Source organism: Salmo salar, chromosome 12 (assembly GCF_965601325.2).
Source record: "Salmo salar chromosome 12, fSalSal1, whole genome shotgun sequence".
Taxonomy (NCBI): Eukaryota; Metazoa; Chordata; class Actinopteri; order Salmoniformes; family Salmonidae; genus Salmo; species Salmo salar.
The window spans coordinates 19,479,466-19,551,554 of NC_138302.1; the positions used below are offsets into that span (position 1 = coordinate 19,479,466).

The 72,089-nt window shown below is 43.6% G+C and overlaps 4 protein-coding genes across 5 annotated transcripts in view; all 4 read left to right on the plus strand.

Annotated features, from left to right (window-relative positions):
• The first annotated feature begins 4,040 nt into the window (after nt 1-4,040).
• LOC123733171 (uncharacterized) lies at nt 4,041-5,173 on the plus strand. Its single transcript, XM_082958689.1, has one exon. It carries the CDS (start codon nt 4,286-4,288, stop codon nt 5,168-5,170), a length of 885 nt encoding a protein of 294 aa, XP_082814815.1. The 5' UTR covers nt 4,041-4,285; the 3' UTR covers nt 5,171-5,173.
• A 17,904-nt stretch (nt 5,174-23,077) lies between these two features.
• LOC106598954 (uncharacterized) lies at nt 23,078-37,014 on the plus strand. The gene is made up of 16 exons (XM_082958690.1): nt 23,078-23,245; nt 23,636-23,699; nt 28,821-28,898; nt 29,181-29,525; nt 30,133-30,357; nt 30,528-30,860; nt 30,972-31,187; nt 31,420-31,761; nt 31,868-32,095; nt 33,369-33,701; nt 33,813-34,028; nt 34,185-34,448; nt 34,613-34,703; nt 34,809-34,863; nt 34,947-35,182; nt 36,063-37,014. Exons 2-16 carry the CDS (start codon nt 23,636-23,638, stop codon nt 36,166-36,168), a joined length of 3,132 nt encoding a protein of 1,043 aa, XP_082814816.1. The 5' UTR covers nt 23,078-23,245; the 3' UTR covers nt 36,169-37,014.
• A 10,203-nt stretch (nt 37,015-47,217) lies between these two features.
• LOC123733208 (uncharacterized) lies at nt 47,218-48,350 on the plus strand. The gene has a single exon (XM_045712639.2). It carries the CDS (start codon nt 47,463-47,465, stop codon nt 48,345-48,347), a length of 885 nt encoding a protein of 294 aa, XP_045568595.1. The 5' UTR covers nt 47,218-47,462; the 3' UTR covers nt 48,348-48,350.
• A 17,595-nt stretch (nt 48,351-65,945) lies between these two features.
• LOC145859417 (uncharacterized) overlaps nt 65,946-72,089 on the plus strand; it is a 10,321-nt gene continuing 4,177 nt past the window's right edge. Inside the window, exons 1-4 of one of the 2 annotated variants that reach the window (XM_082958691.1) lie at nt 65,946-66,034; nt 66,428-66,491; nt 71,259-71,336; nt 71,619-71,963. In XM_082958691.1, the coding sequence (XP_082814817.1) occupies nt 66,428-66,491; nt 71,259-71,336; nt 71,619-71,963 (487 nt within the window). In that variant the 5' untranslated portion in view covers nt 65,946-66,034. Of the gene's footprint in view, nt 66,035-66,427; nt 66,492-69,452; nt 71,337-71,618; nt 71,964-72,089 lie in introns of those variants that run through there. The other variant, XM_082958692.1, reaches the window with a different exon arrangement.

Here is a 72,089-nt window from a genome sequence, read left to right on the forward strand (position 1 = left end):
TCTCTTTCAGGGGAACAGTTCATCTCATCAGTGTGTTATTCTTTTGTGTTCAGTAGGTGACGACGATTGCGGTGGTACACCGCTCCTTCTGCTGTGCGGACATGATATGAGCGTTCAGTGTCAGCTGGCTGGATGACGACTGCTGGCTTCCAGGGGCCATGCTCCTGGATTGTAACTGACTCTCCGTCGATCAGTGGTGACAGTCTAGCTAACCTGTTGTAGTATCGCTTTTGTTATTGTTGTCTCTGTGCACGTTTTTCATGCATTTCCTTGTAGCTGACGACCTCAGGTTGCAGTTGCTGGTTGGTGCTGGGAAGGCTTGAGCGAAGTCTGCAGCTCATCAACAGCTGGGCTGGTGATTTGAAGTTGATAACTGGAGTGTTGCGGCATTCAAGGAGACTGAGGTAGGGGTCTCTCTTGTCTGCTTTTACTTTGTCCATGAGTGATTTAGCAATCTGCACAGATTTTTCAGCAAGGCCATTACTTTGAGGGTAATGTGGGCTTGTGGTGACATGTGTGAACTCCCATGCTTTTGTGAAGGATTCAAACTCATTTGATTTGTAACAGGGCCCATTGTCAGATATTAAAGTCTCTATAATGCCATGCCTGGCAAAGGCTGCTTTCAGCTTGTATCACAGCTGCAGATGTGGTGCTGTGAAGCTTGTCGAGTTCGAAGTATCTGCTGTAGTAGTCCACTGTTACGATGTAGTACTCGTTGTTCTAGGTGAACAGATCGGTTGCCATGACCTGCCAGGGTTGGTCTGGGATACAGTGAGGTAACATTGGCTCTTTGGTGTTTGAGGGGTGTCGCTCAAGATAGATGGCGCATTTACCAAGAATGTCCTCTATTTTTTTGCACATTCCGGGCCAAAACAAAATGTCCCGTGCTCTCTGTTTGCACTTTTCCATGCCCATGTGTCCAGCGTGGATCTTTGTCAAAATCTCTTCTCCGAGACTGGTAGGAATAATGATTTTCTCTCCTTTGAAAATGATTCCGTTGATCTGTGATAATTCATCACGATGGTTCCAGAATTCTGAGACGCTCTGAGGGCATTTTCTCCTCTCCTCAGGCCATCCATCCTGTATGACTTTCCTCAGCTGTGTGAGTTGTGAGTCCTTTTCTGTTTCTGCTTGGATCTCCTTCAGTTTTGTGTCACTAACTGGTAAGTTGCTGTACACAGTGTGCACTTGCATGTCCATGCCTTCACTGAGGCTGCTGTCCTTGTAGGTAAGAAACTTTGGAGAGTGTGTCTGCGACAGTGATGTCTTTGCCTAGACGGTGAGTGATTGTGAAGTCGTATTTTTGTAGTTGAAGGATCATTCTCTGTAGCCTTGGCGGGGCTGCGGCTAGTGGTTTCCTCATGATTGACTCAAGGGGCTATGGTTGGATTCCACAATGACTTGTCGTCCATATACGTACTGATGGAAACGTTTTACATCTGAACAGAATGGCATAGAGCTCCTTTTCGATTTGAGCGTAGTTGATTTCACAGTCTGTGAGAGATTTGGAAGCGTAGCCGATGGGTTTTCCTGCTTGCAGTAGCACTGCACCTAGTCCATACTTCGACGCGTCCACTTGGAGTCTGAGCTCTTTGTTGGGGTTGTAGTAGGCAAGGATTGGTCCTGGTTCTCTTGTGATCAAGTCTTTCACACTCTGGAAACCAATGTCGTGTTGCTTGTCCCAGAGAAACTCACTGGACTGCTTTAGCAGTTGACGCAGGAGTGCATTAGCATTGGAGAGGCTGGGTGCGAACTTGGATAAGTAGTTGACCATGCCAAGCACTGTTTCCAGCTCTGCACAGTTCTTTGGTGGCTCCATTTCTTTTATGGCTGAGATCTTCTGTGGATCTGGCTTGATTCCGTTCGCTGTGAGAAGATGTCCAAAGTAGCTGACCTCTGTAGCACCGACTGGGCTCTTCTCGGGGTTGAGCCGAACTCTTCTCTCGCAGGACCTTTGCAGCATCGCGCGGAGGTTTCGGTCGTGCTCCTCTTTGGTTCGACTATAGACAAGGATGTCGTCCACAACTGCCAAAACTCCGTCTAGGCCTTCATACAGTTCGTCGATCTTTCGCTGAAACTCGTCTTGGGCTGAGACAATCCCAAAAGGCAGGCGACAGAACCTGTAGCGTCCAAACGGTGTGTTGAACATTGTGAGCGTAGACGACTCTTCTGTGAGCTTGATAGCCCAGTAGCCTGATCTAGCGTCCATGACACTGAAGTAGTGTGCTCCTGCTAGCTTGTGTGTGTGATGTCATCTAGCGTCGGTAAAGGGTAATGGGGGGCGTTTGATTGCCATGTTCAAGTCTCTTGGGTCGAGACATACTCGGAGCTTGCCTGTGCGTGGTTTCTCCACCACCACTAACGCGTTTACCCAGTCAGTCGGTTCTGTAACCTTGGTGACTGTGTCAGATTGCTCCATGCTCTCCAACTTTTCTTCAGACGGGCACGGAGAGCAAGGGGAATCTTTCTCGGTGGGTAGACCACAGGGGTTGCGTCTGGGTCAAGGTGAATGGTACATTCTCCTGGGAATAATCCTATTCCTGTAAAAACATCAGCAAACTCCTCCAGTACATTTTCTGTCTCTACTGGTGCTGTCACTGATAAAACTAGCTTGATGAGGTCCATGTCTAAACATGCTTTAAGACCTAGCACTGCAGGTGTTCTAGTGTCAACAACGTAAAAGTCCAACATCATGTCACTTTCCTTGTATTTGCCTTTGAAAGTGCATGTGCCTTTTACTGGGAGCTGTTCACCACCATAACCAGTCAGTCTGCACATGGTGGGCTGTAGCTCACACTCAGATGTCAAGCTGTGGTACTTATTCAGAGGAATAATGTTTACTTGTGCACCAGTGTCTAGTTTGAACTTTAGCTTTGTGCCTTGTGTTCCTATCTCAATGTCAGCAAAGGCTTGCTCTGTCTCTGATATTTGACTTTTCTGTGTCACTGAATCAATAAACAGTTCACCAGCGTTTGACTCTTTGATTGACATTTCCTCTGTGTTCTGTTTTTCCACGTTAAGCTCTGCACACTTTTGCAAAGTGATTCCATTGACTATATTTCAAGATATTGTCAAGTGTATTTACAAAGTGAAGTGAAGGGGAGAGGTCTTGTACAATAAGTCAACTTACTGGTTGTGCATGGAAACTGACAGTAAGTGTGAATTATACGGTTGATACATATTTAAAGTAGTTGGGTGGGAACAAATAGCTGATGCAGAACTTTATTAACTTCCTCTTTAAGTCATTAACATTCCATTTACCACATGCCTTTAGCTGGGCAATTTCCTTGTTCGCCATGCACTTTGTATCCACAATATCCACATGTTTTGGGGCGTTTTCAGTAATGAGGCCCTGTACCCCATTTACAGTTTCTACTTCAATGTATCAGGTGGAGTTATTCACCAGCTATAGAGTGAGTTGTTGTTTATGTTTCTAAGACTGCAGGGTGGGAGATGCAACAATGGACTTGAGAACAGCAGGAAGTGTGTTGGTGGTCTTTCTCTGGTCTGTAGCAGGTATGGTCTCATTCTTATCTTTTAGTTGCTCTGTTTAATAATCTACAGACATTTCTAAAAGGATAAGAATCATAATGTTATTCTGGTGTGTTCTGTTAGGAGTCTCCACTTCACTTTAAATAGTTATCTTTCACATTCACACTCAACTCAGCAAATATGGCAACAAAGTGTGAACAAACCTTACTGTCAGTGTGAACCAATAGGTTTGTGCTTAATGTAATGTGCTTGTGATGTCTAACTGTGTTTTAGTGGTACTCGGGAAATATGGTTGGAGTGTGACTTACACCAAGAAGAGTATCTGTGCCTTGAAGGGGTCAACAGTGGATCTGTCCTGCTCTTACACATATCCCAGAGGTCATAGAGTCACAACAACCACATGGAATAAACGGAAGAGTTTAACTTGGACTCAAATCCAAGATAAATATTGTTAGTGTGGACACTATATAAATAATGACATGGTTATTATTGGTATTGACCGTGACCTTTCCCTTTTGATGATGTCATCACTAAGAGTGATTTCTGTGCAATGTGATTCTACCACCGGTTGAGTGGGCTATATAGTTCTGCTATATTTGTACCGTTTGTACCTGGCAATACACCTTTAGGTTTGGGTTGAAAGTAAAGGAAAGTAATATCGAAATGCGTGTGGGCATTCCTTGTCAAGTTACTACACTTTTTGGCGACGAGGATAAAACTTTATCAACTTGTACAGGGCGAGGTGCTAGCTAGCTAAGAAACAGTGGAGGAAGTCAGTTAGCTAGCTAGCTTAATGAGCGACGGAGAGCAGGTGCCCCTGGACGGAAACACCGACGGGGACAATCAGCAGCAAGTGAAAATCGCTAACGAGGATCAAGGACAAGTTGGCGTTATAATGGCAATGTTTGGGACTATCACTGAGTTTGTGGAAGAGAACGAGGACTGGACGGAATATGTGGAAAGGTTGGGACACTTTTTCTTGGCAAATGGAATCATAGATGAGGCTAAACAGCGCTCTATTCTCTTGAGTGTGTGTGGGGCTAAAACCTACAAGCTAATGAGGAATTTGCCTACACTACGGAGACCGGGAGAAATTCCTTTTGGGGATCTAGTTGCTCTCATTCAGACTCACCACAATCCAAAGCCGTCAGTGATTGTCCAGAGGTTCAAGTTTAACTGCCATTTTCGGAAAACAGGTCAGTCTGTTGCTAACTTTGTTGCTGAATTACGTGAACTCTCTGAACATTGTGAGTTTGGGGCTATGTTAGAGGACATGCTCCATGACAGATTAGTCTGTTGCATTAATGAGGACAGCATACAGCGCCGGTTGCTGGGGGAAGCCACACTGACTTTCAAGAGAGCATTGGAACTATCTCAAGGGATGGAGATGGCCGCTAGTAATGTGAAAAATATTCAAAAGGCCAACAGTGAAAGTTGTGCAGTGCATCAGGTGACAAAAGAGGTGGCAGGAAAAAGGGGAAAAGCAGTGGAATGTTTCAGATGTGGAGGGACACATTATGGTAACAACTGTAAGTTCATGGAGACTGTCTGTCACAATTGCAACAAAAAGGGCCATTTAGAAAAAAATGCAGGGGTCCTAGGAGCAAGCCAGAGGGTGGGTGGACTGGGCTGGGCAAGTTCACAGCACCAAAGCCTCAGTCAGCAACGCACCACCTAGAGAGCACAGAGGAGGAGGAAGAGCATTGTTCCTACAACATGTTTAATGCTACAGTGGAGGTAGATGGAAAGCAGATGAGGATGGAGGTTGACACGGGGGCCTCTGCCTCTGTCATAAGGGAGGAGACCTACAAACAAAAATGGGTCTCAAGACAGGTTTCTGCCCTCACACCGGCAGGGATCAGACTGTGTACGTACACCGGGGAGACCATACCATTGCTGGGGGCTCTAGAGGTGGACATTGCATACAACAGCCAGGAAGCGAGAGCACGGCTCCTGGTGGTGAAAGGGAATGGGCCTAGTTTACTAGGGCGTGACTGGCTAAACAAAATACAACTGAGCTGGGGTGAGATAAAACACACCCGAGTGACTGAGGATGTCATTCAAAAGTACCCAGAGATTTTCAAAGATGAACTGGGCACACTGCAGGGCACTGCAGTTAAGCTGTTCGTGGATCCTCAGGCCGAGCCTCGCTTTTTCAAGCCCAGGACAGTGCCTTACGCCATGAAAAAGAAAGTGGAAGATGAGTTGGAGCGGCTGCAGGAAGCAAACGTCATTACTCCCGTTCAGTTCTCCCGCTGGGCAGCTCCTATCGTTCCCGTTCTGAAAAGTGACGGCACGGTGCGTATATGTGGGGACTACAAATTCACCATCAACAGGGCCTCTAAGCTAGACGCTTACTCGCTGCCACGGGTGGAGGACTTGTTCGCGACACTGGCAGGAGGCCAGACGTTCTCAAAGCTTGACATGAGTCACGCCTACCAACAGCTCCTCCTGGACGAGGACTCAAAAGAGTATGTCACAGTGAACACGCACAAAGGCTTGTTCAGGTACAACCGCTTGGTTTTCGGAGTGGCGTCCAGCCCAGCCATTTTCCAGAGGACAATGGACAATCTGCTGCAGGGGATCCCTCATGTAGCAGTGTACCTGGATGACATCCTGGTTACAGGGGAGACGGAGGAGGAGCACCTCCACCATCTGGACCAGGTGTTAAAGAGATTCTCTGAGGCAGGGCTGCGCCTGAAGCGTAGCAAGTGCACATTCCAAGCACAGAGTGTGACATACCTAGGTCACAAGATCACAGCGCAGGGTCTGTGTCCTGTGGAGGACAAAGTCAGGGCAATCAAGGATGCTCCAAACCCCAAGAATGGGTCAGAGCTCAGGTCGTTCCTGGGCATGGTGAACTACTATGGTAAGTTCCTCCCAGAGCTGTCAACAGTGTTGGCTCCACTTTATCAGTTGCTCCACAAAGACTATAAATGGAAGTGGGGGCCAGCACAAGAGAAAGCTTTCAAGGAAGTGAAAGCACTACTACAATCAGCACAACTTCTGGTTCATTTTGACCAAGACAAATAGATCATCCTGTCATGCGATGCCTCACCCTATGGCGTCAGGGCAGTACTCTCTCATCAGATGGAGGACGGGTCAGAGAGACCCATTGGATTCACATCACGTACGCTGACGAGTGCTGAGAAGGGTTATTCACAGTTAGACAAGGAAGGTCTGGCCATAGTCTTTGCTGTGAAACGCTTCCATCAGTACCTCTACGGTCGTCATTTCACCATATGCACTGACCACAAACCACTGATGAGCCTTTTTAGTGAATCAAGATGCATTCCGCCCATGGCTTCAGCAAGGTTACAGCGCTGGGCCCTGACACTGTCAGCTTACCAGTACACGATAGTGTATAGAGCGGGGAAGCACAATGCAAATGCAGATGCGCTCAGCCTACCAGAGATGCCTGCCACAACTGTGGTGCCTCCCGAGACAATTTTCCTAATGGAGAGATTGTCAAACTCACCTGTGAATGCCAAACAGATCAAACAGTGGACAGACCGGGATCCTATCCTGTCCCAAGTGAAAAGATTCCTGATGCAGGGTTGGCCTCCTGTCATAGAGGATGATGGACTAAGACCTTATGCAAAGCGCAAAACTGAGCTGAGTGTGCAGGATGGCTGCATACTCTGGGGGTCCAGAGTGGTTGTTCCACCCCCTGGCCGTGCACAAGTTATGGATGAGGTCCATGAGGCTCACCTGGGTGCCTCCCGGATGAAAAGTTTAGCCAGATCTTACATCTGGTGGCCTAACATGGATCAGGAGGTAGAAGACAAATTTAAATAATGTTCTGAGTGCCAGATCAACCAGAAGATGGCGCCGCCTGCGCCACTACATCTGTGGGAGTGGCCTGACCTCCCATGGTCCAGGCTGCATATAGATTTTGCAGGCCCTTTCATGGGTCACATGTTCCTTGTCATGGTGGACGCACACACCAAGTGTCTGGAGGCGCACATCATGAGCAACATCACAGTGACCACAACCATCGAAAAGCTTCGGCAGGTGTTTTCAACCCATGGTCTGCCGGACTCTCTGGTGTCCGACAACGCAACAACGTTTACCTGTGACTTGTTCCAAGAATTCATGCGGAGAAACGGGATCCGCCATGTCCGCAGCGCCCCGTTTCACCCGGCCTCATACGGCTTAGCGGAGCGGGCTGTGCAGACACTGAAAGAGGGGCTCAAAAGGATGACTGGGGGAACCATCACAACTAAGCTCTCTCGGTTCTTGTTCCAGTACCGCATCACGCCACAAACAACAACAGGACAGGCTCCAGCGGTGATGTTAATGGGCAGGAAGCCAAAAGCTCACCTGGATCTACTGCGTCCGAACATCAGAGCACGAGTGGAACGGAAGCAGGAGAAACAAAAAGAGAGACATGACCACCACGCAAGGGAGAGACAGTTAAAACCCAATGACACTGTCTACATCCGCAACTTCACAAGCAGCCAACGCTGGTTGCCAGGTATCAGAGTCAGAGTGGTCCCGTCTCCTTTGTGGTCAAACTGACTGATGGGCGAGTCATGCGCAGACACCAGGACCATCTCCGCCTGCGCTATGACAAAGACAAGACCATGTTTTCAGACGGAACAGCTGTGGGTGGTAGTATACAAGTTGAAATCCCACAGGAAACAGCATCTGAGGAACAGGGGCATTCAGTGGTTCCAGCAGAGGGTGATGGACATTCTCTCACAAACACCCAACCCGCTCCTGTGCCCTCAGACCGAGCTCCACTGGGACACGCCTTACCTGTGTCTCGTAGCACACCAGGAGTACTGCGCAGATCACAACGTAGTCACAAGCCTCCTGTAAGACTAACTCTGTAGTTGAGACTGAGCGACTCATGGTGTTAGTGTTTGTTTGGAGCAGCAGACCTAGTTGAAAAGAAATAAGGACTGTCATTTTATTGTTGTTGTTTTGGTTACATTTACGGTAACACCAGCAGAAGTTCTACAGTGAGAACCTTGGGATGGTGCTGACTGACAGATGTTCTCCATTGTTCTTTCATAACTTTCAAAGGCACCCTATTTATTTTTATTCCATCCATAATACCTGATTGGTTTAATTACGTTATTGTCATTGACCCTGCATTCAGACCTGCAGGTGAAGATGACTCCTGGAACAGAGGCAGGAAGGGGAACACTGACCTGTAGCACCACCTGTACTCTGACTGACAACCCCACCTACATCTGGTACAAGAACGGACACAAAGTAAAGGAGGACACTTCCAGCCTGTACTCAGAATACTTTAGTGATGTAGACTGCTACTCCTGTGCTGTAAAAGGCCATGAGGATCTCCACTCTCCTGCTGTGTGTGAGTCTGGAATTTTTAATTAAGATGTTATATAAATGCAGTTTAGTTCAGGTTGTGAGACTAATGTCAATTAATCACTAAATACTGATCATTGTCAAAGTGAAGAGGAGTGCACCTCTGATTTCCTTCCCCCTCTCCCTCGGCCTGAGAAGTGAAACATGTCGTCATTGATGTCAGATGATGGAGATGATGTCATCATTAGAACCTTGAAGGGATCTTTGCCCAGTGAACCTCCTCTATGATGACCATGTTGTAAACACTAAGGGGGCTGACATCTGTTGTTATCATGTGTTTTACTGTGTATGTATGTATGGTCATGTGACTGGACATGTGACCTAAATCTGTGACCCCTTGTGATGTCACTTTGAGACTCACTGCCAGCCTGATGCCATAGGGTGCCTAGTAATTGCCCCGACATGGGATAAATAAATAAAGCTTTTTAATTGAATATGGGGCATGTTCCAGGCAGACTAAATTGCAGTCACCTGCCTTCTCTCACAACACCTGGATAGGTGTTTGTTTAAGATGTCAGCTAACCCAATCATGTTATAGCAAACTGATGCACGACTGCACAGTCCGTGGCGTGGCACACAACCATGAGTCAGCCTGGAACGTCTCCAGTGTCCATGGGGTGTTCTAACATCCACACTAGACCACCTTAAATGAAACAAGTAGTGTGCTACTGTGGATATTGGAACAAGACCCATAACACCTTCCTAATATTGAGTTGCTCCACCCCCTTTTGCCCTCAGAAAAGCCTCAATTCGTCGGGGCATGGACTCTACAAGGTGTCAAAAGCGTTCCACGGGGATTCTGGCCCATGTTGACTCCAATGCTTCCTACAGTTGTGTCAAGTTTGCTGGATGTCCTTTTGGTGGTGGACCATTCTTGATACACACGGGAAACTGTTGAGCATGAAAAACCCAGCAGCGTTGTAGTTCTTGACACACTCAAACCAGTGCGCCTGGCACCTACTACTGTACCCCATTCAAAGGCACTTAAATCTTTTGTCTCCCCCATTCACCCTCTGAATGACACACATACGCAATCCATGTCTCAAGGCTTAAAAATCCTTCTTTAACCTGTCTCCTCCCCTTCATCTACACTGATTGAAGTGGATTTAACAAGTGACATCAATAAGGGATCAAAGCTTTTACCTGGTCAGTTAATGTCATGGAAATAGCAGGTGTTCCTAATATTATGTACACTCAGTGTCTGTTCAGTGGACTAATACAATTGAAGTTGACTAAAGTGACAATATGAGGAGTACAGAATGACTGTCAATCAGTTGTATTCATTCATAATAAAATACAGTTTTATCAAATCAGATGAAGTTTCATTATTAAATGTAATTTTTATCTGTATCTTTACCCGGTGCCACGTGGCGTATATTTACGTTTCACTCTCTGATTGGATTGTCTGAATTCACTCGTCGAGTGACAATTTAAAGAAAAAAAACTACATTGATGAAAGATGTGAATCCCTCTACCCTGGCAAAGACATAGACCATATCTAGGAAAACGATTTAGGCTTTGACTGTTTCTCTCTGCCCCTGGCCCCAATCCTTTCTGTCTGCGTCCCTTTTCTCCACCTTTCCGAAGTGTGCACTAACAATTAATCACCAAACACACACACACACACACACACACACACACACACACACACACACACACACACACACACACACACACACACAAAGGCAGTGTTAACTGAGTTGTCTCATTTCAGGTGGAGAGTTCAGACCCTGTGAAGAGAAAGAGAGCTTCACTAACAGGTGACATTAATACAATTGTCTCAGAATGATTATTTCTATTCACTGAAATGACCCCAGTTTAACACTGTATGTGTGTGTTCTCCTCCAGAGAAGGGTATTCAGTTGTTTAAGCAGGGCCAGTACTCTCAGGATGTGGACATGTTCTCTGAGGCTATCCACTGTTACCCCAAAGACCACAGGTACACCTTAAAGCTTGTCCTCTAACCTATGACCCCAAACACCACAGGTACACAACATAAAATATCACTATACTCCCACCTGAAATTAGATTTGTGTAATCTTGTCCAAACTCTCTCTGTCTCTGTCTCTGTCTCTCTCTCTCTCTGGTTCTTTGGGAATAATTGATACAGCTACGGGTGTTTGGAGATCTACTCCTCTGACTTATCAGATGCTCAGAAGTCTATCCAGCTTGCTCCTGATTGGCCAAATGGATACTTCCACAAAGGGAGTGCACTAACAGAGTTGAAGGTCACTATCTGAGCTATCTACTGTGAACGTGCACAATGCTTTGTGTGTTTGTCTGTCTGTCAGAATTCTGACTATCTCGCCATCTCTCTTCCTCCCCCTCCTCTCTTCTCTCCAGCGGTATGGTGAGGCAGAGAGGGCCATGTAACACAGTGGAGGCTCCTCAGAGGAGGAAGGGGAGGGCCATCCCCCTTAGTGAATTTCAGTTATTTTTTTATGTTAAACATTAAAAAAGTTATCCTTTTTAGATGAAACTATGTAATCAAATAAATGATTAAAACACACTATTTTGCAATGAAGGTCTATAGTAGCCTCAACAGCACTGTGTAGGGTAGCACCATGGTGTAGGTGGAGGACAGCTAGCTTCCGTCCCCTGGTACATTGAATTTCATACAAAACCCAAGAGGCTCATGGTTCTTGCCCCCTTCCATTGACTTACACAGTAATTATGACAAGTTCCAGAGCATGTCCTCCAACCTATCAGAGCTCTTGCAGAATGAACTGACATTTTGTCCACCCAATCAAAGGATCTGCGAATGAATCTAGTACTGAAAGTATAAGCTACAGCTAGATAGCACTGCAGTGCATAACATGTGGTGAGTAGTTGACTCAAAGAGAAAGACAATAGTTGAACAGTTTTGAACAAAACAAACACATTTCTTCCAAAATGAAGGAGAAGCAAGATAGAGAGCGATAGAGAGAGATTTCGTAATTCTTTTTCACTTTCACTTACTTAGCCAGCAAATGCAGCTATCTAGTTTAGCCTACTCAAACACCCTGCTCAAACAGAGGGATGCTATGTTAGCTAGATGTCTATGACTATCCAACAGAACACTGGAACTCTTCCAACTCAAGGTAAGCTTTTGGTTTTACTAATTTATTGCCATCAGGGCTCGCCTGTGTAAGTGCTAAACTGCTTACTGACTGTACACAGTAACTTTACTGCATGATTTTAGTGGGATTACTAAAGGGTTAGTTCTATTAGCTATTGTAGCGACACGCACAGACAGCTGTGTGTTATGTGTTAGGCTATTAGTTGGTTGTGTTGTACTTACCAGTACCCAGTGTTCGCGGGGTCCGACATGCCAATCAACCTGCCAATCACGGGAATGCCTGGAATGTTCTGATGCCGGGCATACTGGTGGTTGGTGGAGTGGCGTGGAGGGGGGTGTCGCATGGAAGTTAAGACCAGAAGTTCATGGTTGTTTTATAGGGTATCCTTCATTTATTTGGCGTGGGCTACGGCCAAACAGTAATCTGTGTGAAATTGAATTAATAAAACGTAAATTCGTTAACTCAATCCTCTGTCTGGACAATTGTTCCTTTATGATCTAGCCAGGTCATTACACTATGTTGACTATGACGTTACTTTAGCTAATATGGTGACAACGATATAGGGTGTGTGTAGTGGTTTGACTTGGAAAGTTTTTTTTGCCAGGTCACATACAGCTAATGTGTTGTGCATTGCAACTATAACAACCTCCACTCTTCTGGGAAGGCTTTCCACTAGATGTTGGAACATTGCTACAAGCATTTCGCTACATCATTTGGCTAACACCCGCAATAACATCTGCTAAACACGTGCATTTGACAAATACAATTTGATTTGATTTGATTGCTGTAGGGACTTGCTTCCATTCAGCCACAAGAGCATTGGTGAGGTTGGGCAGTGATGTTCGGCGATTAGGCCTGGCTTGCAGTCGACGTTCCAATTCATCCCAAAGGTTTTCGATGGGGTTGAGGTCTGGGCTCTGTGCAGGCCATTCAAGATCTTCCACACCGATCTCGACAAACCATTTCTGTATGGATCTTACTCTGTACACGTGGGCATTGTCATGCTGAAACAGGAAAGTGTCTTTCCCAAACTGTTGCCACAAAGTTGGAAGCACAGAATCGTATAGAATATCATTGTATGCTGCAGCGTTAAGATCTGTCTTCACTGGAACTAATGGATCTAGCCTAAACCATGAAAATCAGCCCCAATCCATTATTCCTCCTCCACCAAACTTTACAGTTGGCACTGTGCATTGGGGCAGGTAGCGTTCTGGCATCTGCCAAACCCAGATTCATCCGTCTGACTGCCAGATGGTGAAGCGTGATTCATCCTCCAGAGAACGTGTTTCCACTGCTCCAGAGTCCAATGGCGGTGAGCTTTACACTACTCCAGCTGACGCTTGGCATTGCGCACGGTGATCTTAAGAAATGAAAACCCATTTCATGAAGCTCCCGACAAACAGTTATTGGGCTGAAGTTGCTTCTAGCCGCAGTTCGGAACTCGGTAGTGAGTGTTGCAGCCAAGGACAGACGATCTCTACACGCTACGCACTTCAGCACTCAGCAGACCCCGTTCTGTGAGCTTGTGTGGCCTACCACTTCACGGCTGAGCCGTTGTTGTTCCTAGACGTTACCACTTCATAATAACAGCACTTACAGTTGACCAGGTCAGCTCTAGCAGGGCAGAAATTTGACGAACTGACTTGATAAACTGTTGTAAAGTTGGCATCCTATGAAGGTGCCACGTTGAAAGTCACTGAGCTCTTCAGTAAGGCCATTCTACTGCCAATGTTTATGGCGATTGCATGGATGTGTGCTCGATTTTATACATCTGTCAGCAACGGGTGTGGCTGAAATAACCTAATCCACTAATTTGAAGGGGTGTTAACATACTTTTGTATATATAGTGTATGTGTCCAAAAAAACACATTTCCTGAGCTTTGTTATATCCCCTAGATATAGGACAGTCACTTCAAAACATTAGTCCTTATGATACATTTTTTCACTGTCTTTTTTTTAGAACCATTTATGAATGTGTTGCTCCATGCATTTGTATTGTCTATAGCAGTAAAGGCCAAATTCAATATTTTATCAAATCACTTTTTAATGTACACTGCTCAAAAAAATAAAGGGAACACTTAAACAACACAATGTAACTCCAAGTCAATCACACTTCTGTGAAATCAAACTGTCCACTTAGGAAGCAACACTGATTGACAATACATTTCACATGCTGTTGTGCAAATGGAATAGACAACAGGTGGAAATTATAGGCAATTAGCAAGACACCCCCAATAAAGGAGTGGTTCTGCAGGTGGGGACCACAGACCACTTCTCAGTTCCTATGCTTCCTGGCTGATGTTTTGGTCACTTTTGAATGCTGGCGGTGCTTTCACTCTAGTGGTAGCATGAGACGGAGTCTACAACCCACACAAGTGGCTCAGGTAGTGCAGCTCATCCAGGATGGCACATCAATGCGAGCTGTGGCAAGAAGGTTTGCTGTGTCTGTCAGCGTAGTGTCCAGAGCATGGAGGCGCTACCAGGAGACAGGCCAGTACATCAGGAGGCGTGGAGGAAGCCGTAGGAGGGCAACAACCCAGCAGCAGGACTGCTACCTCCGCCTTTGTGGAAGGTGGAGCAGGAGAAGCACTACCAGAGCCCTGCAAAATGACCTCCAGCAGGCCACAAATGTGCATGTGTCTGCTCAAACGGTCAGAAACAGACTCCATGAGGGTGGTATGAGGGCCCGATGTCCACAGGTGGGGGTTGTGCTTACAGCCCAATACCGTGCAGGATGTTTGGCATTTGCCAGAGAACACCAAGATTGGCAAATTCGCCACTGGCGCCCTGTGCTCTTCACAGATGCAAGCAGGTTCACACTGAGCACGTGACAGACGTGACAGAGTCTGGAGACGCCGTGGAGAACGTTCTGCTGCCTGCAACATCCTCCAGCATGACCGGTTTGGCAGTGGGTCAGTCATGGTGTGGGGTGGCATTTCTTTGGGGGGCCGCACAGCCCTCCATGTGCTCGCCAGAGGTAGCCTGACTGCCATTAGGTACCGAGATGAGATCCTCAGACCCCTTGTGAGACCAAATGCTGGTGCGGTTGGCCCTGGGTTCCTCCTAATGCAAGACAATGCTAGACCTCATGTGGCTGGAGTGTGTCAGCAGTTCCTGCAAGAGGAAGGCATTGATGCTATGGACTGGCCCGCCCGTTCCCCAGACCTGAATCCAATTGAGCACATCTGGGACATCATGTCTCGCTCCATCCACCAACGCCACGTTGCACCACAGACTGTCCAGGAGTTGGCGGATGCTTTAGTCCAGGTCTGGGAGGAGATCCCTCAGGAGACCATCCGCCACCTCATCAGGAGCATGCCCAGGCATTGTAGGGAGGTCATACAGGCACGTGGAGGCCACACACACTACTGAGCCTCATTTTGACTTGTTTTAAGGACATTACATCAAAGTTGGATCAGCCTGTAGTGTGGTTTTCCACTTTAATTTTGAGTGTGACTCCAAATCCAGACCTCTATGGGTTGATAAATTGGATTTCCATTGATTATTTTTGTGTGATTTTGTTGTCAGCACATTCAACTATGTAAAGAAAAAAGTATTTCATAAGATTATTTCTTTCATTCAGATCTAGGATGTGTTGTTTAAGTGTTCCCTTTATTTTTTTGAGCAGTATATTTAATTTTTTTACCTAAAGGGGTACTATAATTCAAAATCAAATAAGGTGGTACAACCACCTTAAAACAATTCCATATGTCAGCTAGTAGAACCCCCCCAAACGGCTTAGACTTTTAGATGTTCAGAAACCCAGTGTCAGAGGGAGCAATGTCCAGCACCTAAACACACAAATCAAATCAAATTGTATTTGTCACATGCACCGAATACAACAGGTGTAGACCTTACTGTGAAATGGTTACTGACAAGCCCTTAAGCAACAATGCAGTTGTTTTTATGTAAGAAAATATTTGATTTTTTTAATTATAAAAATGCTAAAAAAATGAATTACACAGTAAAATAGCAATAACGAAGCAGCAATAAACAATTACATGAAAGATTATTCAATGTCATTTAAAAAAAAAAATGCATCATGCAGACACAATAGGACACAATAATCCCAGACAGACAGACAGACTTAGCTATGAGCATGTCAGGGTTCACTTTGGGTCCATTGCTCTGAAGATTAGTGAGCTGAACACATCTCTTTCACATAAGAACACACTGGAAATTCAGAGCAGCTTGCCTTGGCCTTGGCATAATGTCAGCTCACTGTTGTCTGTTGTTTCTAGCTAGCTAGCTAACGTTGATATATAAAAGTTAGCTAACTAACTAGCTCACTAGCTAACTATGGGGTCTTGATGATATTCAGAGGCAGCTTATCGTATTGTTCACAATCCAGTACATTCAGAGTAGCTGTGTGATGCACAAAAATGCTTGTTTATCACTGAATAACAGCCTCTTCGTGTAGCTAACAAGCTAGCTGAGCTCCCTAGTTCACTCAGTTCAAATGCCAGTTCAACATAAGTCCCAATGACACAGTATTTTTACGTGCATGCCTGGTTTAATCTATATATATTTTTAATATTTTCAAATGTTATTTGACCTTCTATTTTGTATATTTACATCGGTCTAGTAGGGACATATGAAGCCTGGAGGCTGCAGTAATGTTGAGATGTCAGTAGGGAGAGCTCTAGTCTAGAACACTGGTACCAAAGACACTCCCCTTTCATCTGTTCTGGAACCTTCAGTACCACTTTGTTGCAGCTGATGAGGAGTGATGGGAATGGGTCACATTTTGTCTCTTGTAAATTATGTAGGCCCACTCAAATAAAGAAATGTAACTACAGTATGCTGACTTTAGACCATTTTCTATTTAGATACAGTAACATCCTTTATGTGACATGCTGTTCATGCATGTTAATGCCCAGACTAGGCTACTTTAAAACGTGTCAACCACAGAACTCACACTTAGGCTATGCCTGCTTCTACTAATACTTACATTAGACTACTTCTTGTTTCCGCGCACTGACAGTATGTTGACTGACTGTTCAAGACCTCTCCCCTTCACTTCACTCTTTAAGTACACTTGACAATATGTTGGAATATAGTTTTTGTTTTGATGTTTTTAGCCATACATCACATGACTCCCTGTATCTTTGTACTTTTTGGTTTATATTGAACTGTGTTTTGGTTGTTACATCAGGGCCTGTATTCATAAAGTGTCTCAGACGGTCCATATCATTATGATCTAAAAGGCTAAACTGATCCCAGATCAGCTCTCCTACTCTGATACACTTTGTGAATACTGATCCTGGACTGTGGTTTCATGTGTTTAGTTCTGTTTATTCATTTGCATGTTTAAAACATGTTCAGTAGAGTATGCCAGTAATACCCAGATCTCCATTCAATAGGGTCAAGTTCACTGTCAAAGTATAACAGAGTCAAGTATAACTGTGGAAGTGTGCATGTGTGTGTGTGTGTGTGTGTGTGTGTGTGTGTGTGTGTGTGTGTGTGTGTGTGTATATATAAATGTATTTTTACATCTTCATCTGATGGTTGGATATACAGTCACGACCAAAATTATTGGCACCCTTGACAAATACTGAGCTATATATTGTGTGATACAAAAGATGGGATGTAAATTGTACATGTTTCACATAAAAACTTGTGCATGCTATTTTAAGAGCTCTGAGAGCAATAGATTGTTGTGGAGACATTTTGAAAATGGCGTGTAATTGACATTTGTCACATGCACTGAATACAACAGGTGTAGACCTTACAGTGAAATGCTTACTTAAAAGCCCTTAACTTGTTAAGGTATCGGGGGCAGTATTTTCACGGCCGGATGAAAAACGTACCCAAATTAAACTGCCTACTACTCGGGCCCAGAAACTAGGATGTGCATATTATTAGTAGATTTGGATAGGAAACACTGACGGTTCTAAAACTGTTTGAATGATGTCTGTGAGTATAACAGAACTCATATGGCAAGCAAAAACCTGAGAACAATCCAACCAGGAAGTGGGAAATCTGAGGCTTGTAGTCTTTCAAACCATTGCCTATTGAAACTACAGTGTCTGTGGGGTCATTTTGCACTTCCTAAGGCTTCCACTAGATGTCAACAGTCTTTAGAAAGTTGTTTGAGTCTTCTATGGTGAATTTTGAGGGAATAACAGCCGGTTCAAGCAGTGGACTGGCTGAGGTCATTTAGTTACTTCATGCGCGATCACGCATGGCTAGCATTTTACATTTTTCTTCTGTAATGAATACGCTATTGTCCAGTTGGAATATTATTGATTATTTATGTTAAAAACACCCTAAGGATTGATTGTAAACATTGTTTGACATGTTTCTACAGACGGTAATGGAACTTTTGAACTTTTCGTATGTTGATTTGCGCTCCCGCATCGTGCCTTTGGAATAGTGTTCTGGATGCACCAACAAAACGGAGGTATTTGGACATAAATGAACCTTATCGAACAAATGAACATTTCTTGTGGGAGTCCTGCGAGTGCATTCCGCCGAAGATCAGCAAAGGTAAGGAAAGATTTATAACACTAATTTAGAGTTTTGTTGATGCCATGACTTGGCGGGTAGCTGTATAGCTTTCATTGATGGCTGAGCTCTGTACTCAGAATATTGAACATTGTGCTTTCTCCGTAAAGTTATTTTGAAATCTGACACAGCGGTTGCATTAACTTCTATGGGCTACGTGGGACGCTAGCATCATAATAATTGGCCATAATGACTATCATTATGTTTGGAGGAAAAAGGTGGAGGCTTGCAAGCCGAAGAACGTCATCCCAACCGTGAAGCACGGGGGTGGCAGCATCATGTTGTGGGGGTGCTTTGCTGCAGGAGGGACTGGTGCACTTCACAAAGTAGATTGTATCATGGAGGGGAAATTACGTGGATATATTGAAGCAAGTTAAAGGAAGTTAAAGCTTGGTCGCAAATGGGTCTTTCAAATGGACAATGACCCCAAGCATACTTCCAAAGTTGTGGCAAAATGGCTTAAGGACAACAAAGTCAATGTATTGTAGTGGCCATCACAAAGCCCTGACCTCAAACCAATAGAAAATTTGCTTGCAGAAATGAAAAAGCGTGTGCGAGCAAGGAGGCCTGAAAACCTGATTCAGTTACACAAGCTCTGTCAGGAGGAATGGGCCAAAATTCAACAAACTTATTGTGGGAAGCTTGTGGAAGGCTACTCGCAACGTTTGACCCAAGTTAAACAATTTAAAGGCAATGCTACCAAATACTAATTGAGTGAATGTAAACTTCTGACCCACTTTGGAATGTGATGAAAGAAAAAGCTGAAATAAATCACTCTACTGTTATTCTGACATTTCACATACTTAAAATAAACTGGTGATCCTAACTGACCTAAGACAGGGCATTTTTTCAAGGATTAAATGTCAAGGATTGTGAAAAAAATGAGTTTAAATGTATTTGGCTAAGGTGTATGTAAATTTCCGACTTCAACTGTATATGGATAGATTAGACTATATGGATAACAGGCTACATTAGACTATATATGGATATGTCACAATAGATGAAGCCGTGTTGTATGGACCAAACGGAATGTGGATACTCATCTTTTTAATATAGACGAGCAACTCATACACAGAAAAACAACAATGAACGACATCAGACAGGCTACACGTACAAAATAGCAGTGCTAGCTCAACCACCCACAAATTCAAGTAACAAACACACACCTAAATATATGACTCCCAATCACGAAGAACGATCCCCAGCTGTTCCTGATCAGGAGTCACAAGACCAACAGAAACAGACATACTAGACAACACATACAGACTTCTGCCACGTCCTGACCAAAATACTACACCACTACTCCCTCTGCTGGTCAGGACGTGATAGTACCCCCCCCTAAAGGTGCAGACCCCAGAATGCACCTTTACACAAAAAAGAATATTCCCTAAACAAAAAAGGGAGGGAGGGGAGGGTGGCTGCCGTCAATGACGGCACTGTGCTACACCCTCCCTCCCCAACCCACCTATCCTGGAGGTGGCTCTGGTTCCGGCCTCCTTCCCTCCAGGTTGTAGGCAGACTCATTGGGGTCCGGGTCGTAGACAGACTCAAGTTGTTGTGGCTCGTGGGCAGGTTCCCTCATCTCCACTCTGTAGGCAGACTCATTTACAACACAGTCAGTCAATTTCAGTTCCGAGTCGCAGGCAGACTCCCTCGGTTCCGGACTAGACACTGGTGCCGGATACTCTGGACTGCACACTGGTGCCGGATACTCTGGACTGCACACTGGTGCCGGATACTCTGGACTGCACACTGGTGCCGGATACTCTGGACTGCACACTGGTGCCGGGCTCTTGAGGCTGGGCCGTCGCACTGGAAGCCTGGTGCGTGGGGCTGGTAGAGGTGGTACCAGGCTGAAGACACGCACCCTAGGGCTAGTGCGAGGAGCGGGAACAGGCTGAATAGGACTAGGCCGACTCATGGGAAGCTTGGTCCGGGTTGCTGGTACTGGTCGTGCCATACTGGAGGTACTCACTTCTGGGATAGCACGAGAGGCAGGAACCGGAAAGACTGGGCCATGGAGGCGCACAGGTGGCCTTGACCGCGCCGCCTGCACAACCCGTCCTGGCTGGATGGAACTAGCAACCCTGCACGAGCGGGGTGCTGGTACAGGGCGAACTGGGCTGTGCAGGGGCCTGATGGTTGCCGTGCATAGAGCGGGAGTAGGGTAGCCTGGTCCTAGGAGATGTACCGGCGACCAGATGCGCTGCGCAGGCATCCTCCTACCAGGCTGGATGCCCACTCTAGCACGGCATCTGCGAGGGGCTGGAATGGCGCGCACCGGACTGTGCGTGCGTATGGGTGAGAGAGTGCGCACCTCAGCAAAACACGACGCCCTCCACACGCTCCTCCACATAATCACGGGTAGCTGGCTGATGGCTCTTCCTTGGCCTAGCCAAACTACCCATGTGCCCCCCCCAAAAAAATTATTGGGGGTGCCTCTCCGGCTTCCTCGCCAGTCGTGTACCCCGGTAGCGTTCCCGGTCCTCACCGGACTTTCACCACGGGCCCTCTCCGACCAGAATCTGGTCCCAAGTCCATTTCTCATGAGTGTCCATGTTGAAGTCTATTTCCTCAGAATAGTCCATATATTCAGCGTCCTGCTCCTTTTTCCGCTGCTTGGTCTTGTTGTGGTGGGTGGTTCTGTCACAATAGTTGAAGCCGTGTTGTATGGACCAAACTGCAGACGGAATGTGGATACTCATCTTTTTAATATAGACGAGCAACGCATACACAGAAAACAATAAACAATGACCGACTTCAGACAGGCTACCAGGCTATACTTACACTATAATAGCAGTGCTAGCTCAACCACCCACAAACCCAAGTGACAAACATACTCCTAAATATATGACTCCCAATCAGGAACAACGATCCCCAGCTGTTCCTGATCAGGAGTCACAAGACCAACACAGAAACAGACATACTAGACAACATATACAGACTTCTTCTGCCACGTCCTGACCAAAATACTACACCACTACTCCCTCTGCTGGTCAGGACGTGACAGGATAACAGGCTACATTAGACTATATATAGATAACAGGCTATATTAGACTATATATGGATAACAGGCTACATTAGACTATATATGGATAACAGGCTACATTAGACTATATATGTATAACAGGCTACATTAGACTATATATGGATAACAGGCTACATTAGACTATATATGGATAACAGGCTACATTAGACTATATATGGATAACAGGCTACAATAGACTATATATGGATAACAGGCTACATTAGACTATATATGGATAACAGGCTACATTAGACTATATATGGATAACAGGCTACATTAGACTATATATGGATAACAGGCTACATTAGAGTATATATGGATAACAGGCTACATTAGACTATATATGGATAACAGGCTACATTAGACTATATATGGATAACAGGCTACATTAGACTATATATGGATAACAGGCTACATTAGACTATATATGGATAACAGGCTACATTAGACTATATATGGATAACAGGCTACAATAGACTATATATGGATAACAGGCTACATTAGACTATATATGGATAACAGGCTACATTAGACTATATATGGATAACAGGCTACATTAGACTATATATGGATAACAGGCTACATTAGACTATATATGGATAACAGGCTACATTAGACTATATATGGATAACAGGCTACATTAGACTATATATGGATAACAGGCTACATTAGACTATATATGGATAACAGGCTACATTAGACTATATATGGATAACAGGCTACATTAGACTACATATGGATAACAGGTTACATTAGACTATATATGGATAACAGGCTACATTAGACTATATATGGATAACAGGCTACATTAGGCTATATATGGATAACAGGCTACATTAGACTATATATGGATAACAGGCTACATTAGACTATATATGGATAACAGGCTACATTAGACTATATATTGATAACAGGCTGCATTAGACTATATATGGATAACAGGCTACATTAGACTATATATGGATAACAGGCTACATTAAACTATATATGGATAACGGGCTACATTAGACTATACAGTATATGGACAGCAGCAGTCAATACAGAAGGCTATGGTGATGATGATACTGATTCCTCTGCTAACTAATGCTACTACCAGTACTGTACACAACGGTCAACAGTGTAACATAATATGATAGTGGCATGTTGTAATACTACAGACATCAGTGTTTGTGTGATTAAATGTGACTTTGTCAAGTAGACAGTGTTGAGCTTCACCATTCTATCTGATATATTGTCAGTTTGTAATGTTGTTATTACCCCAACTTTAATGAGGACATTATTATTAGGATGGTGCAGTAATGTTGAGATGCCAGTAGGGAGAGCTCTAGTCTAGAACACTGGAACCTTCAGTACCACTTTGATGCAGCTGATAAGGAGTGTAAATTTAATGTGTTTGTAGAATAGAATGAATGACATCATGGAACTGACCAAATGTAAATGGAACTTTGACCTGTTCCATGTAGAATTCAGAGGGACAAGGCAACACATTCTAAGATATTATAAACATTCCATATAGAATAGTCAACATTTTGTTAACATGGTTTTGTATTGAATAAAAAGTGGAAATGTGGGACATTTTGTACATTTCAGAAATATAGGGCCCACTCTAATACAGTAATCTTCCTTTTCTGATGTGCTGTTCTGGTAGTCATGCATGTTAATGTCTTTAAGAGGAAGGAAAGGACAGTTCTGCATCAGCTACTTGTGTTCTGACTACTATAAATATGTATCAACCACAGAACTGACACTTACTAGCAGTTCCCACTCACTACCAGTCAGTTGACTCACTGTACAAGACCTCTCCTCTTCACTTCACTCTGTAAGTACAATATAAAATATAGTTTTGGGTTATTTGTTTTTAGTCATTAGTCATATTCTTGAGGGTAATGTATCATTTTACTTCTTGTTATGTTTTGAGCTGTGTTTTGGTTGTTACATCAGGGTCAGTATTCATAAAGTGTCTCAGTGTAGGAGTGTTGATCTACATAGGGATGAGATGATTAACCAGGGTAAAAAATACATACAGTCAAACATTGTAACACTGCAGTGTGTCTGTCTGTCTGTCTGTCTGTCTGTCTGTCTGTCTGTCTGTCTGTCTGTCTGTCTGTCTGTCTGTCTGTCTGTCTGTCTGTCTGTCTGTCTGTCTGTCTGTCTGTCTGTCTGTCTGTCTGTCTGTCTGTCTGTCTGTCTGTCTGACGTTGTTGAACAGATGCATGGACTGCATGATGTAATCATCCTGGCCTGGAGGCAGGAAGGGACAAAATGCACAACGGGTAAGAGGCAGCTGGAGAGAAGGTTTAATTCTATTTCCATGTATCTCTTTCCTCCTAGAAACCCTGTTGTATAAGAACCCAAAGTGAACCGGAGGGCCTTGTTGTGGTCACCGTAACAACCCTTTGTCAGACATCCCTGTGGTCGTTCACACATTCCTGAGTCAGTACCTAGGGATTAGTAGAGGTCATCCAGACCGTTTTTACATGTATAAACAGCTGGATCTCGTCTGAGTTGTTAGCTGACAATGCCGAGACCCGCTACGTACTTAATGCTGATTGGTTTAGGTTCTGTCCACTATAGTGCTGTCTGGTCAGAACATGGTGTTGAGGCCCGTCACTCTACTCTTGATGGTCACCACCACCACATACATACAGACACAGCTGTTTCCATTTGAAGATGTTTTATATTGTTGCGTGGTTATATTCGCTGGTCTCACACTTCAGTAAGGAACTGCATGTCAAAAGTCTGTCAGCAACACAACACTTCTTCTCAAGACTGAAGATGCCGTGCACTAACTAAAGGTGAGGGGAGGCGGTGTCCTGCAGCGCATCCAAGCACCCTGATTGGTTTGATGAACAGCGGGTGCAAAGGGTGATTGACAGGGCTGCAGGCCAGTCAAGTTGAGAGGGCATGCAAACGCACACAGTCATACCAGGCCCATAGGGCTCTGGTCAAAGGTAGTGCACTATATAGGGATTATGGTGTCATTTAGGACGCAGTCAGTGTAACAGAATGACAGTGGCATGGTGTACTACTACAAACATGTGTTTGTGTGCTTCAATGTGACTTTGTCAAGTAGCCAGTTATGTGTTTCACCATTCTATCTGATGTATTGTCAGTTTGTTATGTTGTTATTAGCCCAACATTATTGAGGACATTATTATTAGGATGGTGCAGTAATGTTGAGATGCCAGTAGGGAGATCTCTAGTCTAGAACACTGGAACCTTCAGTACCACTTTGATGCAGCTGATGAGGAGTGTAAATTTAATGGGTTTGTAGAATAGAAGTAAAATCTAATGAAAGGTGTAGACCTTACCATGAAATGCTTACTTACAAGTCCATGGAACTGGCCAACTGTTAGCAGCATACCTCTCTGCATCCCACTGCTAGCTTGCTTCTGAAGCTAAGCAACATTCCCCCTGGTCAGTCCCTGGATGGGAGACCAGAAGCTACTGGAAGTGGTGTTGGAGAGCCAGAAGGAGGCACTCTTTCCTCTTGTCTAAAAATATACATCCCAATGCCCCATGGTAGTGATTGGGGACATTGCCCTGTGTAGGGTGCTGTCTTTTGGATGGGATGTTAAACGGGTGTCCTGACTCTCTGTTGTCACTAAAGATCGCATGGCACTTATTGTAAGAGTAGGGGTGTTAACCCTGGTGTCCACTGCTAAAATTCACAATCTGGCCCTCATGCCACCTAATCATCCCCAGATTTGAATTGGCTCATTCATCCCCCTTTTAAATATTCCCCAGGTTGTTGCTGTAAATGAGAATGTGTTCTCAGTCAACCTACCTGGTAAAAAAAGGCTTAGATAAATAATAATAAATATATAGAACTTTGACCTGTTCCATGTAGAACTGAGAGGGGCAAGGCAACACACGATTCCTAAGAGGCTATGTCCATCGAAACATTCCAAATAGTAGACTATAGTAAACACATTCTAAGATATTATAAACATTCCAAATAGCCGGTTATAGTAAACACATTCTAAGATATTATAAACATTCCAAATAGTAGGCTATAGTAAACACATTCTAAGATATTATAAACATTCTAAATAGTAGACTATAGTAAACACATTCTAAGATATTATAAAAATTCCAAATAGTAAACACATTCTAAGATATTATAAACATTCCAAATAGTAGGCTATAGTAAACACATTCTAAGATATTATAAACATTCCATATAGTAGGCTATAGTAAACACATTCTAAGATTTTATAAACATTTCAAATAGGGGACTATAGTAAACACATTCTAAGATATTATAAACATTCTAAATAGTAGGCTATAGTAAACACATTCTAAGATATTATAAACATTCCCTAAATAGTCAGGGCTATAGTAAACACATTCTAAGATATTATAAACATTCTCAAATAGCTAGGCTATAGTAAACACATTCTAAGATATTTATAAACATTCCAAATAGTAGGCTATAGTAAACACATTCTAAGATATTATAAACATTCCAAATAGTAGACTATAGTAAACACATTCTAAGATTTTATAAACATTCCAAATAGTAGGCTATAGTAAACACATTCTAAGATTTTATAAACATTCCAAATAGTAGGCTATAGTAAACACATTCTAAGATTTTATAAACATTCCAAATAGTAGGTTATAGTAAACACTATTCTGACGTGCTTTTCTGCACGTCATGCATGTTAATGTCTTACAGAACTGTCCTTTCCTTCCTCTTTATCAGCTACTTGTGTTCTGACTACTTTAAATACAGTCGTATGAAAAAGTTTGGGCACCCCTGACAATTTCCATGATTTCCATTTATAATTAATTGGGTGTTTGGATCAGCAATTTCATTTTGATCTATCAAATAACTGATGGACAGTAATATTTCAGTAGTGAAATGAGGTTTATTGGATTAACAGAAAATGTGCAATATGCATCAAAACAAAATTAGACAGGTGCATAAATTTGGGCACCTGTAACGGCGTTGGTAGTCGTGTTTGTAGGAATGAGGCGCAGGAAGCAACGAGCACAGGGAGTGGTGTTTTTAATAACACTTTGAAGGAAGAAAACAAAGTTCCCAAACACAGGGGAATAAATACAAGGTGCGACAATGCCAAGCCGACACGAACAAGACAGTCGATAACAACAATAAATCCCGCACAACAAGGAGCGGGCCAGCTAAACTAAATAGCCCCTCTAATGGCTAATTGACCACAGGTGTCTAAAATAAAAAAAGGGAAAAGCAAAAAGGGATCGGTAGTAGCTAATAGGCCGGTGACGACGACCGCCGAGCGCCACCCGAGCAGGAGGGGGCGCCACCGTCGGTGGGAATCGTGACAGCACCCCAATAGAGAAATCACATCAATATTTAGTAGAGCCTCCTTTTGCTAAAATAACAGCCTCTAGACACTTCCTATAGCCTCTAATGAGTGTGTGGATTCTGGATGAAGGTATTTTGGACCATTCCTCCTTCCAAAACATCTCCAGTTCAGTTAGGTTTGATGGTTGCCGAGCATGGACAGCCCGCTTCAAATCATCCCACAGATTCTCAATGATATTCAGGTCTGGGGACTGGAATGGCCATTCCAGAACATTGTACTTGTTCGCTCTGCATAAATGCCCGGGTAGATTTTGAGCAGTGTTTTGGGTCGTTGTCTTGTTGAAATATCCAGCCCCGGCGTAACTTCAACTTTGTGACTGATTCTTCAACATTATTCCCAAGAATCTGCTGATATTGGGTGGAATCCATGCGACCCTCAACTTTAACAAGATTCCCAGTACCGGCACTGGCCACACAGCCCCACAGCATGATGGAACCCCCACCAAATGTTACTGTTGGTAGCAAGTGTTTTTCTTGGAACGCTGTGTTCTTTTGCCGCCATGCATAACGTCCCTTGTTATGACCAAATAACTCAATCTTTGTTTCATCAGTCCACAGAACCTTATTCCAAAATGAAGCTGGCTTGTCCAAATGTGCGTTTGCATACCTCAAGCGACTCTGTTTGTGGCGCGTGTGCAGAAAAGGCTTCTTCCGCATCACTCTCCCATACAGCTTCTCCTTGTGCAAAGTGCGCTGAATTGTTGAACGATGCACAGTGACACCATCTGCAGCAAGATGATGTTGTAGGTCTTTGGAGGTGGTCTGTGGGCTGTTTTTGACCGTTCTCACCATCCTTCGCCTTACCGATATTTTACTTGGCCTGCCACTTCTGGCCTTAACAAGAACTGTGCCTGTGGTCTTCCATTTCCTCACTATGTTTCTCACAGTGGACATTGACAGCTTACATCTCTGCGATAGCTTTTTGTAGCCTTCCTCTAAACCATAATGTTGAACAATCTTTGTTTTCAGGTCATTTGAGAGTTGTTTTGAGGCCCCCCACATTGCCACTCTTCAGAGGAGAGTCAAAGAGAACAACACCTTGCAATTGGCCACCTTAAATACCTTTTCTCATGATTGGATGCACTTGTCTATGAAGTTCAAGGCTTAATGAGCTCACCAAACCAATTGTGTTCCAATTAATCAGTGCTAAGTAGTTACAGGTATTCAAATCAACAGAATGACAAGGGTGCCCACATTTTTGCAGAGCCTATTTTTCACATCTGATTTAATTTCATAGAACTTAATATTGCTACACTAAACATCTTTGTCTGGATAATACCCCAGTACTCAGCTTTTATTAGAAAATGAATGGCATGCCACTGTGATCATTTTCTGTGACGACAGAGTAAATTATTATGCAGCCTCAGAGGGGTGCCCAAACTTTTTCATACGACTGTATGTATCAACCACAGAACTGACACTTACTAGCAGTTCCCACTCACTACCAGTCAGTTGACTCACTGTACAAGACCTCTCCCCTTCAGTCTGTAAGTACTCTTGATATCTTGAAATATAGTTGTTTGTTTTTAGCCATAAGTCATGTACTCAAGGGTCTCAGACTTGGAGTGCTGATCTAGGATCAGGTCCTGCTGGTCCATATAAATATGATCTAAATGGGAAACTAATCCTAGATCCTACTCCTATAAAAGGTATGTGTGACTTGTTGTGTAGTCTCACAGCTTGGGGATAGGAGCTATCATTCAACCTGGTGGTAACTGCCTTGCTCAAATTGGCAGATTTTTCCACCTTGCCAGGTCGGGGATTTGAACCAGCAATGTTTCAGTTACTGGCTCAACTCTCTTAATCGCTATGCTACCTGCCGATATCGCTGACACAGACCATATTACCAAACTATTATAATGATGTTATTTACACACCATCCACTCAAGGCTGTGGTGATGATGTGTTGTTATACTGCATCCCAAATGACACCATATTCCCTATAGAGTGCACTACTTTTGACTAGAGCCCTACCTGCTGCCCCTGATGGTATGTATGTAGTTATTCACCAGCTATAGAGTGAGTTGTTGTTTATGTTTCTAAGACTGCAGGGTGGGAGATGCAACAATGGCCTTGAGAACAGCAGGAAGTGTGTTGGTGGTCTTTCTCTGGTCTGTAGCAGGTATGGTCTCATTCTTATCTTTTAGTTGCTCTGTTTAATAATCTACAGACATTTCTAAAAGGATAAGAATCATAATGTTATTCTGGTGTGTTCTGTTAGGAATCTCCACTTCACTTTAAATAGTTATCTTTCACACCTCACTGAGTGATGCTTATCTCTGGTTTCCATTCACACTCAAATCAGCAACTACAACAACAAAGTGTGGACAAACCCTACCTTCAGTGTGAGCCAATAGACCTTGTCTTCATTCTGATACCATTGTGTTATGTGACTGTGTTTCAGTGGTACTGGGTCAGTATGGCTGGAGTGTGACATACACCACTCAGAGTATCTGTGTCTTGGAGGGGTCAACAGTGGATCTGTCCTGCTCTATCAGATATCCCAGTGGTACAGTCACATCAACCGTCTGGTTCACTAAATGGGGGACTGGTGTAGAACCTGAAGATCTAGGTCAGGACCCAGAGTATGCAGGTCGTCTGGAGTATCATGGGGATAAGAAGAATGGTCACAACCTGAGAATCACAGACCTGAGAGAGAAAGACTCAGCTACGTACAAGTTCAGATTTATAACAGATCAGACTGGAGGGAAATATACTGGTGATCCTGGAGTCACTCTGTCTGTCACAGGTACAGTAACATTCTATATACTGGTGATCCTGGAGTCTCTCTGTCTGTCACAGGTACAGTAACATTCTATATACTGGTGATCCTGGAGTCACTCTGTCTGTAACAGGTACAGTAACATTCTATATACTGGTGATCCTGGAGTCACTCTGTCTGTCACAGGTAAAGTAACATTCTATATACTGGTGATCCTGGAGTCACTCTGTCTGTCACAGGTACAGTAACATTATATATACTGGTGATCCTGGAGTCACTCTGTCTGTAACAGGTACAGTAACATTCTATATACTGGTGATCCTGGAGTCACTCTGTCTGTTACAGGTACAGTAACATTCTATATACTGGTGATCCTGGAGTCTCTCTGTCTGTAACAGGTACAGTAACATTCTATATACTGGGGATCCTGGAGTCACTCTGTCTGTAACAGGTACAGTAACATGCTTTATACTGCTAGTCTGTTGAATTAATATCTACTCTCCATGTCGGTCTAGAAATTGGATTTGTATGTATGAAACAGATTGAAGAATGAAATGAGTATGAGAATGTCTTGCATCATGTGATTAAACTATGAACAGGTGATTCAGGGTTTTAATGTTGTGATCTACTCCAGCTCTGCAGGTGATGGTGACTCCACCACAGTGGGCAACGTCGAAGACACTGACCTGTATCACCACCTGTACTCTGACTGACAACCCCACCTACATCTGGTACAAGAATGGACAACATCTAGATGAGAGCACCTCCCCCCAGTACAAAGACCCAGTCTCCAGTAACTATGAGGACAGTTACTCCTGTGCTGTAAAAGGCCATGAGGATCTCCACTCTCCTGCAGTGTGTGAGTGTGGATTTAACTCAGTATTCTACTATAACTCTTCTGTCTGCTAAACAGCCCTCACAGTTGTCTAACCAAACTGCAACACTTTGACAAGACAGGATGGTATAACTACTTTGGATTACTGAAGCTCACGATTCCACTGTGTAAATAATGCCCTCTTTATGTTTCAGGTGTTCAGGATCAGGACTGCAGCAGAGTAACTTACACCAAGAGGAGAATCTGTGTCTTGAAGGGGTCAACAGTGGACATATCCTGTACTTATGTTGGTTATTATTCCACCACATCAACATTCTGGTTTAGAAGTGATAAGTCGACCCCTGAAGACCTAACCAGAGACCCAGGGTATACAGGTCGTGTGAAGTACACTGGACCATACAGAGGTCCCTTCATCCTGAGAATCACAGACCTGAGAGAGGAGGACTCAGCTGAGTATCGCTTCACTTTTAAAACAGACTACGTTGAATGGGGTCATAGTTTCCCAGGAACAACTCTGTCTGTCACAGGTAATACTACACTGTATGATACAACTGTAAATCATATTGAATTACAGGAGAAAATAAATGAACCATCCTGTTAACACAGAGGTGTATGTGGTTTTATACATATTGTTTCAGGTCTGCAGGTGAAGGTGACTCCTGCTGCAGAGGGACAGAAGACACTGACCTGTATCACCACCTGTACTCTGACTGACAACCCCACCTACATCTGGTACAAGAACGGACAACGTCTAGATGAGCCCACTTCCCAGCAGTACTCTGTCAATAGTTATTATTCAGACAGTTACTCCTGTACTGTAAAAGGCCATGAGGATCACCACTCTCCTGCAGTGTGTGAGTATGAATGAAACTAGTATTTTATGTAGTATTATTTAGAACCAATAAGAATGGTATTACTTTCTCTATCAATATGCTTAACTATATAAATTGGAATGATAAACAGTTTTATAGATATATGTCAATATATATATTTTTCAATTCAAAATGAACCTGTCCAATACATCTAAAACAGTTGAAACTATTCTCATGATCATTTCAGGAAATGATCAGCTACATTTTGTTTCAGGTGTTCTGGGTGAGAGCTGTATGAATGTGACTTACACCCATCATAGTATCTGTGCTTTGAAAGGGTCAACAGTGGACATATCCTGCTTTTACACACATCCCAGTTGGCATAAGGTCACAGAAGTATCCTGGTTCAACAAATGGGAGTCTGGTGTAACTAAAGACCTGAGACAGGACTCAGAGTATGCAGATCGTGTGGAATACCATCGACAAACAGAAAAGGACTCCACCCTGAGAATCACAGACCTGAGAGAGAGTGACTCAACTGAGTACAAGTTTAGATTTACAACTGATAAGGCAAGATGGGGGTACAGCTTCCATGGAACAACTCTGACTGTCACAGGTAACACTGCATAACACATTATACAGTTTTGAAGAGTCATGACGTTAATAATTAACTCACACTAATTCTGAACCATGTACCCTTTTTTTGCTCTCATTTAATTCAGGTACTCAGGTGGAGGTGACTCCTGAATGGAGATCAGAGTCGAAGACACTGTCCTGTAGTACCACCTGTCCTCTGAGTAACCACAACCCCACCTACATCTGGTACAAGAACGGACAACATCTAGATGAGAGCACCTCCCCCCAGTACAAAGACCCAGTCTCCAGTAACTATGAGGACAGTTACTCCTGTGCTGTAAAAGGCCATGAGGATCTCCACTCTCCTGCAGTGTGTGAGTGTTTATTTAAGGGACAAATCAAAATGTATTATGGGATGGGACGGAATGGGGCTGGTCTCCAAAGTTGAAAATATTTTCACATGACCCTCCTATTGTACTGTAAAATAAATTGAACACCCTCCCTCGCATAGAATTAATGCAAAATAATGTTTACGGCCACAAATAAAAATAACTGTATTTATAAACGTGAATATTGACTTTGCCACTTCAGCATGCTTTTGTGGCATGGTCGATGCCACGCAGGGCTGCGGGCCAGAAGTTTGACGGTTCCCAACCACTACAGACAAGCTCACCCTGCCTGCCTGTTTCATTACACTACGATCATATACAAAATATATGCAATGAATTTTCCACCAACAGGTTTCTGTGCCAATGCAACACACAAGCAATAAGCAAAGCGTACAAATTTCGTTCACTTAAATATCATGGTTTGTGTTTTCAACACCACAATAAATAGACAATGTAAATCTGGACAAACAGAGAATACATCCCTCCCCACCTTGTAGTCTTACCCAGTATCGAAGGCTTGACAATCTCTGAATGTCATTAAACTTTTTGGTGTTTTGTAACAAATGTCTCTTTCCATTCATCAAATGGCTACTGCACAGTTTGGATTGATTGACTGATTGATTTTATTTGTCAGTAAAATACATACACAATATTTTCTGAAGTGACCACGATTGCACAATAAAGTCAGGGACGTATTTCCATTGTGGTCCCTATGTTATACATAAATACATATACAATTATACTGAACAAAAACAAACACAACATGCAACAATTTCAAATATTTTACTGAGTTAGGGTTCATACAAAGAAATCAGTCAATTGAAATAAATTAATTAGGCTCTAATCTATGGATTTCACATGACTGGGCAGGGTCGCAACCATGGGTGGGCTTGAGGGCATGGGCCCACCCACTGGGGAGCCTGGCCCAGCGAATCAGACTGAGTTTTTCACAACAAAAGGGCTTTATTACAGACAGAAATACTCCTCACTTTCATCAGCTGTCTGGGTGGCTGTTCTCAGATGATCCCGCAGGTCAAGAAGCCGGATGTGGAGATCCTGGGCTGAATGTAAAAAAACACTCCATCCTCCCTAAAGCAAAAAATAAATAGATTTATCCCTAATACATCACTGTAAAACTGTATAACATGTATATCTGTGTCTGTGCTAGTTTCACTTTGTAGTAGGAGAACTGTTAGCATTTCTAGAAAGAACTGAGAATATAATCCAGTTGTTCTCTTGTTATGTCACTGTGTTTCAGGTGTTCAGGGTCAGATCTGCAGCAGAGTAACTTACACCAAGAGGAGAATCTGTGTCTTGAAGGGGTCAACAGTGGACATATCCTGTACTTATGTTGGTTATTATTCCACCACATCAACATTCTGGTTTAGAAGTGATAAGTCGACCCCTGAAGACCTAACCAGAGACCCAGGGTATACAGGTCGTGTGAAGTACACTGGAACATACAGAGGTCCCTTCACCCTGAGAATCACAGACCTGAGAGAGGAGGACTCAGCTGAGTATCGCGTCACTTTTATAACATACAACTTTGAATGGGGTCATAGTTTCCCAGGAACAACTCTGTCTGTCACAGGTAATACTACACTGTATGATACAACTGTAAATCATATTGAATTACAGGAGAAAATAAATGAACCATCCTGTTAACACAGAGGTGTATGTGGTTTTATACATATTGTTTCAGGTCTGCAGGTGAAGGTGACTCCTGCTGCAGAGGGACAGAAGACACTGACCTGTATCACCACCTGTACTCTGACTGACAACCCCACCTACATCTGGTACAAGAACGGACAGAATGTACAAGATAACTCCTCCCCCATGTACTCCATCAGCAGTGAGGATGCAGACAGCTACTACTGTGCTGTAAAAGGCCACGATGGTCTCAGCTCTCCTGCAGTGTGTGAGTACAGTACAATAGTACCGTATTCTACTCAGCAAGTATCATGCATTCAGGCAAAAGAGACATGTCTTACTTTATCAATCATTACAGAACAACACTTTTCTTTTTACTCGCTGTTAATATCACTTTGACAAAATGTTTGGTATTTTACATCAGATAAACCTAAGAAGACCTCAGTGTCAGTCAGTCCCTCTGGTGAAATAGTGGAGGGCAGTTCAGTGACTCTGACCTGCAGCAGTGATGCCAACCCACCTGTGGACAAATACACCTGGTACTTTCAAAATAAGACTTTTCTAAATGGATTTGGACAGATGTACAACATAAGTAAGTTCAAGTCTAAGGACAATGGACATTACCACTGTGAGGCCTGGAATGGAAGAGGATCTAGGAACTCTACAGCTCTGATGATCATTTTACCAGGTGAACTTTCATCTTCAATATTTCAACACAAAATGACATTTCATGCTCATCTTAATAATTATACATTGGCTTATCAGACTGTTTTATATTTATATATACATTGAGATTAGATCAGTTAACAAATATTGTACTATTGTACTCATATCATCCATATTATATTATAGGGAAACAGACCTCAGTTGTGACTGCAGCTGTAGGAATCATAGTGGTTGTTCTGGTTCTCATCCTCTGTCTCTCTGGACTCATGTGGTTCAGGTGAGTGATTCTTTTAAAGATTATTTCACTCTAACACTTTTTTATTAACTTCATTTGTTCATTAATTCATTCAATAATAAATGTATTAATTAATGTGCAAACCAGGAAGAAGTCCTCCATATCCACCTCTGACACAAGAGACACATCAGAGAATGTACAGGTGAGTCTGTTACAATCAGATTATTTGTATTGCTTTGTGGAACATTTCTACTCATTATGTTGTCTGTCCTCTCTTCCAATCAGGGAGACTCTAGTCCAGTGTATGAAAACGTCTCAAGCGTGGCCATGGCCCCTACTGCAGCACAGACAGCAGCCACCGTCGACCAGGATGATGTTCACTATGCCAGCGTCCACTTCTCTCGCTTCAAAAACCAGGAAGTGCCTCTGTACTCCACCGTCCAGCTGTCTCAACCCCAGAAACAGGAAGAGGATGTCCAGTACGATGCTGTGAAATTCAACCTCCCCAGTGCTGCCAACCAGTGAGCATATTCTGCCATTACAACATAGAGTCAATTCTAGAGCATTATGGATACACCACATTAAAGGAGAAGTTGGCTTTTTTACAACCAAATTTCTATTTTTTTTATGTAAATGCCATGTTATAGAAGGGTCCAGACACCTTTTATTGCGATTTACCCAACCAGCAATTCACTTCCTCATCCTCGTTGTGCAGTACGGAGGCTCTGAAAAAAGATAAACACTCCAAAAACACCCAAATACTGTCTTTTAGAAACAGAAAGCTCTCAGTATAGTGATGCAGCTCTTTAGATGTAACAGTTGTACACATTCAATTGTGTCATTCCAAACTTTATCCACAACGTTATATTCCATTTTGTGTGACTCGTGCTGTTTCCCCGTCCAACTGTTCTATTCTCTGTGTATCATGCTGCTAGAACGGACGAGAGGCATCGTTCAAGTCTCAACAACATGGAACATAACGTTGGGGATAAAGTTCTGGATGACACAATTTCATGTGTACAACATCTAGAGACATGCATCACTCACTATAGACTATGTATAGCTTTTTTGTTTCTTAAAGCATGTTTTGGGGTGTTTTTGGAGCCCACTTACTGAACAACGAGGATGAGGAAGTGAATAGATGGTTGGGAATAGTTTCTCAAAAAAAGAGTGAATTCGCACCAAAATAATCTGGACTCTCCTATAACATTCCAGTTACATATGTTTTTAGATTTGGTTGTAAACAAGCTATATTCTTGATTACAGCTCATTCATATGCTGCTGCTTATTGGACGAGAAGACCATGATGGGTCTTGGTCAAAGTAATGCACTATAAAAGAGAATATGAAGGTTTTTTGGAGGGATGCAGATTCAGTTAAATTTCTGTTTCTCTTTCTTCAGACCCACGGCAGCACAAGCAGCTGAGGAGGACTCTTCTGAGATCTATAGTAGAGTCAACAAACCCAGAGGACCTGAACACAACAAACCCAGAACCAAGAAGACCTGAACACAACAAGTTTGACAGAAACCTTGTATATCTGGACATGTCTAGTCCAACTAAGTGTTATAATAATATATCATGATATGCCATTTAGAAATGCTTTCATCCAAAGTGACTTATTATGTGTGGATCCATCTTTCATGCCGGTGGCCCCATTGGGAATTGAACCCATACACCATGTTCTACCAACTGAGTCCCAGGACTATTGTATTCACACTTAGTAGGAGTGCTGATCTAGGGTCAGTTTTGCCTTTTAAACTATGATGAATAAGATGGGAAACCTTGTAAATAATTTGTATGTTAAATATTTTTCCATAAATTTTGAAGTAACATGGAACAGAATCTGAACACAACTTTGCTTTGTATTTCTGTAATAGCCTCGATGTACAGTTCTATTTTATATGAAGGCTGAGAACATTATAAATATATGTTTTAATTTCTTCTTGATGTTTGCTCACAGGAACAATACTTCTATTCTACAGTTGTCACGACTTCCACCGAGGGTGACTCCTCTCCCTGTTCGGGCGGTGCTCGGCGTCGCCGGCCTACTAGCTGCCACCGATCCCCTTTTCCTTTTCATTTAGTGCTGTCTAGTTTTACACACCTGTGTCTTGTTTTCTCTGATTTAGGTGGGTATAATTTTCCCCGCTGCAGGTTAGGCTGCGTGCGGGATTGTTTGCCTTAGGGAACATGTAAGGGATGCGTGCCTGCACCACGGGCGTTGTTTGTTTCATTTACGGTATGTGTTTACCGGGGACATATTTGCTCGTGGCTAGCGGAGTTGAGATTTCTCCCCTGTGTGTGTCGCTGTGCTTGTGGAACCACCAAAATAAACAGTGGATTCTCCTTGAACCCTTCTGCTCTCCTGCTCCTGATTCCACACACCCCCCTCCATCGAGAGGCCTTGTTACAATAGTACCATTCTGTTGCATTCTACAGTACTTTACTATTATACTACATTCTACAATACTATTCTGTTACATTCTACTGTCCTGTACAGTACTATTCTGTTACATTCTACAGTACTGTACTATTCATTTACTTTATACAGTAATATTCAGATACATTCTACAGTACTATTCTATTACGGTACATTCTACAGTACTATATTGCAGTATTCTGTACTATTCTATTACGTTATACAGTCCTATTCTATTACAGTCCTGTACTTTTACAGTACTATTCTATTACAGTACTGTAAGATGATACACATAATATGTTACCTTGATATTTTCCTATACATTTATTATTGGTTTTATGACAAAGTTATGGTAATATTTTACCTCATTGTTCTGATGCAACGTTTCTTATCACTTTGTAGTGACTGTCATATGATGACATGCTATTTTAACAAATCCATTACCTAACGTTTAATTGATTATGTGATTGAATTAAATCATGCAACAATTAACTCACTAATAACCTGGGGCACCACAGAGAAGCTTATTTAAAGGATTTCCCTCTTCCAAATTAACTCTTACAGATCTAAAAATATCTTACATTTCAGTCATCAATTATTCTTGACCTCATTTAGTCACATCTGAACGTCGTAAAATTATTGGTTATTTGCACGAACTCTGGTTTCCATAATGAATCAGCAATATACAAATTGGCTTATTTATTTACTAACTAAATAATCACACAGAATGACATAAACAAACAGTAGATATTGGTTACTGACAATGATAGAAAAGTCCCTAGTGCACTAAGCGGATATGACCTCTCGGTAGACAAAAGAAAGGGGCGGGAAAGACAAAATGGATTCACTACACAGTCTATAATTACATTCATTGAAATGCTAATCCTTTGCACATGAACGGCCGCTCATTCGAGAATAATTGCAATGTATATATATATTTACGCCCCTATGTCGTTGTCATCTTCTCTGTTGGAATCCTTGATCTTCCTGTAGGGTTCCTCAGTCTAATTTTGTCCAACAAGTAGTTAGAGAATAAACGACATTATTGTACAGTGAGAATGTGATGTCATATAGAATGAGTGTTATGGTCTCCAATATGGCGTGGCTCTTGAGCCCCTAACTGTTGTCTGACCTTCCCAGGTAGGGGTGTCTCTTTTGGGGAGCAGAGATGGGCTAGAGGTGGATGAGAGAGTGGAGACCCATGGAGGTGTACCTATTGCCCACCTAACTGTTGTCTGATCTTCCCAGGATGTAGACGTATCTAACCCTGGGGCCTGGATCCAATTAGAAACCACAGGATGTAGACGTATCTAACCCTGGGGCCTGGATCCAATTAGAAACCACAGGATGTAGACGTATCTAACCCTGGGGCCTGGATCCAATTAGAAACCACAGGATGTAGACGTATCTAACCCTGGGGCCTGGATCCAATTAGAAACCACAGGATGTAGACGTATCTAACCCTGGGGCCTGGATCCAATTAGAAACCACAGGATGTAGACGTATCTAACCCTGGGGCCTGGATCCAATTAGAAACCACAGGATGTAGACGTGTCTAACCCTGGGGCCTGGATCCAATTAGAAACCACAGGATGTAGACGTATCTAACCCTGGGGCCTGGATCCAATTAGAAACCACAGGATGTAGACGTATCTAACCCTGTATCCAATTAGAAACCACAGGATGTAGACGTATCTAACCCTGTATCCAATTAGAAACCACAGGATGTAGACGTATCTAACCCTGGGGCCTGGATCCAGTTAGAAACCACAGGATGTAGACGTATCTAACCCTGGGGCCTGGATCCAATTAGAAACCACAGGATGTAGACGTATCTAACCCTGGGGCCTGGATCCAATTAGAAACCACAGGATGTAGACGTATTTAACCCTGGGGCCTGGATCCAATTAGAAACCACAGGATGTAGACGTGTCTAACCCTGGGGCCTGGATCCAAATAGAAACCACAGGATGTAGACGTATTTAACCCTGGGGCCTGGATCCAATTAGAAACCACAGGATGTAGACGTATCTAACCCTGGGGCCTGGATCCAATTAGAAACCACAGGATGTAGACGTATCTAACCCAGGGGCCTGGATCCAGTTAGAAACCACAGGATGTAGACGTATCTAACCCTGGGGCCTGGATCCAATTAGAAACTGTGCTAAAGCATTTAAAAGGTAATTTCCAATTGAGCCGACATCTGCTGTGTTTACCTTGAATGTGATCTCCACTAACGCAGGAACTCTGCCTTTAAATAAACATATTGTCTACAAGCACATTTGGATTGACTGAAGGGCCACAGTGGATTCAGAAAGTATTCAGACCCCTTGGCTTTTTCCACATTTTGTTAATTAAGTTACAGCCTTATTCTAAAATGGATGAAATTGTTTATTTATTTTCCCCTCAATCTACACACAATACCCATTAATGACAAAGCAAAAACACAATTAAAAATGTTTGCAAACGTGGTTAGTTCTGTTACCTGGAATAAGTTGTCGACATGCTCCATGGGTACATTTTTTATATTATTTAACCAAGTAAGTTGACTGAGAACACATTCTCATCTACAGCAACAACCTGGGAAATAGTTACAGGGAGAGGAGGGGGATGAATCAGCCAATTGGAAGCTGGGGATGAATAGGTGACTGTAATGGTATGAGGGCAAGATTGGGAATTTAGCCAGGACACCAGGGTTAACACCCCTACTCTTATGATAAGTGGCATGGGATCTTTAGTGACCAGAGAGTCAGGACACCCGTTTAGCATCCCATCCAAAAGAGGGCACCCAACACAGGGCAATGTCCCCAATCACTACCCTGGGACATTGGGATATTGTTTTAGACCAAAGGAAAGAGTGCCTCCTACTGGCCCTCCAACACCACTTCCAGCAGCATCTGGTCTCCTATCCAGGGACTGACCAAGACCCACCCTGCTTAGCTTCAGAAACAAGCCAGCAGTGGGATGCAGGGTGGTATGCTGCTGGCCAACACATTCCCATCATATTGTATCATAGATGGAGAGCATGATATGAGTCATCCCCTGGAACACATACACCACCCTAATCCCTATATAGTGCAATACTTTTGACTATGGGCTCTGGGTATTGCACTATATAGGGATTAGGGTGCCATTTGAGACAGAAACAGTGTAACAGAATATGACATTGGCATGTTGTACCAATACAGACATCAGTTTGTAGCGGTACTGTTAGAGAGAGGTAAAGAGAAAGGTTTTTATGTTCAGGCGCCAGACAGGTATTAACCTGCTGAACTGGAAAGAGTAGGATAGATAGAGAACCACTACCAGACAGGTATTAACCTGCTGAACTGGAAAGAGTAGGATAGATAGAGAACCACTACCAGACAGGTATTAACCTGCTGAACTGGAAAGAGTAGGATAGATAGAGAACCACTACCAGACAGGTATTAACCTGCTGAACTGGAAAGAGTAGGATAGATAGAGAACCACTACCAGACAGGTATTAACCTGCTGAACTGGAAAGAGTAGGATAGATAGAGAACCACTACCAGACAGGTATTAACCTGCTGAACTGGAAAGAGTAGGATAGATAGAGAACCACTACCAGACAGGTATTAACCCTGCTGAACTGGAAAGAGTAGGATAGATAGAGAACCACTACCAGACAGGTATTAACCCTGCTGAACTGGAAAGAGTAGGATAGATAGAGAACCACTACCAGACAGGTATTAACCTGCTGAACTGGAAAGAGTAGGATAGATAGAGAACCACTACCAGACAGGTATTAACCTGCTGAACTGGAAAGAGTAGGATAGATAGAGAACCACTACCAGACAGGTATTAACCTGCTGAACTGGAAAGAGTAGGATAGATAGAGAACCACTACCAGACAGGTATTAACCCTGCTGAACTGGAAAGAGTAGGATAGATAGAGAACCACTACCAGACAGGTATTAACCTGCTGAACTGGAAAGAGTAGGATAGATAGAGAACCACTACCAGACAGGTATTAACCTGCTGAACTGGAAAGAGTAGGATAGATAGAGAACCACTACCAGACAGGTATTAACCTGCTGAACTGGAAAGAGTAGGATAGATAGAGAACCACTACCAGACAGGTATTAACCTGCTGAACTGGAAAGAGTAGGATAGATAGAGAACCACTACCAGACAGGTATTAACCTGCTGAACTGGAAAGAGTAGGATAGATAGAGAACCACTACCAGACAGGTATTAACCTGCTGAACTGGAAAGAGTAAGTTAGATAGAGAACCACTACCAGACATCAGCAGAAGAGACTGCCTATAGGGTAGCCTGTTGGCCAGATAGCCAGTGGAGGAAAAGACACCATATAAAAACACACACGTCACAGCACAGGGGTAACCCAACCAATAATACCTCACACAAAATTAATGGCAAAGCAATTCAAAGGCAACTTCCTGGAAACAATGGACAAGAAAGAACCCAGTCATAAAACGTAGAGAATTTAATATATTCTGTATTACCTCCAAGTGGAGGAGGGAGGGGGTATGAATGGGTGTGTTCATAGACAACAAAAGGCCTTAAAAATGTCCAAATGTCAGTTGTCCCACACAAAATCAATAAAGTTCAAAACAATACACTCACACAACCTGCCTCTAACTAAAATGTCAAACAGTACTACAGTGAATTATTAGTTCACTGAAGGCAGTTTACATAAAAAGGTGCGCAGCACAAAGAGAGAACAAATTTCACTGTAAAGCACTGAAGGAGATAGAAAGTGAGATGGGCTAAACTGTTGTGTCCAGGCTTGAACGTGCATTTGTCCGTCCGACACAATACTTGGTTGTTCATTTGACAAAAGCTTGCAACAATGTTGCTAGTAATCGATGAGATCAGAGGCCAGAACGCTTCCAACTTGTCAGGAGTAGCGCGACAAAAGGCGACCAAACTTGGAAACGTTATAACTAAGCACATTGAAACTAAAGAAGACTTGCTCTCGCCGATCGAGAGCTCCTAACAGAGCTGGAAGAGCCGTCTTGATTTCCTCTTTCCTGACTGCTGCTGCGCTCTTAAAGTGGCAGTGCATGGTGAAGGCTCCGTGTAGGATTTCGTTACTAGTGTTTGTGTGCTTAACTGTTGCTTTGTCAAGTAGCCAGGGATGTTTTTCACCATTCTATCTGATTAATTTACAGTTTGTAATGTTGTTATTAGTCCAACATTATTGAGGACATTAATATTTGACTGCTGCAGTAATGTTGCTATGACACTAGGTGGAGATCTAGTCTAGAACAATATTCCGTCAGTAGCACTTTGATGAGAGTAAATTGAATGTGTTTGTAGAATAGAATGAATGGCATCATGGAACTGACCAAATGTAAATGGAACTTTGACCTGTTCCATGTAGAACTCAGAGGGACAAGGCAACACTGTCTTGTTTTGCACGCTTTGTACAAAATAATAAAATGCAGTACTACAGGATATTTCTTAACGTAGCTCTTTATTAGCTAGCTACAACTGCATGTTCACTTATCTCCAACCATGATCAACTGACCATGACCTCACCATCTGGGTGGTCTTAACCAATCATAGCACAGTATGATACGGCGGTAAAATGCATCCAATTACAATTCAGTATGTTTACACATATGAATATTACATCCCCCTTCTTTTAAAACAAAAGACAAATGTTTACATATTCTAAGCGTTTCTTTTGAATACATGCTCTGTAGTATGAACTCAAGGTAAGTAACCATTTATATTGCATACTACACCAACTGAATCAACATAGACTCTGAAACAATGATCCAACATACTGTTACGTTTCGAACAAGGGATTCTCAGCAACTCAGCTTTCACTGTAGAAATGACATCTTAACAATTCAAACAAATACAATACCAAAGCATTTCAAGTGAACTTTCAATAACAAGTTTACAGTCTGGAACTCTTTTAGGGCAGCGATCCACCTACACCCTTTGACATTTCACAGGTCTAAGACAGCTCTGGGCTTGACCTCTCTTCCTGACCTTGTGCGATATGATGTTGAGCATGCTTCTGTGTCAGTCAGCAGTTCTTGTGGTGTTGCAGGTAAGTATGGTGTATGTTGTGCTGTGTGTGTGTTTAGTCCATCACGTTCTCTTTCAGGGGAACAGTTCATCTCATCAGTGTGTTATTCTTTTGTGTTCAGTAGGTGACGACGATTGCGGTGGTACACCGCTCCTTCTGCTGTGCGGACATGATATGAGCGTTCAGTGTCAGCTGGCTGGATGACGACTGCTGGCTTCCAGGGGCCATGCTCCTGGATTGTAACTGACTCTCCGTCGATCAGTGGTGACAGTCTAGCTAACCTGTTGTAGTATCGCTTTTGTTATTGTTGTCTCTGTGCACGTTTTTCATGCATTTCCTTGTAGCTGACGACCTCAGGTTGCAGTTGCTGGTTGGTGCTGGGAAGGCTTGAGCGAAGTCTGCAGCTCATCAACAGCTGGGCTGGTGATTTGAAGTTGATAACTGGAGTGTTGCGGCATTCAAGGAGACTGAGGTAGGGGTCTCTCTTGTCTGCTTTTACTTTGTCCATGAGTGATTTAGCAATCTGCACAGATTTTTCAGCAAGGCCATTACTTTGAGGGTAATGTGGGCTTGTGGTGACATGTGTGAACTCCCATGCTTTTGTGAAGGATTCAAACTCATTTGATTTGTAACAGGGCCCATTGTCAGATATTAAAGTCTCTATAATGCCATGCCTGGCAAAGGCTGCTTTCAGCTTGTATCACAGCTGCAGATGTGGTGCTGTGAAGCTTGTCGAGTTCGAAGTATCTGCTGTAGTAGTCCACTGTTACGATGTAGTACTCGTTGTTCTAGGTGAACAGATCGGTTGCCATGACCTGCCAGGGTTGGTCTGGGATACAGTGAGGTAACATTGGCTCTTTGGTGTTTGAGGGGTGTCGCTCAAGATAGATGGCGCATTTACCAAGAATGTCCTCTATTTTTTTGCACATTCCGGGCCAAAACAAAATGTCCCGTGCTCTCTGTTTGCACTTTTCCATGCCCATGTGTCCAGCGTGGATCTTTGTCAAAATCTCTTCTCCGAGACTGGTAGGAATAATGATTTTCTCTCCTTTGAAAATGATTCCGTTGATCTGTGATAGTTCATCACGATGGTTCCAGAATTCTGAGACGCTCTGAGGGCATTTTCTCCTCTCCTCAGGCCATCCATCCTGTATGACTTTCCTCAGCTGTGTGAGTTGTGAGTCCTTGTCTGTTTCTGCTTGGATCTCCTTCAGTTTTGTGTCACTAACTGGTAAGTTGCTGTACACAGTGTGCACTTGCATGTCCATGCCTTCACTGAGGCTGCTGTCCTTGTAGGTAAGAAACTTTGGAGAGTGTGTCTGCGACAGTGATGTCTTTGCCTAGACGGTGAGTGATTGTGAAGTCGTATTTTTGTAGTTGAAGGATCATTCTCTGTAGCCTTGGCGGGGCTGCGGCTAGTGGTTTCCTCATGATTGACTCAAGGGGCTATGGTTGGATTCCACAATGACTTGTCGTCCATATACGTACTGATGGAAACGTTTTACATCTGAACAGAATGGCATAGAGCTCCTTTTCGATTTGAGCGTAGTTGATTTCACAGTCTGTGAGAGATTTGGAAGCGTAGCCGATGGGTTTTCCTGCTTGCAGTAGCACTGCACCTAGTCCATACTTCGACGTGTCCACTTGGAGTCTGAGCTCTTTGTTGGGGTTGTAGTAGGCAAGGATTGGTCCTGGTTCTCTTGTGATCAAGTCTTTCACACTCTGGAAACCAATGTCGTGTTGCTTGTCCCAGAGAAACTCACTGGACTGCTTTAGCAGTTGACGCAGGAGTGCATTAGCATTGGAGAGGCTGGGTGCGAACTTGGATAAGTAGTTGACCATGCCAAGCACTGTTTCCAGCTCTGCACAGTTCTTTGGTGGCTCCATTTCTTTTATGGCTGAGATCTTCTGTGGATCTGGCTTGATTCCGTTCGCTGTGAGAAGATGTCCAAAGTAGCTGACCTCTGTAGCACCGACTGGGCTCTTCTCGGGGTTGAGCCGAACTCTTCTCTCGCAGGACCTTTGCAGCATCGCGCGGAGGTTTCGGTCGTGCTCCTCTTTGGTTCGACTATAGACAAGGATGTCGTCCACAACTGCCAAAACTCCGTCTAGGCCTTCATACAGTTCGTCGATCTTTCGCTGAAACTCGTCTTGGGCTGAGACAATCCCAAAAGGCAGGCGACAGAACCTGTAGCGTCCAAACGGTGTGTTGAACATTGTGAGCGTAGACGACTCTTCTGTGAGCTTGATAGCCCAGTAGCCTGATCTAGCGTCCATGACACTGAAGTAGTGTGCTCCTGCTAGCTTGTGTGTGTGATGTCATCTAGCGTCGGTAAAGGGTAATGGGGGGCGTTTGATTGCCATGTTCAAGTCTCTTGGGTCGAGACATACTCGGAGCTTGCCTGTGCGTGGTTTCTCCACCACCACTAACGCGTTTACCCAGTCAGTCGGTTCTGTAACCTTGGTGACTGTGTCAGATTGCTCCATGCTCTCCAACTTTTCTTCAGACGGGCACGGAGAGCAAGGGGAATCTTTCTCGGTGGGTAGAACACAGGGGTTGCGTCTGGGTCAAGGTGAATGGTACATTCTCCTGGGAATAATCCTATTCCTGTAAAAACATCAGCAAACTCCTCCAGTACATTTTCTGTCTCTACTGGTGCTGTCACTGATAAAACTAGCTTGATGAGGTCCATGTCTAAACATGCTTTAAGACCTAGCACTGCAGGTGTTCTAGTGTCAACAACGTAAAAGTCCAACATCATGTCACTTTCCTTGTATTTGCCTTTGAAAGTGCATGTGCCTTTTACTGGGAGCTGTTCACCACCATAACCAGTCAGTCTGCACATGGTGGGCTGTAGCTCACACTCAGATGTCAAGCTGTGGTACTTATTCAGAGGAATAATGTTTACTTGTGCACCAGTGTCTAGTTTGAACTTTAGCTTTGTGCCTTGTGTTCCTATCTCAATGTCAGCAAAGGCTTGCTCTGTCTCTGATATTTGACTTTTCTGTGTCACTGAATCAATAAACAGTTCACCAGCGTTTGACTCTTTGATTGACATTTCCTCTGTGTTCTGTTTTTCCACGTTAAGCTCTGCACACTTTTGCAAAGTGATTCCATTGACTATATTTCAAGATATTGTCAAGTGTATTTACAAAGTGAAGTGAAGGGGAGAGGTCTTGTACAATAAGTCAACTTACTGGTTGTGCATGGAAACTGACAGTAAGTGTGAATTATACGGTTGATACATATTTAAAGTAGTTGGGTGGGAACAAATAGCTGATGCAGAACTTTATTAACTTCCTCTTTAAGTCATTAACATTCCATTTACCACATGCCTTTAGCTGGGCAATTTCCTTGTTCGCCATGCACTTTGTATCCACAATATCCACATGTTTTGGGGCGTTTTCAGTAATGAGGCCCTGTACCCCATTTACAGTTTCTACTTCAATGTATCAGGTGGAGTTATTCACCAGCTATAGAGTGAGTTGTTGTTTATGTTTCTAAGACTGCAGGGTGGGAGATGCAACAATGGACTTGAGAACAGCAGGAAGTGTGTTGGTGGTCTTTCTCTGGTCTGTAGCAGGTATGGTCTCATTCTTATCTTTTAGTTGCTCTGTTTAATAATCTACAGACATTTCTAAAAGGATAAGAATCATAATGTTATTCTGGTGTGTTCTGTTAGGAGTCTCCACTTCACTTTAAATAGTTATCTTTCACATTCACACTCAACTCAGCAAATATGGCAACAAAGTGTGAACAAACCTTACTGTCAGTGTGAACCAATAGGTTTGTGCTTAATGTAATGTGCTTGTGATGTCTAACTGTGTTTTAGTGGTACTCGGGAAATATGGTTGGAGTGTGACTTACACCAAGAAGAGTATCTGTGCCTTGAAGGGGTCAACAGTGGATCTGTCCTGCTCTTACACATATCCCAGAGGTCATAGAGTCACAACAACCACATGGAATAAACGGAAGAGTTTAACTTGGACTCAAATCCAAGATAAATATTGTTAGTGTGGACACTATATAAATAATGACATGGTTATTATTGGTATTGACCGTGACCTTTCCCTTTTGATGATGTCATCACTAAGAGTGATTTCTGTGCAATGTGATTCTACCACCGGTTGAGTGGGCTATATAGTTCTGCTATATTTGTACCGTTTGTACCTGGCAATACACCTTTAGGTTTGGGTTGAAAGTAAAGGAAAGTAATATCGAAATGCGTGTGGGCATTCCTTGTCAAGTTACTACACTTTTTGGCGACGAGGATAAAACTTTATCAACTTGTACAGGGCGAGGTGCTAGCTAGCTAAGAAACAGTGGAGGAAGTCAGTTAGCTAGCTAGCTTAATGAGCGACGGAGAGCAGGTGCCCCTGGACGGAAACACCGACGGGGACAATCAGCAGCAAGTGAAAATCGCTAACGAGGATCAAGGACAAGTTGGCGTTATAATGGCAATGTTTGGGACTATCACTGAGTTTGTGGAAGAGAACGAGGACTGGACGGAATATGTGGAAAGGTTGGGACACTTTTTCTTGGCAAATGGAATCATAGATGAGGCTAAACAGCGCTCTATTCTCTTGAGTGTGTGTGGGGCTAAAACCTACAAGCTAATGAGGAATTTGCCTACACTACGGAGACCGGGAGAAATTCCTTTTGGGGATCTAGTTGCTCTCATTCAGACTCACCACAATCCAAAGCCGTCAGTGATTGTCCAGAGGTTCAAGTTTAACTGCCATTTTCGGAAAACAGGTCAGTCTGTTGCTAACTTTGTTGCTGAATTACGTGAACTCTCTGAACATTGTGAGTTTGGGGCTATGTTAGAGGACATGCTCCATGACAGATTAGTCTGTTGCATTAATGAGGACAGCATACAGCGCCGGTTGCTGGGGGAAGCCACACTGACTTTCAAGAGAGCATTGGAACTATCTCAAGGGATGGAGATGGCCGCTAGTAATGTGAAAAATATTCAAAAGGCCAACAGTGAAAGTTGTGCAGTGCATCAGGTGACAAAAGAGGTGGCAGGAAAAAGGGGAAAAGCAGTGGAATGTTTCAGATGTGGAGGGACACATTATGGTAACAACTGTAAGTTCATGGAGACTGTCTGTCACAATTGCAACAAAAAGGGCCATTTAGAAAAAAATGCAGGGGTCCTAGGAGCAAGCCAGAGGGTGGGTGGACTGGGCTGGGCAAGTTCACAGCACCAAAGCCTCAGTCAGCAACGCACCACCTAGAGAGCACAGAGGAGGAGGAAGAGCATTGTTCCTACAACATGTTTAATGCTACAGTGGAGGTAGATGGAAAGCAGATGAGGATGGAGGTTGACACGGGGGCCTCTGCCTCTGTCATAAGGGAGGAGACCTACAAACAAAAATGGGTCTCAAGACAGGTTTCTGCCCTCACACCGGCAGGGATCAGACTGTGTACGTACACCGGGGAGACCATACCATTGCTGGGGGCTCTAGAGGTGGACATTGCATACAACAGCCAGGAAGCGAGAGCACGGCTCCTGGTGGTGAAAGGGAATGGCCTAGTTTACTAGGGCGTGACTGGCTAAACAAAATACAACTGAGCTGGGGTGAGATAAAACACACCCGAGTGACTGAGGATGTCATTCAAAAGTACCCAGAGATTTTCAAAGATGAACTGGGCACACTGCAGGGCACTGCAGTTAAGCTGTTCGTGGATCCTCAGGCCGAGCCTCGCTTTTTCAAGCCCAGGACAGTGCCTTACGCCATGAAAAAGAAAGTGGAAGATGAGTTGGAGCGGCTGCAGGAAGCAAACGTCATTACTCCCGTTCAGTTCTCCCGCTGGGCAGCTCCTATCGTTCCCGTTCTGAAAAGTGACGGCACGGTGCGTATATGTGGGGACTACAAATTCACCATCAACAGGGCCTCTAAGCTAGACGCTTACCCGCTGCCACGGGTGGAGGACTTGTTCGCGACACTGGCAGGAGGCCAGACGTTCTCAAAGCTTGACATGAGTCACGCCTACCAACAGCTCCTCCTGGACGAGGACTCAAAAGAGTATGTCACAGTGAACACGCACAAAGGCTTGTTCAGGTACAACTGCTTGGTTTTCGGAGTGGCGTCCAGCCCAGCCATTTTCCAGAGGACAATGGACAATCTGCTGCAGGGGATCCCTCATGTAGCAGTGTACCTGGATGACATCCTGGTTACAGGGGAGACGGAGGAGGAGCACCTCCACCATCTGGACCAGGTGTTAAAGAGATTCTCTGAGGCAGGGCTGCGCCTGAAGCGTAGCAAGTGCACATTCCAAGCACAGAGTGTGACATACCTAGGTCACAAGATCACAGCGCAGGGTCTGTGTCCTGTGGAGGACAAAGTCAGGGCAATCAAGGATGCTCCAAACCCCAAGAATGGGTCAGAGCTCAGGTCGTTCCTGGGCATGGTGAACTACTATGGTAAGTTCCTCCCAGAGCTGTCAACAGTGTTGGCTCCACTTTATCAGTTGCTCCACAAAGACTATAAATGGAAGTGGGGGCCAGCACAAGAGAAAGCTTTCAAGGAAGTGAAAGCACTACTACAATCAGCACAACTTCTGGTTCATTTTGACCAAGACAAATAGATCATCCTGTCATGCGACGCCTCACCCTATGGCGTCAGGGCAGTACTCTCTCATCAGATGGAGGACGGGTCAGAGAGACCCATTGGATTCACATCACGTACGCTGACGAGTGCTGAGAAGGGTTATTCACAGTTAGACAAGGAAGGTCTGGCCATAGTCTTTGCTGTGAAACGCTTCCATCAGTACCTCTACGGTCGTCATTTCACCATATGCACTGACCACAAACCACTGATGAGCCTTTTTAGTGAATCAAGATGCATTCCGCCCATGGCTTCAGCAAGGTTACAGCGCTGGGCCCTGACACTGTCAGCTTACCAGTACACGATAGTGTATAGAGCGGGGAAGCACAATGCAAATGCAGATGCGCTCAGCCTACCAGAGATGCCTGCCACAACTGTGGTGCCTCCCGAGACAATTTTCCTAATGGAGAGATTGTCAAACTCACCTGTGAATGCCAAACAGATCAAACAGTGGACAGACCGGGATCCTATCCTGTCCCAAGTGAAAAGATTCCTGATGCAGGGTTGGCCTCCTGTCATAGAGGATGATGGACTAAGACCTTATGCAAAGCGCAAAACTGAGCTGAGTGTGCAGGATGGCTGCATACTCTGGGGGTCCAGAGTGGTTGTTCCACCCCCTGGCCGTGCACAAGTTATGGATGAGGTCCATGAGGCTCACCTGGGTGCCTCCCGGATGAAAAGTTTAGCCAGATCTTACATCTGGTGGCCTAACATGGATCAGGAGGTAGAAGACAAATTTAAATAATGTTCTGAGTGCCAGATCAACCAGAAGATGGCGCCGCCTGCGCCACTACATCTGTGGGAGTGGCCTGACCTCCCATGGTCCAGGCTGCATATAGATTTTGCAGGCCCTTTCATGGGTCACATGTTCCTTGTCATGGTGGACGCACACACCAAGTGTCTGGAGGCGCACATCATGAGCAACATCACAGTGACCACAACCATCGAAAAGCTTCGGCAGGTGTTTTCAACCCATGGTCTGCCGGACTCTCTGGTGTCCGACAACGCAACAACGTTTACCTGTGACTTGTTCCAAGAATTCATGCGGAGAAACGGGATCCGCCATGTCCGCAGCGCCCCGTTTCACCCGGCCTCATACGGCTTAGCGGAGCGGGCTGTGCAGACACTGAAAGAGGGGCTCAAAAGGATGACTGGGGGAACCATCACAACTAAGCTCTCTCGGTTCTTGTTCCAGTACCGCATCACGCCACAAACAACAACAGGACAGGCTCCAGCGGTGATGTTAATGGGCAGGAAGCCAAAAGCTCACCTGGATCTACTGCGTCCGAACATCAGAGCACGAGTGGAACGGAAGCAGGAGAAACAAAAAGAGAGACATGACCACCACGCAAGGGAGAGACAGTTAAAACCCAATGACACTGTCTACATCCGCAACTTCACAAGCAGCCAACGCTGGTTGCCAGGTATCAGAGTCAGAGTGGTCCCGTCTCCTTTGTGGTCAAACTGACTGATGGGCGAGTCATGCGCAGACACCAGGACCATCTCCGCCTGCGCTATGACAAAGACAAGACCATGTTTTCAGACGGAACAGCTGTGGGTGGTAGTATACAAGTTGAAATCCCACAGGAAACAGCATCTGAGGAACAGGGGCATTCAGTGGTTCCAGCAGAGGGTGATGGACATTCTCTCACAAACACCCAACCCGCTCCTGTGCCCTCAGACCGAGCTCCACTGGGACACGCCTTACCTGTGTCTCGTAGCACACCAGGAGTACTGCGCAGATCACAACGTAGTCACAAGCCTCCTGTAAGACTAACTCTGTAGTTGAGACTGAGCGACTCATGGTGTTAGTGTTTGTTTGGAGCAGCAGACCTAGTTGAAAAGAAATAAGGACTGTCATTTTATTGTTGTTGTTTTGGTTACATTTACGGTAACACCAGCAGAAGTTCTACAGTGAGAACCTTGGGATGGTGCTGACTGACAGATGTTCTCCATTGTTCTTTCATAACTTTCAAAGGCACCCTATTTATTTTTATTCCATCCATAATACCTGATTGGTTTAATTACGTTATTGTCATTGACCCTGCATTCAGACCTGCAGGTGAAGATGACTCCTGGAACAGAGGCAGGAAGGGGAACACTGACCTGTAGCACCACCTGTACTCTGACTGACAACCCCACCTACATCTGGTACAAGAACGGACACAAAGTAAAGGAGGACACTTCCAGCCTGTACTCAGAATACTTTAGTGATGTAGACTGCTACTCCTGTGCTGTAAAAGGCCATGAGGATCTCCACTCTCCTGCTGTGTGTGAGTCTGGAATTTTTAATTAAGATGTTATATAAATGCAGTTTAGTTCAGGTTGTGAGACTAATGTCAATTAATCACTAAATACTGATCATTGTCAAAGTGAAGAGGAGTGCACCTCTGATTTCCTTCCCCCTCTCCCTCGGCCTGAGAAGTGAAACATGTCGTCATTGATGTCAGATGATGGAGATGATGTCATCATTAGAACCTTGAAGGGATCTTTGCCCAGTGAACCTCCTCTATGATGACCATGTTGTAAACACTAAGGGGGCTGACATCTGTTGTTATCATGTGTTTTACTGTGTATGTATGTATGGTCATGTGACTGGACATGTGACCTAAATCTGTGACCCCTTGTGATGTCACTTTGAGACTCACTGCCAGTCTGATGCCATAGGGTGCCTAGTAATTGCCCCGACATGGGATAAATAAATAAAGCTTTTTAATTGAATATGGGGCATGTTCCAGGCAGACTAAATTGCAGTCACCTGCCTTCTCTCATAACACCTGGATAGGTGTTTGTTTAAGATGTCAGCTAACCCAATCATGTTATAGCAAACTGATGCACGACTGCACAGTCCGTGGCGTGGCACACAACCATGAGTCAGCCTGGAACGTCTCCAGTGTCCATGGGGTGTTCTAACATCCACACTAGACCACCTTAAATGAAACAAGTAGTGTGCTACTGTGGATATTGGAACAAGACCCATAACACCTTCCTAATATTGAGTTGCTCCACCCCCTTTTGCCCTCAGAAAAGCCTCAATTCGTCGGGGCATGGACTCTACAAGGTGTCAAAAGCGTTCCACGGGGATTCTGGCCCATGTTGACTCCAATGCTTCCTACAGTTGTGTCAAGTTTGCTGGATGTCCTTTTGGTGGTGGACCATTCTTGATACACACGGGAAACTGTTGAGCATGAAAAACCCAGCAGCGTTGTAGTTCTTGACACACTCAAACCAGTGCGCCTGGCACCTACTACTGTACCCCATTCAAAGGCACTTAAATCTTTTGTCTCCCCCATTCACCCTCTGAATGACACACATACGCAATCCATGTCTCAAGGCTTAAAAATCCTTCTTTAACCTGTCTCCTCCCCTTCATCTACACTGATTGAAGTGGATTTAACAAGTGACATCAATAAGGGATCAAAGCTTTTACCTGGTCAGTTAATGTCATGGAAATAGCAGGTGTTCCTAATATTATGTACACTCAGTGTCTGTTCAGTGGACTAATACAATTGAAGTTGACTAAAGTGACAATATGAGGAGTACAGAATGACTGTCAATCAGTTGTATTCATTCATAATAAAATACAGTTTTATCAAATCAGATGAAGTTTCATTATTAAATGTAATTTTTATCTGTATCTTTACCCGGTGCCACGTGGCGTATATTTACGTTTCACTCTCTGATTGGATTGTCTGAATTCACTCGTCGAGTGACAATTTAAAGAAAAAAAACTACATTGATGAAAGATGTGAATCCCTCTACCCTGGCAAAGACATAGACCATATCTAGGAAAACGATTTAGGCTTTGACTGTTTCTCTCTGCCCCTGGCCCAAATCCTTTCTGTCTGCGTCCCTTTTCTCCACCTTTCCGAAGTGTGCACTAACAATTAATCACCAAACACACACACACACACACACACACACACACACACACACACACACACACACACACACACACACACACAAAGGCAGTGTTAACTGAGTTGTCTCATTTCAGGTGGAGAGTTCAGACCCTGTGAAGAGAAAGAGAGCTTCACTAACAGGTGACATTAATACAATTGTCTCAGAATGATTATTTCTATTCACTGAAATGACCCCAGTTTAACACTGTATGTGTGTGTTCTCCTCCAGAGAAGGGTATTCAGTTGTTTAAGCAGGGCCAGTACTCTCAGGATGTGGACATGTTCTCTGAGGCTATCCACTGTTACCCCAAAGACCACAGGTACACCTTAAAGCTTGTCCTCTAACCTATGACCCCAAACACCACAGGTACACAACATAAAATATCACTATACTCCCACCTGAAATTAGATTTGTGTAATCTTGTCCAAACTCTCTCTGTCTCTGTCTCTGTCTCTCTCTCTCTCTGGTTCTTTGGGAATAATTGATACAGCTACGGGTGTTTGGAGATCTACTCCTCTGACTTATCAGATGCTCAGAAGTCTATCCAGCTTGCTCCTGATTGGCCAAATGGATACTTCCACAAAGGGAGTGCACTAACAGAGTTGAAGGTCACTATCTGAGCTATCTACTGTGAACGTGCACAATGCTTTGTGTGTTTGTCTGTCTGTCAGAATTCTGACTATCTCGCCATCTCTCTTCCTCCCCCTCCTCTCTTCTCTCCAGCGGTATGGTGAGGCAGAGAGGGCCATGTAACACAGTGGAGGCTCCTCAGAGGAGGAAGGGGAGGGCCATCCCCCTTAGTGAATTTCAGTTATTTTTTTATGTTAAACATTAAAAAAGTTATCCTTTTTAGATGAAACTATGTAATCAAATAAATGATTAAAACACACTATTTTGCAATGAAGGTCTATAGTAGCCTCAACAGCACTGTGTAGGGTAGCACCATGGTGTAGGTGGAGGACAGCTAGCTTCCGTCCCCTGGTACATTGAATTTCATACAAAACCCAAGAGGCTCATGGTTCTTGCCCCCTTCCATTGACTTACACAGTAATTATGACAAGTTCCAGAGCATGTCCTCCAACCTATCAGAGCTCTTGCAGAATGAACTGACATTTTGTCCACCCAATCAAAGGATCTGCAAATGAATCTAGTACTGAAAGTATAAGCTACAGCTAGATAGCACTGCAGTGCATAACATGTGGTGAGTAGTTGACTCAAAGAGAAAGACAATAGTTGAACAGTTTTGAACAAAACAAACACATTTCTTCCAAAATGAAGGAGAAGCAAGATAGAGAGCGATAGAGAGAGATTTCGTAATTCTTTTTCACTTTCACTTACTTAGCCAGCAAATGCAGCTATCTAGTTTAGCCTACTCAAACACCCTGCTCAAACAGAGGGATGCTATGTTAGCTAGATGTCTATGACTATCCAACAGAACACTGGAACTCTTCCAACTCAAGGTAAGCTTTTGGTTTTACTAATTTATTGCCATCAGGGCTCGCCTGTGTAAGTGCTAAACTGCTTACTGACTGTACACAGTAACTTTACTGCATGATTTTAGTGGGATTACTAAAGGGTTAGTTCTGTTAGCTATTGTAGCGACACGCACAGACAGCTGTGTGTTATGTGTTAGGCTATTAGTTGGTTTGTTTTGTACTTACCAGTACCCAGTGTTCGCGGGGTCCGACATGCCAATCAACCTGCCAATCACGGGAATGCCTGGAATGTTCTGATGCCGGGCATACTGGTGGTTGGTGGAGTGGCGTGGAGGGGGGTGTCGCATGGAAGTTAAGACCAGAAGTTCATGGTTGTTTTATAGGGTATCCTTCATTTATTTGGCGTGGGCTACGGCCAAACAGTAATCTGTGTGAAATTGGATTACTAAAACGTAAATTCGTTAACTCAATCCTCTGTCTGGACAATTGTTCCTTTATGATCTAGCCAGGTCATTACACTATGTTGACTATGACGTTACTTTAGCTAATATGGTGACAACGATATAGGGTGTGTGTAGTGGTTTGGCTTGGAAAGTTTTTTTTGCCAGGTCACATACAGCTGATGTGTTGTGCATTGCAACTATAACAACCTCCACTCTTCTGGGAAGGCTTTCCACTAGATGTTGGAACATTGCTACAAGCATTTCGCTACATCATTTGGCTAACACCCGCAATAACATCTGCTAAACACGTGCATTTGACAAATACAATTTGATTTGATTTGATTGCTGTAGGGACTTGCTTCCATTCAGCCACAAGAGCATTGGTGAGGTTGGGCAGTGATGTTCGGCGATTAGGCCTGGCTTGCAGTCGACGTTCCAATTCATCCCAAAGGTTTTCGATGGGGTTGAGGTCTGGGCTCTGTGCAGGCCATTCAAGATCTTCCACACCGATCTCGACAAACCATTTCTGTATGGATCTTACTCTGTACACGTGGGCATTGTCATGCTGAAACAGGAAAGTGTCTTTCCCAAACTGTTGCCACAAAGTTGGAAGCACAGAATCGTATAGAATATCATTGTATGCTGCAGCGTTAAGATCTGTCTTCACTGGAACTAATGGATCTAGCCTAAACCATGAAAATCAGCCCCAATCCATTATTCCTCCTCCACCAAACTTTACAGTTGGCACTGTGCATTGGGGCAGGTAGCGTTCTGGCATCTGCCAAACCCAGATTCATCCGTCTGACTGCCAGATGGTGAAGCGTGATTCATCCTCCAGAGAACGTGTTTCCACTGCTCCAGAGTCCAATGGCGGTGAGCTTTACACTACTCCAGCTGACGCTTGGCATTGCGCACGGTGATCTTAAGAAATGAAAACCCATTTCATGAAGCTCCCGACAAACAGTTATTGGGCTGAAGTTGCTTCTAGCCGCAGTTCGGAACTCGGTAGTGAGTGTTGCAGCCAAGGACAGACGATCTCTACACGCTACGCACTTCAGCACTCAGCAGACCCCGTTCTGTGAGCTTGTGTGGCCTACCACTTCACGGCTGAGCCGTTGTTGTTCCTAGACGTTACCACTTCATAATAACAGCACTTACAGTTGACCAGGTCAGCTCTAGCAGGGCAGAAATTTGACGAACTGACTTGATAAACTGTTGTAAAGTTGGCATCCTATGAAGGTGCCACGTTGAAAGTCACTGAGCTCTTCAGTAAGGCCATTCTACTGCCAATGTTTATGGCGATTGCATGGATGTGTGCTCGATTTTATACATCTGTCAGCAACGGGTGTGGCTGAAATAACCTAATCCACTAATTTGAAGGGGTGTTAACATACTTTTGTATATATAGTGTATGTGTCCAAAAAAACACATTTCCTGAGCTTTGTTATATCCCCTAGATATAGGACAGTCACTTCAAAACATTAGTCCTTATGATACATTTTTTCACTGTCTTTTTTTTAGAACCATTTATGAATGTGTTGTTCCATGTGTTTGTATTGTCTATAGCAGTACAGGCCAAATTCAATATTTTATCAAATCACTTTTTAATGTACACTGCTCAAAAAAATAAAGGGAACACTTAAACAACACAATGTAACTCCAAGTCAATCACACTTCTGTGAAATCAAACTGTCCACTTAGGAAGCAACACTGATTGACAATACATTTCACATGCTGTTGTGCAAATGGAATAGACAACAGGTGGAAATTATAGGCAATTAGCAAGACACCCCCAATAAAGGAGTGGTTCTGCAGGTGGGGACCACAGACCACTTCTCAGTTCCTATGCTTCCTGGCTGATGTTTTGGTCACTTTTGAATGCTGGCGGTGCTTTCACTCTAGTGGTAGCATGAGACGGAGTCTACAACCCACACAAGTGGCTCAGGTAGTGCAGCTCATCCAGGATGGCACATCAATGCGAGCTGTGGCAAGAAGGTTTGCTGTGTCTGTCAGCGTAGTGTCCAGAGCATGGAGGCGCTACCAGGAGACAGGCCAGTACATCAGGAGGCGTGGAGGAAGCCGTAGGAGGGCAACAACCCAGCAGCAGGACTGCTACCTCCGCCTTTGTGGAAGGTGGAGCAGGAGAAGCACTACCAGAGCCCTGCAAAATGACCTCCAGCAGGCCACAAATGTGCATGTGTCTGCTCAAACGGTCAGAAACAGACTCCATGAGGGTGGTATGAGGGCCCGATGTCCACAGGTGGGGGTTGTGCTTACAGCCCAATACCGTGCAGGATGTTTGGCATTTGCCAGAGAACACCAAGATTGGCAAATTCGCCACTGGCGCCCTGTGCTCTTCACAGATGCAAGCAGGTTCACACTGAGCACGTGACAGACGTGACAGAGTCTGGAGACGCCGTGGAGAACGTTCTGCTGCCTGCAACATCCTCCAGCATGACCGGTTTGGCGGTGGGTCAGTCATGGTGTGGGGTGGCATTTCTTTGGGGGGCCGCACAGCCCTCCATGTGTTCGCCAGAGGTAGCCTGACTGCCATTAGGTACCGAGATGAGATCCTCAGACCCCTTGTGAGACCAAATGCTGGTGCGGTTGGCCCTGGGTTCCTCCTAATGCAAGACAATGCTAGACCTCATGTGGCTGGAGTGTGTCTGCAGTTCCTGCAAGAGGAAGGCATTGATGCTATGGACTGGCCCGCCCGTTCCCCAGACCTGAATCCAATTGAGCACATCTGGGACATCATGTCTCGCTCCATCCACCAACGCCACGTTGCACCACAGACTGTCCAGGAGTTGGCGGATGCTTTAGTCCAGGTCTGGGAGGAGATCCCTCAGTAGACCATCCGCCACCTCATCAGCAGCATGCCCAGGTATTGTAGGGAGGTCATACAGGCACGTGGAGGCCACACACACTACTGAGCCTCATTTTGACTTGTTTTAAGGACATTACATCAAAGTTGGATCAGCCTGTAGTGTGGTTTTCCACTTTAATTTTGAGTGTGACTCCAAATCCAGACCTCTATGGGTTGATAAATTGGATTTCCATTGATTATTTTTGTGTGATTTTGTTGTCAGCACATTCAACTATGTAAAGAAAAAAGTATTTCATAAGATTATTTCTTTCATTCAGATCTAGGATGTGTTGTTTAAGTGTTCCCTTTATTTTTTTGAGCAGTATATTTAATTTTTTTACCTAAAGGGGTACTATAATTCAAAATCAAATAAGGTGGTACAACCACCTTAAAACAATTCCATATGTCAGCTAGTAGAACCCCCCCAAACGGCTTAGACTTTTAGATGTTCAGAAACCCAGTGTCAGAGGGAGCAATGTCCAGCACCTAAACACACAAATCAAATCGTATTTGTCACATGCACCGAATACAACAGGTGTAGACCTTACTGTGAAATGGTTACTGACAAGCCCTTAAGCAACAATGCAGTTGTTTTTATGTAAGAAAATATTCGATTTTTTTAATTATAAAAATGCTAAAAAAATGAATTACACAGTAAAATAGCAATAACGAAGCAGCAATAAACAATTACATGAAAGATTATTCAATGTCATTTAAAAAAAAAAAATGCATCATGCAGACACAATAGGACACAATAATCCCAGACAGACAGACAGACTTAGCTATGAGCATGTCAGGGTTCACTTTGGGTCCATTGCTCTGAATATTAGTGAGCTGAACACATCTCTTTCACATAAGAACACACTGGAAATTCAGAGCAGCTTGCCTTGGCCTTGGCATAATGTCAGCTCACTGTTGTCTGTTGTTTCTAGCTAGCTAGCTAACGTTGATATATAAAAGTTAGCTAACTAACTAGCTCACTAGCTAACTATGGGGTCTTGATGATATTCAGAGGCAGCTTATCGTATTGTTCACAATCCAGTACATTCAGAGTAGCTGTGTGATGCACAAACATGCTTGTTTATCACTGAATAACAGCCTCTTCGTGTAGCTAACAAGCTAGCTGAGCTCCCTAGTTCACTCAGTTCAAATGCCAGTTCAACATAAGTCCCAATGACACAGTATTTTTACGTGCATGCCTGGTTTAATCTATATATATTTTTAATATTTTCAAATGTTATTTGACCTTCTATTTTGTATATTTACATCGGTCTAGTAGGGACATATGAAGCCTGGAGGCTGCAGTAATGTTGAGATGTCAGTAGGGAGAGCTCTAGTCTAGAACACTGGTACCAAAGACACTCCCCTTTCATCTGTTCTGGAACCTTCAGTACCACTTTGTTGCAGCTGATGAGGAGTGATGGGAATGGGTCACATTTTGTCTCTTGTAAATTATGTAGGCCCACTCAAATAAAGAAATGTAACTACAGTATGCTGACTTTAGACCATTTTCTATTTAGATACAGTAACATCCCTTATGTGACATGCTGTTCATGCATGTTAATGCCCAGACTAGGCTACTTTAAAACGTGTCAACCACAGAACTCACACTTAGGCTATGCCTGCTTCTACTAATACTTACATTAGACTACTTCTTGTTTCCGCGCACTGACAGTATGTTGACTGACTGTTCAAGACCTCTCCCCTTCACTTCACTCTTTAAGTACACTTGACAATATGTTGGAATATAGTTTTTGTTTTGATGTTTTTAGCCATACATCACATGACTCCCTGTATCTTTGTACTTTTTGGTTTATATTGAACTGTGTTTTGGTTGTTACATCAGGGCCTGTATTCATAAAGTGTCTCAGACGGTCCATATCATTATGATCTAAAAGGCTAAACTGATCCCAGATCAGCTCTCCTACTCTGATACACTTTGTGAATACTGATCCTGGACTGTGGTTTCATGTGTTTAGTTCTGTTTATTCATTTGCATGTTTAAAACATGTTCAGTAGAGTATGCCAGTAATACCCAGATCTCCATTCAATAGGGTCAAGTTCACTGTCAAAGTATAACAGAGTCAAGTATAACTGTGGAAGTGTGCATGTGTGTGTGTGTGTGTGTGTGTGTGTGTGTGTGTGTGTGTGTGTGTGTGTGTGTGTGTGTGTGTATATAAATGTATTTTTACATCTTCATCTGATGGTTGGATATACAGTCACGACCAAAATTATTGTCACCCTTGACAAATACTGAGCTATATATTGTGTGATACAAAAGATGGGATGTAAATTGTACATGTTTCACATAAAAACTTGTGCATGCTATTTTAAGAGCTCTGAGAGCAATAGATTGTTGTGGAGACATTTTGAAAATGGCGTGTAATTGACATTTGTCACATGCACTGAATACAACAGGTGTAGACCTTACAGTGAAATGCTTACTTAAAAGCCCTTAACTTGTTAAGGTATCGGGGACAGTATTTTCACGGCCGGATGAAAAACGTACCCAAATTAAACTGCCTACTACTCGGGCCCAGAAACTAGGATGTGCATATTATTAGTAGATTTGGATAGGAAACACTCTGACGGTTCTAAAACTGTTTGAATGATGTCTGTGAGTATAACAGAACTCATATGGCAAGCAAAAACCTGAGAACAATCCAACCAGGAAGTGGGAAATCTGAGGCTTGTAGTCTTTCAAACCATTGCCTATTGAAACTACAGTGTCTGTGGGGTCATTTTGCACTTCCTAAGGCTTCCACTAGATGTCATCAGTCTTTAGAAAGTTGTTTGAGTCTTCTATGGTGAATTTTGAGGGAATAACAGCCGGTTCAAGCAGTGGACTGGCTGAGGTCATTTAGTTACTTCATGCGCGATCACGCATGGCTAGCATTTTACATTTTTCTTCTGTAATGAATACGCTATTGTCCAGTTGGAATATTATTGATTATTTATGTTAAAAACACCCTAAGGATTGATTGTAAACATTGTTTGACATGTTTCTACAGACGGTAATGGAACTTTTGAACTTTTGGTATGTTGATTTGCGCTCCCGCATCGTGCCTTTGGAATAGTGTTCTGGATGCACCAACAAAACGGAGGTATTTGGACATAAATGAACCTTATCGAACAAATGAACATTTCTTGTGGGAGTCCTGCGAGTGCATTCCGCCGAAGATCAGCAAAGGTAAGGAAAGATTTGTAACACTAATTTAGAGTTTTGTTGATGCCATGACTTGGCGGGTAGCTGTATAGCTTTCATTGATGGCTGAGCTCTGTACTCAGAATATTGAACATTGTGCTTTCTCCGTAAAGTTATTTTGAAATCTGACACAGCGGTTGCATTAACATCTATGGGCTACGTGGGACGCTAGCATCATAATAATTGGCCATAATGACTATCATTATGTTTGGAGGAAAAAGGTGGAGGCTTGCAAGCCGAAGAACGTCATCCCAACCGTGAAGCACGGGGGTGGCAGCATCATGTTGTGGGGGTGCTTTGCTGCATGAGGGACTGGTGCACTTCACAAAGTAGATTGTATCATGGAGGGGAAATTACGTGGATATATTGAAGCAAGTTAAAGGAAGTTAAAGCTTGGTCGCAAATGGGTCTTTCAAATGGACAATGACCCCAAGCATACTTCCAAAGTTGTGGCAAAATGGCTTAAGGACAACAAAGTCAATGTATTGTAGTGGCCATCACAAAGCCCTGACCTCAAACCAATAGAAAATTTGCTTGCAGAAATGAAAAAGCGTGTGCGAGCAAGGAGGCCTGAAAACCTGATTCAGTTACACAAGCTCTGTCAGGAGGAATGGGCCAAAATTCAACAAACTTATTGTGGGAAGCTTGTGGAAGGCTACTCGCAACGTTTGACCCAAGTTAAACAATTTAAAGGCAATGCTACCAAATACTAATTGAGTGAATGTAAACTTCTGACCCACTTTGGAATGTGATGAAAGAAAAAGCTGAAATAAATCACTCTACTGTTATTCTGACATTTCACATACTTAAAATAAACTGGTGATCCTAACTGACCTAAGACAGGGCATTTTTACAAGGATTAAATGTCAAGAGTTGTGAAAAAAAATGAGTTTAAATGTATTTGGCTAAGGTGTATGTAAATTTCCGACTTCAACTGTATATGGATAGATTAGACTATATGGATAACAGGCTACATTAGACTATATATGGATATGTCACAATAGTTGAAGCCGTGTTGTATGGACCAAACGGAATGTGGATACTCATCTTTTTAATATAGACGAGCAACTCATACACAGAAAAACAACAATGAACGACATCAGACAGGCTACACGTACAAAATAGCAGTGCTAGCTCAACCACCCACAAATTCAAGTAACAAACACACACCTAAATATATGACTCCCAATCACGAAGAACGATCCCCAGCTGTTCCTGATCAGGAGTCACAAGACCAACAGAAACAGACATACTAGACAACACATACAGACTTCTGCCACGTCCTGACCAAAATACTACACCACTACTCCCTCTGCTGGTCAGGACGTGATAGTACCCCCCCCTAAAGGTGCAGACCCCAGAATGCACCTTTACACAAAAAAGAATATTCCCTAAACAAAAAAGGGAGGGAGGGGAGGGTGGCTGCCGTCAATGACGGCACTGTGCTACACCCTCCCTCCCCAACCCACCTATCCTGGAGGTGGCTCTGGTTCCGGCCTCCTTCCCTCCAGGTTGTAGGCAGACTCATTGGGGTCCGGGTCGTAGACAGACTCAAGTTGTTGTGGCTCGTGGGCAGGTTCCCTCATCTCCACTCTGTAGGCAGACTCATTTACAACACAGTCAGTCAATTTCAGTTCCGAGTCGCAGGCAGACTCCCTCGGTTCCGGACTAGACACTGGTGCCGGATACTCTGGACTGCACACTGGTGCCGGATACTCTGGACTGCACACTGGTGCCGGATACTCTGGACTGCACACTGGTGCCGGATACTCTGGACTGCACACTGGTGCCGGATACTCTGGACTGCACACTGGTGCCGGATACTCTGGACTGCACACTGGTGCCGGGCTCTTGAGGCTGGGCCGTCGCACTGGAGGCCTGGTGCGTGGGGCTGGTAGAGGTGGTACCAGGCTGAAGACACGCACCCTAGGGCTAGTGCGAGGAGCGGGAACAGGCTGAATAGGACTAGGCCGACTCATGGGAAGCTTGGTCCGGGTTGCTGGTACTGGTCGTGCCATACTGGAGGTACTCACTTCCGGGATAGCACGAGAGGCAGGAACCGGAAAGACTGGGCCATGGAGGCGCACAGGTGGCCTTGACCGCACCGCCTGCACAACCCGTCCTGGCTGGATGGAACTAGCAACCCTGCACGAGCGGGGTGCTGGTACAGGGCGAACTGGGCTGTGCAGGGGCCTGATGGTTGCCGTGCATAGAGCGGGAGTAGGGTAGCCTGGTCCTAGGAGATGTACCGGCGACCAGATGCGCTGCGCAGGCATCCTCCTACCAGGCTGGATGCCCACTCTAGCACGGCATCTGCGAGGGGCTGGAATGGCGCGCACCGGACTGTGCGTGCGTATGGGTGAGAGAGTGCACACCTCAGCAAAACACGACGCCCTCCACTCCATATGCTCCTCCACATAATCACGGGTAGCTGGCTGATGGCTCTTCCTTGGCCTAGCCAAACTACCCATGTGCCCCCCCCAAAAAAATTATTGGGGGTGCCTCTCCGGCTTCCTCGCCAGTCGTGTACCCGGTAGCGTTCCCGGTCCTCACCGGACTTTCACCACGGGCCCTCTCCGACCAGAATCTGGTCCCAAGTCCATTTCTCATGAGTGTCCATGTTGAAGTCTATTTCCTCAGAATAGTCCATATATTCAGCGTCCTGCTCCTTTTTCCGCTGCTTGGTCTTGTTGTGGTGGGTGGTTCTGTCACAATAGTTGAAGCCGTGTTGTATGGACCAAACTGCAGACGGCATGTGGATACTCATCTTTTTAATATAGACGAGCAACGCATACACAGAAAACAATAAACAATGACCGACTTCAGACAGGCTACCAGGCTATACTTACAATATAATAGCAGTGCTAGCTCAACCACCCACAAACCCAAGTGACAAACATACTCCTAAATATATGACTCCCAATCAGGAACAACTATCCCCAGCTGTTCCTGATCAGGAGTCACAAGACCAACACAGAAACAGACATACTAGACAACATATACAGACTTCTTCTGCCACGTCCTGACCAAAATACTACACCACTACTCCCTCTGCTGGTCAGGACGTGACAGGATAACAGGCTACATTAGACTATATATAGATAACAGGCTATATTAGACTATATATGGATAACAGGCTACATTAGACTATATATGGATAACAGGCTACATTAGACTATATATGGATAACAGGCTACATTAGACTATATATGGATAACAGGCTACATTAGACTATATATGGATAACAGGCTACATTAGACTATATATGGATAACAGGCTACAATAGACTATATATGGATAACAGGCTACATTAGACTATATATGGATAACAGGCTACATTAGACTATATATGGATAACAGGCTACATTAGACTATATATGGATAACAGGCTACATTAGACTATATATGGATAACAGGCTACATTAGACTATATATGGATAACAGGCTACATTAGACTATATATGGATAACAGGCTACATTAGACTATATATGGATAACAGGCTACATTAGACTACATATGGATAACAGGTTACATTAGACTATATATGGATAACAGGCTACATTAGACTATATATGGATAACAGGCTACATTAGACTATATATGGATAACAGGCTACATTAGACTATATATGGATAACAGGCTACATTAGACTATATATGGATAACAGGCTACATTAGACTATATATTGATAACAGGCTACATTAGACTATATATGGATAACAGGCTACATTAAACTATATATGGATAACGGGCTACATTAAACTATATATGGATAACGGGCTACATTAGACTATACAGTATATGGACAGCTGCAGTCAATACAGAAGGCTATGGTGATGATGATACTGATTCCTCTGCTAACTAATGCTACTACCAGTACTGTACACAACGGTCAACAGTGTAACATAATATGATAGTGGCATGTTGTAATACTACAGACATCAGTGTTTGTGTGATTAAATGTGACTTTGTCAAGTAGACAGTGTTGAGCTTCACCATTCTATCTGATATATTGTCAGTTTGTAATGTTGTTATTACCCCAACTTTAATGAGGACATTATTATTAGGATGGTGCAGTAATGTTGAGATGCCAGTAGGGAGAGCTCTAGTCTAGAACACTGGAACCTTCAGTACCACTTTGATGCAGCTGATAAGGAGTGTAAATTTAATGTGTTTGTAGAATAGAATGAATGACATCATGGAACTGACCAAATGTAAATTGAACTTTGACCTGTTCCATGTAGAATTCAGAGGGACAAGGCAACACATTCTAAGATATTATAAACATTCCATATAGAATAGTCAACATTTTGTTAACATGGTTTTGTATTGAATAAATGTATTGTGTTCTGACTACTATAAATATGTATCAACCACAGAACTGACACTTACTAGCAGTTCCCACTCACTACCAGTCAGTTGACTCACTGTACAAGACCTCTCCTCTTCACTTCACTCTGTAAGTACAATATAAAATATAGTTTTGGGTTATTTGTTTTTAGTCATTAGTCATATTCTTGAGGGTAATGTATCATTTTACTTCTTGTTATGTTTTGAGCTGTGTTTTGGTTGTTACATCAGGGTCAGTATTCATAAAGTGTCTCAGTGTAGGAGTGTTGATCTACATAGGGATGAGATGATTAACCAGGGTAAAAAATACATACAGTCAAACATTGTAACACTGCAGCGTCTGTCTGTCTGTCTGTCTGTCTGTCTGTCTGTCTGTCTGTCTGTCTGTCTGTCCTGTCTGTCTGTCTGTCTGTCTGTCTGTCTGTCTGTCTGTCTGTCTGTCTGTCTGTCTGTCTGTCTGTCTGTCTGTCTGTCTGTCTGTCTGTCTGACGTTGTTGAACAGATGCATGGACTGCATGATGTAATCATCCTGGCCTGGAGGCAGGAAGGGACAAAATGCACAACGGGTAAGAGGCAGCTGGAGAGAAGGTTTAATTCTATTTCCATGTATCTCTTTCCTCCTAGAAACTCTGTTGTATAAGAACCCAAAGTGAACCGGAGGGCCTTGTTGTGGTCACAATAACAACCCTTTGTCAGACATCCCTGTGGTCCTTCACACATTCCTGAGTCAGTACCTAGGGATTAGTAGAGGTCATCCAGACCGTTTTTACATGTATAGACAGTTGGATCTCATCTGAGCGGTTAGCTGACAATGCCGAGACCCTCTACGTACTTAATGCTGATTGGTTTAGGTTCTGTCTGGTCAGAACATGGTGTTGAGGCCCGTCACTCTACTCTTGATGGTCACCACCACCACATACATGCAGACACAGCTGTTTCCATTTGAAGATGTTTTATATTATTGTGTGGTTATATTCGCTGGTCTCACACTTCAGTAAGGAACTGCATGTCAAAAGTCTGTCAGCAACACAACACTTCTTCTCAAGACTGAAGATGCCGTGCACTAACTAAAGGTGAGGGGAGGCGGTGTCCTGCAGCGCATCCAAGCACCCTGATTGGTTGGATGAACAGCGGGTGCAAAGGGTGATTGACAGGGCTGCAGGCCAGTCAAGTTGAGAGGGCATGCAAACGCACACAGTCATACCAGGCCCATAGGGCTCTGGTCAAAGGTAGTGCACTATATAGGGATTATGGTGTCATTTAGGACGCAGTCAGTGTAACAGAATGACAGTGGCATGGTGTACTACTACAAACATGTGTTTGTGTGCTTCAATGTGACTTTGTCAAGTAGCCAGTGATGTGTTTCACCATTCTATCTGATGTATTGTCAGTTTGTTATGTTGTTATTAGCCCAACATTATTGAGGACATTATTATTAGGATGGTGCAGTAATGTTGAGATGCCAGTAGGGAGATCTCTAGTCTAGAACACTGGAACCTTCAGTACCACTTTGATGCAGCTGATGAGGAGTGTAAATTGAATGGGTTTGTAGAATAGAAGTAAAATCTAATGAAAGGTGTAGACCTTACCATGAAATGCTTACTTACAAGTCCATGGAACTGGCCAACTGTTAGCAGCATACCTCTCTGCATCCCACTGCTAGCTTGCTTCTGAAGCTAAGCAGAGTTCACCCTGGTCAGTCCCTGGATGGGAGACCAGAAGCTACTGGAAGTGGTGTTGGAGAGCCAGAAGGAGGCACTCTTTCCTCTGGTCTAAAAATATACATCCCAATGCCCCATGGTAGTGATTGGGGACATTGTCCTGTGTAGGGTGCTGTCTTTTGGATGGGATGTTAAACGGGTGTCCTGACTCTCTGTTGTCACTAAAGATCGCATGGCACTTATTGTAAGAGTAGGGGTGTTAACCCTGGTGTCCACTGCTAAAATTCACAATCTGGCCCTCATGCCACCTAATCATCCCCAGATTTGAATTGGCTCATTCATCCCCCTTTTAAATATTCCCCAGGTTGTTGCTGTAAATGAGAATGTGTTCTCAGTCAACCTACCTGGTAAAAAAAGGCTTAGATAAATAATAATAAATATATAGAACTTTGACCTGTTCCATGTAGAACTGAGAGGGGCAAGGCAACACATTCTAAGATATTATAAACATTCCAAATAGTAGACTATAGTAAACACATTCTAAGATATTATAAACATTCCAAATAGCCGGTTATAGTAAACACATTCTAAGATATTATAAACATTCCAAATAGTAGGCTATAGTAAACACATTCTAAGATATTATAAACATTCTAAATAGCAGGCTATAGTAAACACATTCTAAGATATTATAAACATTCCAAATAGTAGGCTATTGTAAACACATTCTAAGATTTTATAAACATTCCAAATATTAGGCTATAGTAAACACATTCTAAGATATTATAAACATTCCAAATAGTAGACTATAGTAAACACATTCTAAGATTTTATAAACATTCCAAATAGTAGGCTATAGTAAACACATTCTAAGATTTTATAAACATTCCAAATAGTAGGTTATAGTAAACACTATTCTGACGTGCTTTTCTGCACGTCATGCATGTTAATGTCTTACAGAACTGTCCTTTCCTTCCTCTTTATCAGCTACTTGTGTTCTGACTACTTTAAATACAGTCGTATGAAAAAGTTTGGGTACCCCTGACAATTTCCATGATTTCCATTTATAATTAATTGGGTGTTTGGATCAGCAATTTCATTTTGATCTATCAAATAACTGATGGACAGTAATATTTCAGTAGTGAAATGAGGTTTATTGGATTAACAGAAAATGTGCAATATGCATCAAAACAAAATTAGACAGGTGCATAAATTTGGGCACCTGTAACGGCGTTGGTAGTCGTGTTTGTAGGAATGAGGCGCAGGAAGCAACGAGCACAGGGAGTGGTGTTTTTAATAACACTTTGAAGGAAGAAAACAAAGTTCCCAAACACAGGGGAATAAATACAAGGTGCGACAATGCCAAGCCGACACGAACAAGACAGTCGATAACAACAATAAATCCCGCACAACAAGGAGCGGGCCAGCTAAACTAAATAGCCCCTCTAATGGCTAATTGACCACAGGTGTCTAAAATAAAAAAAGGGAAAAGCAAAAAGGGATCGGTAGTAGCTAATAGGCCGGTGACGACGACCGCCGAGCGCCACCCGAGCAGGAGGGGGCGCCACCGTCGGTGGGAATCGTGACAGCACCCCAATAGAGAAATCACATCAATATTTAGTAGAGCCTCCTTTTGCTAAAATAACAGCCTCTAGACACTTCCTATAGCCTCTAATGAGTGTGTTGATTCTGGATGAAGGTATTTTGGACCATTCCTCCTTCCAAAACATCTCCAGTTCAGTTAGGTTTGATGGTTTTCGAGCATGGACAGCCCGCTTCAAATCATCCCACAGATTCTCAATGATATTCAGGTCTGGGGACTGGAATGGCCATTCCAGAACATTGTACTTGTTCCTCTGCATAAATGCCCGGATAGATTTTGAGCAGTGTTTTGGGTCGTTGTCTTGTTGAAATATCCAGCCCCGGCGTAACTTCAACTTTGTGACTGATTCTTCAACATTATTCCCAAGAATCTGCTGATATTGGGTGGAATCCATGCGACCCTCAACTTTAACAAGATTCCCAGTACCGGCACTGGCCACACAGCCCCACAGCATGATGGAACCCCCACCAAATGTTACTGTTGGTAGCAAGTGTTTTTCTTGGAACGCTGTGTTCTTTTGCCGCCATGCATAACGTCCCTTGTTATGACCAAATAACTCAATCTTTGTTTCATCAGTCCACAGAACCTTATTCCAAAATGAAGCTGGCTTGTCCAAATGTGCGTTTGCATACCTCAAGCGACTCTGTTTGTGGCGCGTGTGCAGAAAAGGCTTCTTCCGCATCACTCTCCCATACAGCTTCTCCTTGTGCAAAGTGCGCTGAATTGTTGAACGATGCACAGTGACACCATCTGCAGCAAGATGATGTTGTAGGTCTTTGGAGGTGGTCTGTGGGCTGTTTTTGACCGTTCTCACCATCCTTCGCCTTACCGATATTTTACTTGGCCTGCCACTTCTGGCCTTAACAAGAACTGTGCCTGTGGTCTTCCATTTCCTCACTATGTTTCTCACAGTGGACACTGACAGCTTACATCTCTGCGATAGCTTTTTGTAGCCTTCCTCTAAACCATAATGTTGAACAATCTTTGTTTTCAGGTCATTTGAGAGTTGTTTTGAGGCCCCCCACATTGCCACTCTTCAGAGGAGAGTCAAAGAGAACAACACCTTGCAATTGGCCACCTTAAATACCTTTTCTCATGATTGGATGCACTTGTCTATGAAGTTCAAGGCTTAATGAGCTCACCAAACCAATTGTGTTCCAATTAATCAGTGCTAAGTAGTTACAGGTATTCAAATCAACAGAATGACAAGGGTGCCCACATTTTTGCAGAGCCTATTTTTCACATCTGATTTAATTTCATAGAACTTAATATTGCTACACTAAACATCTTTGTCTGGATAATACCCCAGTACTCAGCTTTTATTAGAAAATGAATGGCATGCCACTGTGATCATTTTCTGTGACGACAGAGTAAATTATTATGCAGCCTCAGAGGGGTGCCCAAACTTTTTCATACGACTGTATGTATCAACCACAGAACTGACACTTACTAGCAGTTCCCACTCACTACCAGTCAGTTGACTCACTGTACAAGACCTCTCCCCTTCAGTCTGTAAGTACTCTTGATATCTTGAAATATAGTTGTTTGTTTTTAGCCATAAGTCATGTACTCAAGGGTCTCAGACTTGGAGTGCTGATCTAGGATCAGGTCCTGCTGGTCCATATAAATATGATCTAAATGGGAAACTAATCCTAGATCCTACTCCTATAAAAGGTATGTGTGACTTGTTGTGTAGTCTCACAGCTTGGGGATAGGAGCTATCATTCAACCTGGTGGTAACTGCCTTGCTCAAATTGGCAGATTTTTCCACCTTGCCAGGTCGGGGATTTGAACCAGCAATGTTTCAGTTACTGGCTCAACTCTCTTAATCGCTATGCTACCTGCCGATATCGCTGACACAGACCATATTACCAAACTATTATAATGATGTTATTTACACACCATCCACTCAAGGCTGTGGTGATGATGTGTTGTTATACTGCATCCCAAATGACACCATATTCCCTATAGAGTGCACTACTTTTGACTAGAGCCCTACCTGCTGCCCCTGATGGTATGTATGTAGTTATTCACCAGCTATAGAGTGAGTTGTTGTTTATGTTTCTAAGACTGCAGGGTGGGAGATGCAACAATGGCCTTGAGAACAGCAGGAAGTGTGTTGGTGGTCTTTCTCTGGTCTGTAGCAGGTATGGTCTCATTCTTATCTTTTAGTTGCTCTGTTTAATAATCTACAGACATTTCTAAAAGGATAAGAATCATAATGTTATTCTGGTGTGTTCTGTTAGGAATCTCCACTTCACTTTAAATAGTTATCTTTCACACCTCACTGAGTGATGCTTATCTCTGGTTTCCATTCACACTCAAATCAGCAACTACAACAACAAAGTGTGGACAAACCCTACCTTCAGTGTGAGCCAATAGACCTTGTCTTCATTCTGATACCATTGTGTTATGTGACTGTGTTTCAGTGGTACTGGGTCAGTATGGCTGGAGTGTGACTTACACCACTCAGAGTATCTGTGTCTTGAAGGGGTCAACAGTGGAGCTGTCCTGCTCTATCAGATATCCCAGTGGTACAGTCACATCAACCGTCTGGTTCACTAAATGGGGGACTGGTGTAGAACCTGAAGATCTAGGTCAGGACCCAGAGTATGCAGGTCGTCTGGAGTATCATGGGGATAAGAAGAATGGTCACAACCTGACAATCACAGACCTGAGAGAGAAAGACTCAGCTACGTACAAGTTCAGATTTATAACAGATCAGACTGGAAGGAAATATACTGGTGATCCTGGAGTCACTCTGTCTGTCACAGGTACTGTAACATTCTATATACTGGTGATCCTGGAGTCTCTCTGTCTGTCACAGGTACAGTAACATTCTATATACTGGTGATCCTGGAGTCTCTCTGTCTGTCACAGGTACAGTAACATTCTATATA

Coding starts and splice junctions, on each gene's coding strand:
- LOC123733171 (XM_082958689.1), top strand. CDS start 4,286: ATGAGCGACGGAGAGCAGGTGCCCCTGGACGGAAACACCGACGGGGAC.
- LOC106598954 (XM_082958690.1), top strand. CDS start 23,636: ATGCATGGACTGCATGATGTAATCATCCTGGCCTGGAGGCAGGAAGGG. Junction 29,526..30,132: donor AGTCACTCTGTCTGTCACAG/GTACAGTAACAT, acceptor GATCTACTCCAG/CTCTGCAGGTGATGGTGACT. Junction 33,702..33,812: donor AACAACTCTGTCTGTCACAG/GTAATACTACAC, acceptor ATATTGTTTCAG/GTCTGCAGGTGAAGGTGACT.
- LOC123733208 (XM_045712639.2), top strand. CDS start 47,463: ATGAGCGACGGAGAGCAGGTGCCCCTGGACGGAAACACCGACGGGGAC.